At 29.3% G+C, this 72,089-nt stretch overlaps 4 protein-coding genes across 5 annotated transcripts; 2 read left to right on the top strand and 2 right to left on the bottom strand.

Annotated features, from left to right (window-relative positions):
- The first annotated feature begins 35,580 nt into the window (after positions 1 to 35,580).
- On the top strand, positions 35,581 to 55,744 carry LOC119677879. Of its 2 annotated transcripts, none has more exons than XM_038089437.1 (3): positions 35,581 to 35,735; positions 53,086 to 53,455; positions 53,529 to 55,744. In XM_038089437.1, exons 2-3 carry the CDS (start codon positions 53,093 to 53,095, stop codon positions 55,626 to 55,628), a joined length of 2,463 nt encoding a protein of 820 aa, XP_037945365.1. In that variant the 5' UTR covers positions 35,581 to 35,735; positions 53,086 to 53,092; the 3' UTR covers positions 55,629 to 55,744. The 2 variants fall into 2 exon arrangements, with proteins under 2 accessions (XP_037945365.1, XP_037945364.1); XM_038089436.1 differs by having other exon boundaries at positions 53,514 to 55,744.
- A 3,859-nt stretch (positions 55,745 to 59,603) lies between these two features.
- Positions 59,604 to 60,875, bottom strand: LOC119677878 (stromal cell-derived factor 2-like). The gene is made up of 2 exons (XM_038089435.1): positions 60,644 to 60,875; positions 59,604 to 60,530 (listed from the first exon to the last, which is right to left on the bottom strand). Exons 1-2 carry the CDS (start codon positions 60,714 to 60,716, stop codon positions 59,950 to 59,952), a joined length of 654 nt encoding a protein of 217 aa, XP_037945363.1. The 5' UTR covers positions 60,717 to 60,875; the 3' UTR covers positions 59,604 to 59,949.
- Positions 60,876 to 61,816: 941 nt separating this feature from the next.
- Positions 61,817 to 65,767, top strand: LOC119677877 (uncharacterized protein CG1161-like). The gene is made up of 5 exons (XM_038089434.1): positions 61,817 to 61,978; positions 62,035 to 62,210; positions 62,306 to 62,414; positions 65,047 to 65,172; positions 65,520 to 65,767. Exons 1-5 carry the CDS (start codon positions 61,910 to 61,912, stop codon positions 65,682 to 65,684), a joined length of 645 nt encoding a protein of 214 aa, XP_037945362.1. The 5' UTR covers positions 61,817 to 61,909; the 3' UTR covers positions 65,685 to 65,767.
- A 2,299-nt stretch (positions 65,768 to 68,066) lies between these two features.
- Positions 68,067 to 69,122, bottom strand: LOC119679955 (proteasome subunit beta type-4-like). The gene is made up of 3 exons (XM_038092555.1): positions 68,857 to 69,122; positions 68,288 to 68,786; positions 68,067 to 68,231 (listed from the first exon to the last, which is right to left on the bottom strand). Exons 1-3 carry the CDS (start codon positions 68,988 to 68,990, stop codon positions 68,079 to 68,081), a joined length of 786 nt encoding a protein of 261 aa, XP_037948483.1. The 5' UTR covers positions 68,991 to 69,122; the 3' UTR covers positions 68,067 to 68,078.
- Positions 69,123 to 72,089: the final 2,967 nt, after the last annotated feature.

Here is a 72,089-nt window from a genome sequence, read left to right as displayed (position 1 = left end):
TTAAATTGAAGTGGCTAAACAACACAGTGTAACCATATATAGCAATTGTTATTAAACGGTTAACTAGTTTTTTTCATACTACAATCAGTAATTCATTGATAGGATCAAAGATTTCATCTGGTACACTTGGTATGCCTTAAGACTTGCTTTGTATCAAACATTTGCTCGATATTAATAAAGATGGTTAATAGTCAATGATAGTCAATCTGCGTAATAATTTTAAATAATAAATAAATATACAAGAAAATCCTTTTTTAACAGTGCTTTTCTCACTTGCAAAATGTTTGTTTTACGTATTATATTATCTGAGTAGGGGACACGGCTGGTTGGTTATATCCCTTTATCCTGTACTGAATACCTCACTGGATTGTGATTTGAACACACATATTTTAATGAGGTGTTCGCCATTCTTGTTTCTGATGAGGCTAAACCATCGTATCGCATTATGTTATTGAAGTCTTCTTTTTAATTGCTGTCTGTAGTACCTTTAACAAAGTTGTCAAAGTTATCTTTACATTGACCTTCTATGCATGGTTGTAAGAAAAATATTGTAATACGTAGTTGGCCCCATGGAATCTATTGCTGTTGATGCAATTTAAAATGATATACACAAATTTCGTTATTGCCACTTAAAAATTTCATACAATATTCTCAACCTTATACTACTGATCCCCAAAATCTTTTGTTAGATTTTGTAAGATCAAAACTATAGATAATAGAAGCTGAGGACACAAATTGGAAAAAGTATATTGTACCTGATATCAAAATTCTATTGTGACTTCCAGTTAGCATATTTTGCCAATGTTTCTTAAATTTATTATTTAACGCATTTTCTGTACAAAAGTTTTAATTAATTATTTAAAATACTAAAAAACTAATGTTTATATTAACGAACTTAGAGTCGTACATGGTTAAGTCGTACAAGGTTAAGTCGATTCATCTTATCATACATATTAAATATACTCAATAATAACATAGACTTAACATGTTCTCTAATGTCAATTTATTGTGGTACAAACCCACAATTACATGAAGGTTATAAAAAATCTATTTAAAACAGCAAAGAATACAGAATTTTTAATACACAATATAAGTTAAGAACACAAGAATAATAATTCTGTAATGAAATTACAGGTAAAGTGTGCAAACTGTTAATATCCTAGAGATATTTGTGTTATATACACAACAGTAGAAAAGCTCAACTCTTCTACAAATGTCATCAAGAAATGTATGTTATCCAAAATTTAGCTGAAGGGCTCAACTTAACCTTTATGAAATTTATGTATATTATACAAATAGGCTTATAAATCCTTACATATGTTAATGTTATCTTATTATGTATATATATATATATCTATGAAAAATACTAGTACTGCACTTGCATTGACTTTGAATTAAAAACATATGTAATAGACGTAGAATAAATGCATTTTTACGATTTTGAAAAATAAACAAAATTATTTTATGAACTACGAGTTGTATATATTAGCATGAATGCTTATGTATGTTTCTGTATCGACAAAACATGTAGATAGTTGTAAGTACACTTATAGATGTAAATATATTATATTTCACTTACATATTTACACTAAAGTGCTAACACTTTTTAAGTGTAAAGTGTGAATTTGCACTTCACATTGACCAACATTAAAAACAAAGTTTGTATTTATGGTTCAAATATGTAATTCGTATGTATAGTATCCTTTATTCGTGTTATATACGTATATGAATAATGCATGGATATAAGTAAGTAATGCATGTAAGTATGTAATGCATTTAAGTATGCAGTTGTAGTTGCAATCTTAATGTACATATGTGCACTTACTCATACAAGCAAGTCAACTTAAAATTGTCGGTAATCTTACTTAGCAGCCATGCATGCTCACTTGTTAAAACTTGTAAGGACATTAAAGGCTTTTTGTAATCTACGAGTTTGGAACGAGTCGGTACGAGTCGCTATTCATCTGTGACCATCACACTTGGTGTACATACCATAGACGGAACTGGTGTAAACGAGCTTGTTGCCATGCTTTTAAAAATGGCGTATTTTGTGTTTGTGCGCCAGTGTTGCCAGTGTTTGGCGAAATTTTATAAAGCCGTGCAAGTGAACAACAGCAGACGAACAGAAAAAGAAGAGAATACATTTTAAAATATATATTTTATGCAAAATGGCCAAAATTGTAACAACTTTTTTATTATTTTCTGAAAATGTTAAAAGCCAAAAGTAATTAAATGCAACCAAGCAGAGATTTAAACTGTTTATTATTAATTGGGAAAATTAAACAACTTTTGTTATTATTAAATTTATTGGTACACAATATCAGAAAGTTTCATAAAAATATGTAAACGCTTTTGGGTATTTGGTTGGTGTGGTGAACAAATAATTATACGAGTATGACTTCAAATTTGAGGACAGAAAATGTTAAATGAATCATTTAATTACTAAAAATTATTAAAAACTCATAGTTGCAGTTATGCTTTTTAATATATCAGTATATAAGTATAATACTGAAAGGTCATTACTACGTTTATTAGAGAAATGTGTGGTAAATAAGTCACATATGGATAATAATAAAAACATTATGACTATGACGTCATTCCTATCAGAAATAAAGCACATCATTTATTATATGTTCCTATCCCGTCAGATTTGTTACCTTTTGTTCTACTTAGTCTTACAGCAGTTTACTCTTGGTTCTTTAAAATCGATACTTCTTTTTAACATTTTGTCATTTTTGTGATATTTTTCTAATTAAATATTTTGACTCTATTCTTTATAGATGGAGTTTATGCAGTTTAACTTTCCGGCTCATTATGAGCTTTTTAGTCCTTTTTGAACTATATTTATTTTATATATTCTTATACTTGACTAAAAAAGATGACAGTAATATCTTCTAAGTTCAAAGGTATTATTTTTTTCATCATAATTCGTATATCAAACAGTACTGACATCCAAGGAATCATATATTAAAGCAATAGTTTGCCACATTTTTTGCTTTGTAGATATGTCAACTTATTTCTTTTGCTTGATAGATATAACAGAAAGAAAAAAGTTCACACTTTCATCTGTGACCTACTTCAACAGACGGATGTACTACTGAGCACAGTCCATTCAAGTTCATAATAATTTTAAGTATTTTGCCAGTTACTGTTAAATATTGTTCATTGTATACTCAGAAGAGTCAGATCGCAATAAAAGAAAATAAATTTAAAAAAGAAAGATGTCAACTAAACTAAATAATCATTGAAAATCAACAAATAACTATCGAAAAAACATTACATCTACAAAAAGTCACAGTATGCTGCAGAATTTCCTCTGGTGCCGAATATCTCCCTTTTTAAGGACCCAAACAATATATTACTGCTTTATTTCAGGCTCATAAACGTACATCCATGATTCGTCACCTATCACGATATCGTAAACGTGTCTTGAGCTACCTCGGCTGTATATTTTCAGTATACCCTTGCACCAATCAACATGCCCCTTCTATGAGCGGTTGTCAAATTATGGGGAACCCAACGGGAACAAATCTTTCTGACATCTAAATATATTTGTAAAATTAAATATATGGTGATCCCACTAATGCCTAATATCGAACTTAAACATAGAATAATAATAAGGAAATATTCTTATACAAAATACTTGTATAAACATTCAATATTAAAACTCTACAATAACAATTTTGATTAAATTAAATTAAACAGAAATTAAACAAAATAGACAAAAAATGTTAACAATAAAGAATAATAAAGTGCTAAGTAACTGCACTAAAAATATGGCATTATAATGTTTGTGTAAAATATCTGTAATATAAAGTGTTAAAAACTATACCTATTAGGACCTAAAGTTGTAATAATGCTGTCAAAATAAATTCTCAATATTTAAATGGGAATTCTGTTTTTTTTTAAAGAAATTTGGAATAGATTTTTTGATGAAGAAAGTTAAATTCTTGATATAAATTTAACATTTATTTTAAAAAGCAAAACAATGGCTTTTCAAATTAATTACACTTCTACAATTTCGGTGCTATCAGAATCCTAACAATCGCTTACTTCTCTAACTACACAGTTATGCAGGACTAGTCCAAACAATGCTACTAAATGCATCTTGTTTGCACTTCCTTGCAATAAAATATTTATGCTTTTATTTAAATTAATTTAGCCACAATCTGTTTGGTATTTGCCATAATGTAAAACAAGCTGATAAAATGCGAAAACCATAAGGAAAATGTTGAGCTTATGTAAAATTCAATGCCATTTGGCTTTTATGGTACGACTTTTCGTCCAACAAGTTTTGAAGGACTTCATTTATACATATATAAATTATATAATAGCCTACAATTCTTGCTCTTCTTCTTACTATTGTTGTTGTTGTTGTTGTTATTGTTGTTCTTTATTGTTGTTGTTATGTGCTTTGTTTTTATTTGTACTTGTTATCTTTTGTTCATCCTTGTAATTTTCATATCTAAATGCAACTTAAGTTTGACATCTGCAACTTCATAGCCTTAGATTGTTTAGGCCTGAGTTCTGTTTTATCAGGCAATGAGGCAAGAAGGCAAGAAGGGGATTTAAGTATTTGTGTAGAATTACAAAACAAGAAATCCTTGAGGAATTTTTAAAACTGAACTGTTCTCTTTATATTTGTTAAATGTCATTGCATATAAATCATTACTAAATATGCTAATGTAATCATTTACAACAAAGCAAAAGTATTTTCTAAACATTAACATGATTTTTTTAATACTGCCTACGACTTACTTAAAGGCTTAAGTTTAACATAATCTTTGTTAATCGTTATCCCAACTATTGTAGTTGATTTCACGGTTCCGAATTTGCATGTGTTTATAAGCATATATCGTATCTGTGTGTATCTACAAGTTTGTATGAAAGTATTTGCTGATTTTTAAGCGATTTGATCCAACATGTTAATCCATACATGTAAACAAACTCATGTATTCAAAGAGTGTTCGGTTTGGTCGGGGGTTGACAACACAACCCCAAGTATCCAGTCAAGTAGAACAGCAAAAGCTTAACATGACATTTTTATTCCGCTTGACAGTAAACACAAATTAATTTCAAACAAACTCATATATATTTTTGACATGACACATTCATACATGCAAGTATAGCATATTATAATATATTACTTTTTATTTTAGTACCTGTCTGTCGGCTTATTTCATTGCCAAAAATTCAGTTAAATTTTGTATTTTATGTGAACATAAAAAACAATCAATGTTTACGTTAATTTTATTTATTTTCCCGCATTTGTTATTTGGCATTAAAATGCTTTTGTGTCTTCCGAAAATGTGCTTCTACTTTCCTTAGTAAATAAACAATAAATTTGCAGTGTAGCAGAATGCTTAAAGCGAAGCCTTAATAGTACACAGAGAATGCAACAGGGGTTGTTGATTTCAGCACTGAAAGCTCACATAGACTTGTTGGCTAGGCTGTTATGAATACATTTCTACTTGTTGTGCGATTGGCATGAGTCTATAATTAAACATTTTAAAATGCAATTAAATTTTGACAACAATTTACTATTAGCAATCAGTATTTGCTTAAAGTCACTCAAACTAATCTTGCTGTAGGCAGAGGCAGAAGCAGATGCAGAGGTTGAACATATTGCTTACAAATATTTAACCAGTCATTAGAATCTACTTAGCAAACATGATTTGAATAAAATCAATATTTGTTATACATAAACTAATGATAATATTAACGAGTTATCAAGTTATCTATAAAAGCATTTAATATCAAAGTAATTGTCTTTGTGACAAAGTAAGCATCCGGAATTGTGGTTAGCTGCCTGAAGTCTTATGACGTTTTCAATTGACAAATTTGGATGCAATCTAGATTTACTCTCGATCTATCAAATTTTATTGCCCAGTCGAACGTTTTTAGAGTAATATAACATTTTTGTAGTAGTGTTAGTGTCATACATACATATGCCAAATCAAAGCCCGCTTCTTTTGTTTAATCACATAAAACAGCAGTTAATTTCAGAGATAAGTTAAACTCGAGTGTTATACATTTCGCTCGAGATTTCCTATTCAAAAATGTAAATTGCACAAAAAGTCAATCTCGATTGAAAAAGTTACTTCAGATTTACCAATCGAAAACGGCATTAATATCACAGTTATCTTAACACACTCAAAAATATGGAGGGAACTCCACACATTCCATAGAAATTTTATTATAAAAATATCATCTCGTCTTTAAAAAAAGTTTTTAATTATTTATAAATAATTTGTAATTATTTGTTAATATTAGTCAATGTCTTCTTGATCGGTGGAATATAACTCCCATTTTGCTGTTTTAAATAGATGTGTTAGAATACTATCAGGCATAATAACTGCATTAAAGATTATAATACTTACATTCTCTCTCTCTACGTAATTTTTTATCAATCAGGCTATATCTATCAGACACGATAGTTAGTACCATAACTTTGTTATTTTTTAAATGGTATAGACCTATACATCTTCAGGTCTAGTTTCACACACTGACATACAGTCGCTTTTGATTATATACAATGATTGTGTGATAATAACTTGTAAATTTTTACTGCTCCAGATGGCAGATGTAGAAATTTTGTTTGTAGACCCATCCACTAAAACATTTCATTTAGATCAGGGCTGTCCAAAGAACGGCCTGCGGGCCATATGCAGCCCGCGACTAATTTAAATTGATTAACTAATGAAACTAAATTTAACATTATAATTGTGTTTTTATTTTTATCGAAAACAATTGTGAACGTATGTATTTGTTTCTGCAGCTCTCTAATCTCTATAATGATTTATATTGACCCCATCAATAAAGACGCTAGTGTATATCTATATGCAAAAGTTACAAACGTTTTATTGTGCTTTATTTATGAATTACAATTAACTTAACGCAGCTCACTAAGCCTCAGTTAGTATTTTTTACTAATGTAAAAATGCTTAAGTTTAAGGTGTATCGAAAATAGGCGTGACGGCAATTCGACATGGAGCAGGACACAATTAAAACAATAACAACATCAGCGAGAAAGATTATAGAATAACAGACTAAGTAACTATAATTTGACAATAATTTCTGTTGAAACTCTAACACAGAATATTTTCAATATCAAAATTAATTACTAACACCGATATCTGACGATGTTTTACAATAAAACTCATCAGATATATAATATTTATTAATTGCTATTCATTATAATTTAATGTGTCTAAAAGTATACAACAAAACCGAATAATGTGAAATATTATTGTGAATAATATTAAAAGAAATAAATCTACAGAATGCTTATATTTTCACTTCTATATTAACTTTTTTAACTTAAATATTATGAATTATAATTGAAATATTATAGTTTATTATAGTCTGATCCCTAGCGTTACCAGATACAGTTAAGGTTTTATGTAAATTTATTTTAAGCAATTTTTCTTTTGCGAATTTTTGCAGTGTTTGCTAATTTCTATTCGTCTTTTTTCTATTCGTGGATCTATCTAATTAATAAGAAAAACACCTAATGGATTTATCGATTTTACTCAATTTCCGTACCTACTATGTATGAACTTAAAAGAATTCATAATTATTATAATTTTTTATTGTAGAAGTTTAAAAATATAAAAATTTTAATTGCTATATTAAACAGAGTAAAAGACATGGAAACAAGAATATTTCCTAAAGCAATGCTACTGATCATAATTTTTTATTTTAATATAGATCATTTTTAAATAATTTTGCAGTATGCATGCGGTCTAAAATAAATATGTAGATGTAATGTTCTCTGCAAACCATAGTATTGAGTTTGAAAATGATATAATGATTAAATTAACTTATGTTGGTTTACACTCAGATCTATTACTCAAAGTTGACAGGGTACAATCCCTGACATTTGCAGTTAAAAAATTAAATGGAGGATTAAACTAGTATATGTTTTCCAAAAGATCATTGATGACAGATATTTGACGATACAGATTTTTATTTGGATCTACAAATAAAATAGCTGTATTGATCAGCCCAAGAACTCACTTGATTTAAAAATTTTTATTGAATTTGAAAATATCTTCACTATTACTATCCTTTTGTATTTAATACAGAATTCTTCTCATAAGGCATAAAATTGACAAAAAAATATTGTTAAAAGTTTAGTTAAAGTAATAGGTTAAGTTTTAGTTTTAAGTATATTTGTCAATTAAAATTCTTTCATCAATTCATTTTGCATTGAATAATCACGTTCTATGTTTGCTTTCTCCACAAAATTATTGTTGTCACAGTGCAACTATAAGCTATCTTACATCATTTCATCGTTATCGCAAATTTCTTATAGAACCATTAAAGTTGTTATCAAAAATCTCATTCAATTAGTGTTTAGGATCCAAACTTAAATTGAAAAAATTTTTTAACTATGCTAATAAAAGATAATCTATCAAGGTCCTTCACTAAAAATGGGTTCTCTAAAAGACAGCAACTCGGTATACAATTGAGCTAAAATATATTGACTAATGGGCGTAAATTCTCAATTATCCTGAAAAAAAAACACTCTTCCCAAACCCATGACCAAACGTATATGAGGGTATGGGACATGAGCTATCATTATTTGAAATTTCCAATCAGAGGCCTTAATATAATGTCATATATCATAATCATAGGACCCTATAGATATCTCAATATCAGATCTGTGACAGAGAAGATAAGGTGCCTTATCTTTTGGTTTTTAAAGCGATCGCAACTCTTTAACGAATGAGTATATCTAGCTATCTAAATAAAATTTTTCTATTAAACCAATTTTGGTCTATTAATATTTAATAATTTAAATAAATTAAATAAATAGAATTAAATATTAATTGATTAACAAAGCTTTTTTTTGTTTGTAATTACATGGAAAATAGTTTACGAAGTAGGCCGAAATATCTGTTAAATAAATATATACCTACCAGTGACGACGCGTGCCTTATCTGGAAGGGTGTGCGGCCCTTCTATAATGTTGTTTTTACATGTACCACTTAAATTAAAATATATGAGATGTTTTATTAATAATAACCATATTATATTAGGCAACAATATATTCGCAATATTATATTAACAATTTATTAACAAAATAACATATTAAACAAATTAAATTAATAATTTATATATAAATTTAATATTATATCAATATGGAATAAATACAACTTTTCACATAATTCTCGGAACATCAAACCAACTTTTTTCAAACAAAAGAGTTTGTACTTGGAAACATACATGTTTATGCAGTGATCAAACAAAATCAAACTCACTTGCAACGTATAAATGTGCGCACAAGTACTCCGCACAGTGAGCGACAGAAATTCGTGGGTGCTACTGTTAAAAGGGGAGAGACGAAATGTGATCGAAATGTATGGCGAGATGAGCTGCAAACTTCAGCCGCTCATGCAACCACTTTGGCAAATCATCATGTTGGATTCGTATGCATGCAGTTGATATTCGAATAGAACAGAAAATTACTCTCATATAATTCCCACATATAAATCTCTATTTCTGATATTACGAACGGGAGCACACGCACATTATTTTGTTCATACGCAACGTATGAATGTGCGGCCAACTTCTTTGCACACAAAGGGGAGAGACGATATAAAATAGAAATGTTCTGTGATTTGAGCTGCAAATATATGAGCACACCTAACAAGTATAGCAGCTAACAGAAGCAAATTGATTGAGTTTTCATAGACAATTATATTTAATTGTTTTTGCTAAAACTTTAAAAATGTGTATATATGGAAATGTAATAAATAATAATAATTCTTGATGTGAAGATACTTAATAAATTCCTATACCTATGTTATTTGACATTTTGCAAATTATGTTAGGGTGTTCACCGCACACCTCCGCACCTTAGAGCAGTCGTCACTGATACCTACATATGTTAAGATACAGCGATGTTGTTTTTTTAATCTTAACTTTGTTTTTATATATTATATTAGTTATTATACGAGTATAAAAATATAAATATATATAAATATTTATAAATAGAATTAAATATTAATTATATAACATATATAGAAACAGACAAGGCTCAAGGCTCAATCCGAAGAAACGCATATTTTTCATATTGTCCATTATCATTTAATTATTAAAATAAATAAAATTCAAAAACTAATTAATTATCATATATAGAAACAGCAAATGCTGTCGTGCTTTCTCAAGCCAAAGTATGGCTTATAGTTCTTGGACAGGTGCCAGATTAAAGAGGAAAACAAAAAAGTGTAGATCACGGTACCCATGTACCATACATTGTACATTAGCTCTTTCCCTTACAAAGAGCGAAGTGAAGATTTTAGCCGTTGTCCATATATGTGTGAGTTATTACTGACACAGGTTCACAATTAAATAATTTATCACCCATGAAATGCTTTATTGTGTATTATTCTTAATTTAGTACAGAGCCAAGCCATAAAAGAGTTTAACAAAAACATTGTTTTGACACCATGTGGTATGAGCGATATTTTATGGACAAAATTTATGTTTCCACAAATACTAAAAGTGTCCATTTAATATTAGTAGAGTCCGTTATATTCCATTGCAGCAGATTTAACCTATTTGGCAGTGATTAGATGATTTTAGGAATTGGATGAGTTGGAAGTAGGCGTGTCAATGTGCACATATGAGGAAATATATGTATATAATTTCATCTAAAACATTTTTCTAGGTTAACAATATAAATTTTGGAAATCAACACATATTTCCTCAAGGCAAGAAGAAATAAAATACTTTAATTGTTATATAGCATTTCCTTGAGTTTGTTTTTTTTTTGTGTTTTTTTTTTTGTAATGTCAGCAGTCTTATGACGAAAAAGCATGCAAACAAAATTATATCGAAAATTTTAGTTTGAAGCGAAAACCAAAAACCTATAAAAAAAATATACTACATACTTGCATACTAAAGCACCGCCGCTGGAGGAACAGAAAACGATTTATTGAATGGCAATACTTTTCTGCTTTCTCTTTTATTTGCACTTTTACTACTTTTTCTTATAAATTGCTGCTACTTTTACTTTTTTATTTTTTAGTTTATGCTTCACTTTTTTTTCGTAATTTTAGTTACATGAATATGTGAAACACAACATGGGAAAATGGCATGAAATCGACAGGCAGTAAAATAAATGAGTGTGAAGGAGAATGAAATAACAAAACCTTGTCAAGGACAATTTCAAGAACGACAAAATCAGCTGTGCAACGTTATTTCATATTTATGTTAGTGTTATAAACTCAAAAGTGAGGGGAACTGAGAGTGGAAAATATGTTAAAGAGAAACGACGACTGCGCACTTGCTAATCACACTTAACAGCGACAGATAAACAACATAACATTCACTGTTAAACGGAAGTGTTAACTGAGCATTTTAGTGGAGGAAACATTTGAACACCAACTGTGGGGTTTAATGTCGTCAATCATTCTAATGTACTGCCTTGTAAGTGTGTGAGTGTGTATGTGGATAAAACAGGAAAAAAAATATTGTGAAAAAATCTTTATTGCAAACAAAAAATTTCTCCAGCATACAATAGGTACATTTAACTATACAAAAATATCTTCGAGTTAAAATAGGAATAAAGACTTAGTAAAGTCAGCATTTTCGCCCATATCACAGCACAATTTCTAGAACAAACTAATGTACACACTTGGCACAAATTATAATAATAAGCATTTAAGCGAAAGTTGAACTATTTTAAAATTCATAAATTAGACACTTGCCAAATTAACACTCTGCATACATAATTTACAGCGATAATACACATTTTAGATACAAACTCGATAAGCTGCTAGGCACGTACTGGGAGCCGTATTAGTGCTTTAATCATGTAACATAATTTATTTTATTTTTAAAATTCGAGTTGGGCTAGCTAGTAGATAGTAGCTATTATTCTGCTATTCTGCTATCAACAACGCACAAAGGTGACACTTTGAAAGCGGAAGTAAAAGGGAGGATGTGAAAAATTCATAAAGCAAGTACTTCACAGCTGCATATAAATTTCCATTTTATCCTTACACTTGAAAAGCTATTTTTAGTACATGTTTTATCATATTTATTGCACATATAACACATATACCTATCTATCTATAAACAGAATTCTTCATAAGGGTGCTGTAATTTTTTGATAAATATTTTTTATTTATCTCACAACTTTTGAATACTTAGTTTTTAGATGTTTAATGTAAATAGAATAATATTTATTTATTTAGTATTAACTTTACATAGTCATTTAAATAACAAGTAAAGAAAAAAAAACTTATTGCTATAGCAGCATAGGCCTTAAGCAACTACGTAATGAGAATTTAATTATTAAATGTATTATCATAACAGATTGACTTATTTTATAACTTAAAATATATTTACATTAGTTATATGTTTACTTAAATAATTCTTTTTATATAAGATGGTATATGTTTGAAGATTTTAAAAACTCTGATATTTTCTGAATATCGGTATAGGAAGGTTCAGGGAGGATTGAGGTTGGGTTAGGATGGAGGTATTTTTGAGTTGGTGTTTATATTTCGAGCTCTCATTTAGGATATGCTTTATAGTTATTTTTGTTTTGCATGTTTCACAAAAAGGAGTTGGATCTTTTGTTATTATGTGATCATGTGTTAATATGGTGTGGCCTAAGCGAAGTCTAATAAATTTAACGATATCTAGGCGAGAAGTATTAACATTATTTGGTAAGATATAATGTTGTATACTTTTTTTGTTAAAATTTATTTCTTTGCAGTGTTGGGATGAGTTGTTAAGGAGAGTTTCTTTCTGTTCTAGATGCTTAAACTTACTATGCGTTATTATATCCGACATATTTAAGTTAAAGTCTGTAAAAATAGAATAATATATTTCGAACGTGATTAAACATTTAAGGACTCAATAAATCTATTTATTATACGTATTCTGATCATTTAGTATTTTTTGAACGAATTTGATCAGTTTCAAGATCTCCCTTTAAAGATTATTTTAGGGTTCGCCAAAAATTTAAGGTAATTTTTAAAACTTTGAGCTTCGAACACGAAATAAATGCATCCTTGAGATCGCCGATAATTTACACTAGTTTATAGCCAAAAATTTCCAAAGAAGAGACCTATATTTCTTATAGGAAATTTTTTATAGAACTTAAAAATCATAACGATTTTTTTTTCATGTGTACCGTTTTTGAGTTATTTGCGAAAAACCGTTATTTTGATTTTTCTCAAAATATCACCCTGCATATGCTCCCATAACTTTTTTTGTGAAGTTATCTCATACAATATTGTATATCAAATTAAAGGTGAAACTTGTATAAATATTTTAAGCTACATAAGGTTAATGTAACTTAATTGGTTTAGCTGCTATAGCTAAAAATGAAAGATTTTTTTCAACTTTTTCAACTTTCAATCTGATGCAACTTCCACAAAAATATTTAAAAAAAAATTTTTAATTGATGTTAAAGACTGTTTTAATACAAACATTTCGAGTGGCTTGACATAAAAATCAAATAAAAATTACAGCAGTTATTCGGCATTTTCCAAATTTGCCCAAAATTGTGGTTTTTATTAACAAGTCAGACAAATCCTTTTTTCGAAAAATTAGAGTTTTTTGTAAAAATTAGAGTGCAAATCAAAACTGCATTCTGTAAAGTTATGCAATTTAAAAATTAAATATTTATATTATTAAATATTAATAAATTGCATTTTATATAAAAGTTTAACGTCGAACGTGGAACTCTGTAAAGCATGCATATCGTAAAAGGCATTTCAAATCCATTAGGCACCACTCTGTATTATTTTGAAATTTAAGTGGTAGCAAATGGTAGACAGCCTACCAGAAGTAAAATCTGATATCACTGATATCACCCAATTGCCACCAGTATTGGTTACCCTCGATGTTGAGTAACCTCCTTAAAGGAGATGATTAACACCTAAAGTTACAAATAAAGTGTGTTAGCGATTATGCTTTCACTCAATATGAAATTGCAATTTTTTTCAACCAGGAGGGGATTAGATGAGTTTCACTCCCCCACAAGACGAAAGTTACATCCAAACATATAAACTCAATTGCTACCGGTGGAATTATTTCCAATAATGCGTTTATCTGCATGTTATCTTGATACTTATACTGAAATCACCACCGTGTTAAGCCCCCACTGCAGGAAACATGTAAAAAAACTACAGACTTCATATTTTGAACATCTTTCTGTTCTACATGAACACGATAAAGGTACGCAATATTAAGAAAGATATTAGAAAGATCATGGCTAATGATATTCTACGTTGACGATTTTATGCTTATCTAACAAAATAAACGCTACTATGTATAGTTGTTTATGAGCATTGAAAGCATATTAAAAAACAAACGGTATTTTACTCTCTCGAAAAGCCAATAGGAACATGCCACACAACTTTAATTGCTGTCTAGGGTGTAGAAAGTTTTAAATAACCGAGAGTTTCCTGGTAACAAGTGAAAGTTTCGGAATGGAATATATGACAAACAACTTAATAACAACAATTTAGTTATAAACCACATTATTAATTATAATGAGATGATTAGTACTAGCTAATATTCGAAACAGCGTCAACCAAATTTCAATAAAAAAATTAATATTTCTTCATTGCTGTTCGAACCCTTCTATGACACATTTAAGTTATGCCAAATTCATAAATTATTCCAAAAGTCTCCGATATTTTAGGCTCTCTCTCTAACAACATATCTTCTCCACTTATCTTAGTTTGATAAGTAAGAAAGTATGATGGATTTGCCAAATGGTCACATTTACGTATATTGAGGAGATAACATTTCTAAATAGATATTCTGTTAGATGTTAGTGAAGCTATCTATGCTTAGATGTTTTGGATTGCATTGCGCTGTTTTAGCTAAGGTATATAGGTATCACTGGAAGTAAATTTCACAAACATTCGTAGTCAAGTTAAACTCCATAAACCTCCTTATTATCTCTTACATATCCATTTTGATGTGTTAGCAAATTATGAAACTCAACTGAAGTTAAAATTTGTAAACTTGAGAATTTTTTTGAAATTATAATTTTAGTATCCGTATCTGCAAAATTATTTTTCAATTGATGTACTTCATGGCTAAAAAATAGTGTTACAGCTATAAAGTCGTAATACTTGATTTAATCGATTTTAATAGATTAATCTAATAATAATCGTTTGATACCATTACTAAAATAGTATTGCAAGATTTGATATGAAAATCTCTCAATAGTTTTGATAAAAATAGTGGAATTTATTTTATTCTGGCTTTAACGATCCTTATGATATGAAATAGGTCATTTTTTTTATTTTTATTTTCTTTTATATAATTGGTTTTTAAGTAATGTCGATTATAGATGAAACAAACCAAGCAGCAGGAAATTCATACAAAAGTAAATACAATACAATAAGTTAGGAATCATTTCTGTTTTTTCGAATCCATATATTTATACTGGTAAGAGCATAACCGTGGTTACTGCAATTTTCCTGAATTAATAAACCTCAACAGCTGGCGCTTACATATTTCATCCGTATTATTATCGAGTGCTACACTTGACTTGAGATACTTCCATGTATCTCAATTAGCGATTTTTCGCCGTTTTGCTACCACATTCGTCGAAAGAGCCCCTAATTTAGAAGAGTAGTGACTAAATTTATCCCGTCGAATTTATATAATTTAATAGGTCTCTCGTCTTCACAGATGAACAGTCTGATAAACTGTCAAAGAAATATATTTCTAAAAACCTATTTTCTCTGGACGCCGGGAATTCGCAGAAAAAATGTATAATGGTTTCTTTTTCCTGGTTTCCACAACTTCTGCAGTGTGAATTATGGAAAACCCACAGTTTTTTTGCGTGGGTTGCTATTCTCCAATGACCAGAAAGAACTGCAGCAAGCTTTGCAGTGTTCATGCGGTCTCTTTTGATAAGTTCCAAGTATCTAATTTTATTATAGGCGGACCATGCTAATCTGGAAGTAGCACATGATTTAGTTGAAGAGTTGTACTATATCAAACTCTTGTTCTGCAGCACTGACAGTTTAACCACCTTTAGAAGTCCTACGCTCCAGTAGAAGTTCAGGAAATTAGTAATAGTCCTATTAGTAGTAGTAGTAGTTGTGCAGTCCTATTAGATAATATTGTACATTTTAAATACAAAAAATTTGGTATGTGAATTAAAAATCATTTTTGAATAGGAAATTTTATTTTTCCTGCAAATACTATTTTCATTTTAAATACGAATAAATTTGGGTAGTAATTTTGCTTTTTGAAGTATTATAATTTCATGAGCTATAAATTAACCTTAGAAAATTATTTCCAGAAATTTGATATTTATTTCAATCGGTCTTTCAAATTACTATAAAATCTAATTAAAATAAGATTCCTTCTTAAATTTTTATGCTTTAATTTAATGAATTTATGTGGATGTGGAACATTATGCAAAGCTTCTTTTGAGCAAAGCTGGAATCTTTCCAAACAATCATAAAAGGCTTTCATAATAAATTTGAATGCTTGAAACTTTTGTTGAAGTCAAGAAACTCTTAAAGAAAAGTTCACCATTTCAAGTTGGCAACATAAAAACAAATAGCATTTTCACACAAGTATGCACGGTACATTAATTTAAATGTTTGGAAACATTTGCCAGAAAGTTTAGACAAATGAAGGAAAAACATATCAAAAATTCCATACTAACCCAAACAAGATGAAATGAACTTTAAAAAGATAGTCGGAGAAAAGATACCCAGATAGCGACAAAAGCAAAAACAACATTAAAAATTTTTAATGAGTTGAAAGGATTCCAAATGCATAATTGAGATACTTTGAAGGATTCAAAGAATTATAATTTCAGTTACAATGATTTTTATAAATGAAGAAACCACAATCAATGCACAATAAATACTGAAATATATAGAAGCTCTTGAACACTGTCATAGAGTCAATACTACAATAATTCTGTATACATTAGCATATATAAATATTGTACATAAGTGCATATATTATATATATTTAGAATTTTTTGCGTGGGTAGTTCAAGTAAAAAGGATATTTAAAAAAAAACACATTTGAAACAGTTACGAAAAGGGAAATGTTTCGCTTTTGCTCAATAAACCGTCAGTTCCATGGATTTAGTTCGCTCATGTGCACCAGCATTTTCTGCTTCGTTGTTTTAGTTCCTTTCCACTCTTTGGATTTCACATAGCCATTATTTTTCACAAAAAAGCATAAAAACTATGCAGAATATTTTCTTTGAATTACAAGAATATAAAATGAAAATATAATAAAATGAAGGGAAAATATGAATGCAAGTAAAAGGGTACTGAGGAGTTAGCTAACCTGACATTTTAAGGATTACACACGTGCTGTTTAATTTCATTTAAATTTTTATTTAATATTCAATACAGTCAACGAGCGAAAAAATTCGACGACATATTTTGACATTTACATGTCACAACTTCTAATCGGTATATAATATGCAACTTCTCCATAGCAAATGTAAGGCGACGCCAGATCAAAATCTAGAACTAAATTTTTAGATAACTTTTAGATAAAAAACTAATATTGAATTGTGACAATTTAATTGTGTATAGGGGATAATACATAGTGACCTTAAAATCTATTCTATACCGTGTCTTAACTGAGAGTGACTCAAGAAATAGTCGTATTGATACTATTCTTTAAGGTTTGAGTTTATGATCAGATGTTGCACATCTGATTAAACCCCTATATTAATGTAGAACAATTCCACAGACGTGCTTCGCGGTCTCATACTCATCATTTCCAGGCGATTCCCCGTTTATTAAGTCTACATTTCAATAAGTCTACAAAGAATGTTAGGTTAGAATGCCTGTTATTGTTTAATTAACAATTTTGGTTGTAGGTCTCTATAAGTGATTCAAAATGTAGAAAAGCGGACTAGTTTTTCGAGTATAATCTTTTTTGTTTTTCATCGTCTCTAGTTAGAAGAAAACTGTTAATCTTTACTAGGCCATGAAAGGGTTATTATTTTAATCTTGATAGCAAAACTATTTAGGTAATTTTAAGGTAATTTTGTATAAATACAGAACAATGTACTAAATAAAATTAGTAATTTCAAAGTACTCAATCAGTATACATTAATAATTTAATGGTGCACACTTTCTCTATAATTCTATTTGAGTGCAGTTAGCTGGCATTTTGACAACTGTTTTCTTAATTTGTGTTTTAGTAATATATAAAAATGACTAAACGTATTTAAAATGACTTTAAACATATTTATAATAAAATCTTCTGTTATTCAAGTTATCATAAATCGAATACAAATACTGATATAAATGCAATAATAACTACAAATTTCAAGAAACCTACATTTAGTTAGTCTACTTAAAATAACAACAATAATTTTTTAAATTTCATTCGATATACTTCAAAATTGCTCGCTTGACTATACTTTCTATTTCTTGACTATATGATTCACAATAAACTATCAATTGTTCTGGGAAAAATACTTTAAAATAGTATCCTCACTTATTAAGCTACTCACCATACTCGTAGAATCAATTATTTTTAAACAATCTCAAACATAATAATTTTTAATTATAAACTATTATAGCACAATAAATATTTTAATTTAGTTACAGCATTTATAATTTAAGAAGTTACTGACTACAAGTTACAACTTGAATTATGTAACGATAGTATGCTTAACTGCAGCCGCCAATATTCAATTTTCCTAAGTTATGAGCTTATTGTACTCATACTTCCGAAAATCCTCTCTGGTCTTCCATATGCTTTATTTTAAATAATTTTGATACAATAAATTTGAGACCTTCTTCATTCGTTCAAATGCCAGTAGCAATTTCGATAAGGTCGACAAGTTCGCATGCAATGTGGTATGGCCTGGTAATTTCTATCATTGCCCTATGGTGGAGGGGAAGCACCTACTAGAAAATGGTCTTACACACAAACACTAGGGCACATTGCTTTTAGTCTGAAACTTCGGGCGTTCGTAATAAAACCAGCTGCTTACGATAAGCGCACAATATAGCATGAAAGGACATTGAACAATGCATTGAACGTACATATAATTCAATATGTGAGTATGTATACGTATATAAGCTGTGTGTAAGTAAATAAGCTAATGCAGGCACTGTAAGGAGTCAAGTAGAGTAGAGAAATAGAAAAATAATGAAATAGTATCTTCGAAAAAATATCACATGTACTGCGTAGGTGGGAGTTTAGTTGAATAAGTTGGCAAGTGTAAAAAAAAGTAATAATAAATTAAATTTAACAATTTTAGATAAGTGGCAGGAAAATTATAAAAGTAACAGTAGAATGAGTAACATTAAGTAAAATTTAGACAATTGCTGATAGCGTAGAATATATTTAGTAATTATTAAGTTTCCTTAAAATTCAATTAAATAGATAATACCTATTGGTTTAACACAACAATAAGAAATTTTATATAAAATACAAAAAAATTCTTTCAATAATATCTAATTATACTTTGATGCATATGTTATAAAAATATGAAATTATATTTTAAAGTAACCAGATTAAAATATTTCAAAAATGATGACTAACATAGTGGCTTTGAAAAGTTTTTATATATATTGGACCAATATTTTGACCAAACTTAAGAAGTACCATGAATTAAAGAGGTTTTTGCAAAGCAGCAAGCAAAACTTATTAGACTGAAAACCTATTCAGAGATAGTTGTTAAATACTTTCGCCATAAAGTCCAAAGTAAGACAAATGGATGCTCTCTACAGTCTTCTAAATCTGATGCTACAATACTTTATAAAACAGGTTAATATAGTTGGAAAGTTGCGTCTATGCAAATCGTAACTGGTTACATATAAAGATAATGTAGCAGTTTAGTTAGCTATTTGAAGGAAACTATTAAATAAGTTTGTTTGCAAAAAATATAGATCTATTTGATCAATGAAAACAAAATAAAATTTTTATTCAATATAATCAAAACAACACAACAATTTACGTATATTGAAGTTCCTTTCTCTGGTACAGGCGATTTATTTATCCTTTGCAATTTAAAACTCTATAATTTAAGCTAATAAAGAGTACTGCGACATTGGGTAATTTAAAAAAGACCCGCGGTTTTCGTCACTAAATGGTGTTAATACCCACAGATCTAAAGATCTGTGATAAGATCTAAAGATCTAAAGAAGATGGTGTTAATACCCACAATAAAATATCTAAAGAAATAAGCTGTTCGATACTTTATTTTTGTAAAAAAGGTGTAACTGCTGCAAAAATAAACCAAAAAACCTAAGCCCCTAACAAAGAATATTTTAATGAAATAAATTTAAATTATAATTTATATAGAAAATTATGATCTCTTAAATTTCAAGATGAAAACTTTGAAATTTGTCACAACTCCTAACTGGAATAAAATGTCAACATTAAGGCTATAATTCATTTTTATCCAAACACCATATAAAAAGGTTTGACCAAATTTTCCCAAAGGCCTAATAAAATAGTTCATTGCAAATAGAATATTTCTAATTCGATGGCTGATCGCATCATAGTAAGCAGAGTTAGAATTATGAACATTTAAAAAATAAAGGGCATTGACTGTGTATATTGGAAAACATAGTGACGAAAACTTTGACTAATATTAGATAACAGTAGCTGATAATGATTGTCTCAATCTTTCATAAACATAACTTATACATATCAATGCGAAATATAAGTCAAAGTTTTGAGTTTCACGCCTTGAAGATAGTGCTCGATTTCCAAAAAGTTAGAATGTGTCAACTAATATGTCTATACAGATAAAGTTAATCGCTAGTCAAGACGTAGTGTTCTCAGAAAATTTCTAATGGTTGTAATAAAATTATGCTTTTCTGACCGTTTATTTATATTGGAATTGATATCCAAAAAATCCGCGCATGATTCTATTATAACTTGTTCATCTTTATAAATCAGTAGAGTAAACTTACAATGGAATTAGTTGGTCCACAACTGCATTTCTCCTCAAAAACTAACTATATATGTCAAAAACCCGTGCTATTAAAACAACCAGATTAAAGAGTATATTATTACGCCTTTACCAAAGATGTGTTCCTTAAGGCTAACAAGATTTGCAAGCAGTAGTTGAATGCTTTCTAAAAAAATTTAACAACAAGCATCTATTGAATTTTTGAGGAAAGAATATGTAGATATTCTTTAGAACTGCAATCATTGAAAGCAAAGTATTTTCTTAATAATATGGAGAGATGGATCCAAATAAAATCCAGCTATTAAGAATTTTATACATAACGTTAATGAACATTTACGTCGCAAAACATGAATTTCGATCTAAAAAAAATGAACAAGAAACTGAAACCGTGATAAAAAGTAAAAGAAAATTTTCTCATCAGTAGGGCAAAGCTGAAGTTCTAGCAGTAAATCTTACAGAACTGCACATCCTTTGCTACCATAAGTTATTGTACATTAAAAGACAGCAAGTCATCTTTGCCGTGAAGAGGATAAAACGTTTAATAACACTTTTTTTTTGTCTCTCCGCTTGTGTCCTGCTTGTTGTTAAACAGTAGCTTCTCAATGAAAATTTAGTCTCTGATGCTATAGAAAATAACGATCTCTGTGTTCCAAATGGGAACTTAAGTACTTGTAGTTTATCTGTCCAACTACCCAGCTATTTTGTTATAGAAGAACATAGCATTATGTGTGGGAAAGCCTTTTTTAATATTAGTTTTTGCAGAGAATATAAATAATATTTAAATGAAGTATTCATAATAAAAATTTTTATCGATTTTATTAAAATATTTATATATTTAAGCAAGTCTTTGAGCAAGTCTATGTTGCAGTGTTTGAAAAACAATATTCATTTAATTCTTTTTAAATTGCTCTTATTTTCCTTAGTATCGTTGATTTAATATATACAAATAATTTTAACAATTATTTTATGCTCCTTGACCATTAAACATTTTTTCATATGAAATAATTAATGATAAAAGCACAATTTACTAATGTCTACATATACATAAGTCCTTATAAGGAAGAAAATAGTTTCATGCCAAGAATAAGAAAAATATGTCAGACACATTCGGCTTTATACACATCGCATATACATTCAAACATAAATTGAACTCTTTTATTACTGTCTGGCGCCCTACATTTTAACAACTGAAAGCATTTCGTATATGCAGTTCAGTACTCAGTACTGTCTAGCTGAGGTTAAGAAACTTCTGATAATCAAAACTTAAAAATGAGTTTATATGAAAGCATCATAAAATGAATTTTATAAAGAAATATATTCACAAAAAACGTAATTCTCTTTGAATTTCGCCAATCTTAAATATCCTTCATACAGAGTAATTAATATTGCTTTAGTAAAAGTTTTTATAGAATTAAAACTACACATTTATATTATTCCTTTTCTAAATTTAAAACAGATCGATTAAATTGTTGGAAGTAAATTAGTCTTTGAACTCTGTAATTGTTAGTCCACACACAACTATATTGAAAAGCATGTAGTTTGTAATATATTAGCAAAATAGTTATACCTATGTGTTAATAACGACATTGTTCCAGAACTATAAGACTGAAAGAGGGTTTTTTCATAAGAATTTCCATCTGAATTAATAACTTCTTTAACTATTTTGATTTCAATTTAGCAGTTCCACTACGAAATTTTCGCATAATTTTTCAACTTTACAACAGAAAAACCTGCTATCGAATGACTTTACATATAAAAATGCTGACTTGATTAAATATTCGAATCGTCAGGCAACTATAAAATCTCTCTAACCTTAGTATCATTATCAATATGTTATATCTGAGTTAAATAATAATATCAAAATAATATTTGACTGGGAACCAGAACATAAAAGATAATGAAACAGCTGACAAGTTTGCAAAAGAAGCTGCATTAATTCTTACGAGTATCTTATTATTCAAGTTTCTCAGGAAACAAATATATCATGTACTAATAGACAGAAATTATTACACATCAATCATAGTTCCAAAAAAGTGTAAAGTTGTTAACTAAAATACTAATCACTAACTTATAAATAATTTTATTGATTAATAATAATTAGATTAGTTGGTTTCGTCACCACTACGACGGAATTCAGAAAAGAGGACCCAATTAAGAATATTAAATGTTTGATTACAACTATTGTTAAAATTATACCAATCCTGCATAAAAGGAAGGTTGTTTATACTAAAGTATTAATCTTAAAGTGCCTAAAATAAGGACAGCAAAAAAGCTGCAATGCTAAAGGCAATCGAATCAAGAACAACAATAAGAAAAATCAAATGCAAAAATAAATGACGAACCCCTGTTTTTGCAATTATCCAGTTAACAAAGACAAGTGTAAGACATATAGAAAATTATTCAAATGATGAAGAGGAAAGAAGGAGAATATAAGTGAAAAAGATTTTCCAGAACACACATAGGTAAACGCCTCTAAACGGTAAAAAAGGGACTTGAGTGTAGAAAATAAAAAGAGGACTTATGAACTACAACCGAAAAACAATATATACTTTCACAGATTTGTAGAAGTAATTAATTATAAACAGAAGATAGCAAAGAGGTGATAAGAATAATTTACGGAACGGATGTTTTAGGAAGAAGACGTAGGTTTTGCCTAGTGAAAATGATGAGGGAGAATTAAGTGCACTTGATGTATGAGACTGGAGAAGACTGGTTGACGAGTCTCAAATCGAAATCTGGTTACGGAATGTAATGGGTATATTTAAATATGTAAATAAGAAGTATCAGATATATTTAGGTCCTACTGCAATGAAATAACATTCTAGCATTTATGTAAACATGGACTTTTTTGTGTGGATTGATTACTTATTTTTTTATTTCAATTATTAATTCAAATACGCTAAATTTATCAATCAGAAAGCGTTATATTAGATCATAAATTGTGTTTCTTGCGAGATGTAGATTTTTAAGTTAAAAAGAAAAACATATATATTAAAAAAAAAAAAATTTTTTTGCAACATTTTTCTAGTAAAATGTTTATTTCCTAAACAAATATTCTATTTTTTTATATATATCCTTCTAATTCACTTTTGATATACAATTTAATGCACTTTTTCGATACTTTCGTAAGTTGGCGAAGTTTTGGCTGTCCAGAATAATTTTCACTTCGTTAATTCGACATAGTTTAAAGTTATCCACCTGTTTTTTTTACTATTGTAACACAGATCGCAATTATTCCAATCTAATTTGTATTAAATTAGCAAGCGCATTTTATTTTTCGAATAAAAAAAGTTTAGCAACAGTGCTATATTAAATTATATTAGTTTCCACAAACAAAAGTATTATTAAAAATAGTTCTCACAGTAAAAATAGCTGATATATAGTACTCAGGGTTATATGCTTACTAGGCATCTACACTTGGTAGATATGACAAGTTTTTTATGTTCGAATACAAATCTTACTATGTTCGAATTGGGTTTTCGAACATTAAATTGTATATAATTTTGTTTTTGATTTTTGAATTATTCCGTCGAAACTATTTTAAAGTCGGTTTTTATTTTTTAAGAATTTTAACTTTTATTTATTTCGAAAAAACCGATTTTATAATAAAATATATTATTATAGAATATTAGTATAGAATAATAATATTATAGAAATATGCTAAAAATAACGATCGACATAAAATGATTTTTAAAAATCAAAAACTGACTTCATAATAAAATTGTAAGTTAGTGAAGAGGTAAGAGTGTAAGCAAAAGTCTAGCCAAAGTCTGGCTAATGTAAAAAGTAATTGCTTTATAATATATAAAAGATATAAAAACTTGGAGGTATTTTGTGTTGTAATATGATTCAGTCCAAAAAAAATATTTGGTCTTCGATCAATCAGTTGAAAAATAAATAATATTGTAGTTATGTATTGTATTGTATCTACTTACATTGCTTATGCTGAATTTAGTATAGTTACTGAATAAAATCGCTGAGTAGATTCTGTACGAGTAAAATAGATTCAGTAGATTTCCTGTAGAATCGAACTATTGGTCAAGTTTATTTGTTTAGGTACGCCAAAGTGAAAAATTCTTATTTTGGCACTTATTTTGTTTAATTAATATATGTTAAAAATTACAAATATATTTTATATAATTTTTTACACAAATTCTAACAATTATCTTCATGAAATTTTTTTTTTATGATAAATTTAACATAATCTTTTTTTTCATAGAAATCTTTAATCACTACACATTAATTAATTGACACAAAAACAACAACAAAGCACTACGTAGTTATCATATGTAAATTACAAAACTGCTATGAGTTTGTATGTGTTAGTATTGAAATTGTTCAAATAGTTCAAGCAACATAATGCCGACGCATCAGGAGTGGCATCAGCAGCGTTTAAATGTAAAATATTAGTATTGAATATTTTTTTTTATTTCCTTAATAATTATGTTTCTTTTTTTTATATATTTCTTTTTATTTTACGTTTCTTTCCTGTTTTGTTTTTGTTCCTGTTAGAAAATTTTTTTTTCCTTTTATGTAGCTTTCTTCAATGTCTGACAAGCCCAAAAACAAAAACACCATACATAAGAACACACTTGCTTATCAGCATAAAAATAGCAATAACAACAGCAGCAGCAACAACAACAACACCAACAACAATGGTAAGCACAAAATATACGAAAGCTTACGTTTTTTATTTATTTTGTTTTTGTTTTTGTTTGTGGGGATAACAGTAATGGCATAAACGTCAAACAGCAAACGCGACGCAACAAAACGCACTGATTTATGTAACAAAGTACAACAACAAAACTATTCTTGATGAAAATTTAATAAACTTTCCACTTTTTCGTATTGTTTTGCTTATTTGAATAAAAGTATTTTTTTTATAAACAAATTTTTGTAAAAAAAAAAACCATATATGAAATTTTAAAACACAAATTGTGGCATCAGAAAAAAAAATCGTTTACTTGCGCAACAACAAACGTGCTTTACTTGAGCAGCAGCGAAAGAAATTAAATTTTTATTAACGTTTCAAAAAGTACTAAGTTTTCCTTTTTAACTTTAGTGAACTGTCATTAAAATTAATAATTTTACACTTAATATTACTTTTATTTATCCAAAAGTAAATATTTTATATATGTTATATGTATATTATTTATATTTATTTTGTTTTGAGGAATTCACGTACTTGCAATCTCAACTGTCACAAACTGACTGCTAACGGTAGTTCATACATTGAAATGTTGAGCGCAGCAAGGAATACTCAAACACTTTTTATAACAGTTTATAACAGTTATTTTTGATTTTTTCCCAACAGTACTGTATCTGTGTATTAGTATTAGTGAGCTTGTCGAAGTAGTTATGATATGTGCGCACATTTTAACACTGTTACAGCAACTGTTCGTATTTCCACCATTATGTTTACTAACAGAAAAGTATGCAACAAAGTTAGTCTGTTGAATAAAAACTTTCAGACGAAGAAATGTTTAAGATATAGGAGTTTATTTTTAAATATAATATAGTAAATTTATTTCTAAATACTGATCTTCATTCTCATCACATTCACTTAACGTGAACCATCCTTGGCTGCGTTGAATGGCCTCCGCCAGCCAGCCTGAATAGTGGCTTGGTGTCGTCAATTGCTAGTACCAAGTGTCCCCAAATCGTTGGTCACCTAGTCTTTCCACTGAAGATACCAACGTTCTCTACCGCGTTTCACACTTCTGCGTACTAAGTCAAACACCGAATCAACGCCGGACGATTTTATTCCGTTCGCACGACATGACCTAGTCAACGAAACCGCTTAACTATTTCAATGCCGCGGTGTAGCTTACATAGCTCATCATTTAATTTAATTCTATACTCGTTGTCAAAGCGAAAAGGATCATAGATCTACCAAAGAATTTTTCTCTCTCACGCCTTCACATGACTGTTGGTAATTTTCCAAGCTACTGCATCATACAGGAGGACAGACATTATTAGAGACTTGCAAAGCATGGTTTTTATTTGTTGAGAAAGCGTTTTTTTTCTCAATTGGCTACATAGCCCCAACTAACATCTGTTAGCAAGAATGATTCTTCGTTGAATCTATAGGCTGACATCATTTTTCGTGTTTACGCTGGTTTCCAAATAAACAAAATCTTTCACAATATCGAACTTATAATTATCAACATCGACTTGGGTTCCAAGATGCTTAGGAGATTTGATTGGTGACAGCAAGTAATTTGTTTTAAAGCGTATGTTATGTTAAGTAATGCATTAATACAAAAGTGTATTATATTTGTAAAGTTAATCCAGTCAAGCACAAGTCGTATATTACGCCAATTCTTAATAAACAAATATATTCTTCAGATTTTGAGTCAATTAAAACACTTTTCATCCAGACAGCTCAAAAGAACTTACGTAAATAGCTTAATTAATGATTTTTACATCGGATCTAAATCTCTTTCTCAAAGCTTTTTTATATTTTTGAGATATGCGAGCAGATAGTAATCGCTGAGGACCAAATCTGACAATTACGATTGGTGCTAAAATTATTTAAATTCTAATTCATAAAATTTCACCATTGTAAACAACGACGTGTGACACGGCTCTTTTTTTTTTCATCACTCCGAAAAATGCTAAAATGATTTTGCGAACTATTTGAATGTTTTCCGATCTCACCACCTCTTTTAGATAATCAGAGACAGTAAACTACTTCTTTACCATTTGTCTCCATGGAACAAAGTACTACTTATTAAACCACGGTATTTTTGTTGTCACAGCATTTTTTTCCATCATAAAGCATTGATAAATCAAAACTAATTAATAACATATTAATTTTTTTTCTATGTATTTCTATATTTTTGTTTTCCTTAGAGATTTTATTTTATTTTTTATTTTAATTTTTATTATTTTAAAATATATTTTTATAATTTTTTTTTGGTTATTTATTTCTATGTTTACGGTAATTTTTTTTTTGTCCTGCTAACAAAAAAAAATTTGCCACACTAAATTTTAATATAAAAATATTATTTGTGACCCTTACCCTACTATAGAGACGATCTACCTTTACATCATCTTCCTACAATGTCCGCTGTAAACACCTTTTTCATCGATTCTTAGAACATGACAAAACTTTCGAAGTCATTGAATGTTAATTCGATATATGATCTCAGTGGAGTGATGAAACTTATTCATTATTCAATATATAATTACATATGATAAGACAAAAACATTTTTCCCAAAATATCTGGTACTTGCAGTCTCAAAAAATTATTTACAAATAATTAAATATAAGAAATAATTCCAAGACCATTGATGATGGGTATTTAGCAATACTCGAAACAGCTGTATGGTCAGCGAAAAAACAATTAATTAAAATAATATAAAAAGAATTTGTGTGGCTGTAGATTACTTTTTGAAACCTCTCTACCAAATGAATTTAATTAAATTCTTATTAATATGTAAAACGTTTTTACATGGCCCCTATAAGTGCGAGGCGTGACAGAATCGCTGACGTTGTCGACGGTTAAAACCTCCACTAAAACTAAACTGCAATAGATTAAAAAAAGTTTTACACAACATTATTGCCAAGAAATATTTCAGAAAGGAAGATTTGAAAAGTGTGTACGCTTGATTTACATGACTTGCATTAAACCATTGTCTTTTTAAGAACGTGAATTCTAATTATGTTAGTGATAGTTTGAACATTGGGAACATCATTATTCATCTTGAAGTTCCAACTTTTCCAAATTAGTCTATTTTCTTATGTTTCTAGTGTATCATTTTCGATCAAAACCAATAGTAGCGACCAATAATAAAAGCAACTTTCGTTTTCTGTTTCGTTTTTTATATTGAATTTCTTTGATTCTTTAAATTTCTTACACTCTAATTTTATAATTTTTTAACTTGTTGTGCTTACATAGTATATATAAACTAGTAATATATTCTATTTTATTTTTATTAAAGAATAAAACGTATTCCTTATTTTATTTTAAGCTTATTCAGCACCAGCAGCGCCCGCAGATATGCAATAAAATTAAATACTTTTACAAAAAAACGCAATTAACAGTCACAGACAAATTGTTACTGTTAATAACAGAATCTTAGTACAGCAGTAAATATAAATAACCTGAAGGGGCAAACGAGTCCAAACATAAGGATACGTATTTACGCATTTGCTTTTACTCTGTTTTAGTGAAGTTTTTTTTTTGTATTTTATTTTGCATGTGCTTTATTTTTCATTGTTTTTGTACATCATAGCAAGCAAGCAAGCACTTATTCTGTGAGGAGCAGGTAAAAAAGTAATTTGTTATCTATTTTGACTGTTCTAATAAATTTTTCATAAACTTTCATACTTGCGTAAGAACAAAGGAAAAAAATGATAAGAATGTTTTTGTTTTGAGGTAAACAAAAAATATTAATATAAAAATAAAAATGAATTTTCTCAAAGGCACACTCATAATTCATTAAGTTTCATGTAACGCATGCACATTTGAAATACATTTTCATAGTATATCTGAGCAAATATAAAATCCGTGTTAAACAATTGTTGTTGTTAATTAATTATGCATAATTGTGCGCTCCCACAGCAACCGATGCGTTGCTGTTACCACTGACGCGGCCTCTGCCTCTATTGCTGTGCTGTTGCTGTTGCTCTTGCTGTAGCTGTAGCTGTTGCCTTACCAACAACCACTCACACATACTCACTTATTTATTGGTGATCCTTTGAGTTCACTCAAGGAAAAGAATTTAATTTTTCTTGCTTGTTAAGCATTGGTACGTGTCAGTGTTCATTCCTGCGTTTTGGATTTGTGTGTAAGTGTGAGTGTGAGTGCTAGGTGAATGGCTCAGTTGTTGCGTGCGTATGAGTGTTTATTGATTGGCTGTAGGGGATATGTCGACTACAAACGATTAGTTTGATACAAAAATTACGTTTTTTGTTTTGTATTGTACTTCGGTGTTCGTATGCTGTGAAGCTTCACTAATACTTTGACAAACGAACAGCTGTTTTCTTTGGTGTTTTGTGTACCGTGTTTTTACGTGTTTCGATAATTGTTATGTAATTTCATCTTTGAGCACTACACTCATTGCGTAACTATGTTAAGTTTATTAAATAAAATTTAATTATTTATTATTACTAGTATGGATAGGCTGTGCATGCACTACGACCTGAAAGATATTTTGTGCAGTAAGATTTCATTAGTTCTATATAGCAAAGATTATTTAATTGACAGTATAGAGAGAGTTCTAACTAGTACTGGAATAAAAGTATTTAATAAGTATTTAAAAAACAAATTTTTTTTAAATAAATTAATAAAATTTTTTGAGTTCTCACTTTTTAAGAACTTTTAAGGTCTAAACTTGTTGCGAAAAAAAATGGTTACTTCTAACATCTTCAGTTTTTGAAACAAAATTTCTCAGTATCATATCACTGAATAAAACAATAATATATTGTTGAGAAACCAATATGATTTGAGGACAGTGACATCATTCCAACGATATAGAAACTTTTGGAAAACTTTTGTTGAGTCCTTAAGTTCATAATGAAGTATGGAATAATAATAATGGTATTTCAATCATTAAATAGCAAATTACAGAGGTATTGGTGACCACAGTTTTGTAATTTTCAAAACAAAACATGGAAAAAGAATTTCGTCAATTATTCTAAATAAATTGTTCGATTTCTTATATACATAAGTACTTAAAAATTAATTTTTTTTAATGAATGGTTCACTTAATTGTTTGGTTTCATGTTTTTATTTTAAGAACTTTAATATTTAATTGGGGATAAACACTGTTCGCATTAAACAATGCAGAGTCTCCGCATCGCATGGCATGATAAGCGGTACGAAGAGTTTGCATATTAATATCATCGTATAAACACCAATGATACTGACAGTTGTACCTCAAAATCAACAGTTGTTCTAGAAAACAAAAAAGTCCACAAAATAGTTATAAAAGACTGGAGATATCGGGCAATAGTGTAGCTATAATATTTTATATAAATTTAAATATGCGTGAATTCTAATTGGTAACCACGTTTGCGCACACAGAATCAAAAACAATAAGTCAAATATCGATGAAAACGATAATTAAGTTAAGTTAACTATAGTTTGAAATGGTGCCCCATCCACCGTACTCTTCAAATCTGACCCCCAGCAACTACTTGCTTTTTGCAAGCAACTAAGAGAAACTCCAGGTGAAAAAGTTTGGCCCAAATAATAAAATGAGTCTTGAAACTAAGGCTTATTTGGGGAGAAAGAACAATTATTCCACAAAAAAGGTATCGGAGTAAATTTATTATTCTTGTAGCAGAATATATAGGTTAAGCATTAAGTTTTATAGAAAAATATTTTGTAAGATCTTGGGTCCTTTAGGAATTGGCGACGATAACCGTATTCAGGAGAGATAGATCACTCCATGTTTGCTGTGGAGACGCTTGGTGTACGAGACTGAAGAAGGCGTGCTCAAAGCAGAGGCACTTGAAAAGGAGTGCTGCGCCAAACTTAAACCTAATAACGGGTTGTTATAGCCAATCAAATAAGTAAATAATGTAATTTTAACAACTATATAATAATTACACATATTTTTTAGAAATATTTGCAATATCTTAGTATCAGTAAATTATACAAATACATTCACTAAACTGTATAAACAAACTTAACTATATTTTTTCGTAATTTTTAACAATTCATTAAAAAATAACCTAATTGCAAATGAATCGAAATGAATCATAACAGTAGAGAATATAATACCACAAGCTACTGTTTTTTTTAATGGAAAATATCTTGAATTGTAACATTGTATATTTGCATTGACATTTTAATTACCTGCAAATGATTACTCTAACGATATCTAGAAATATCTGTTTTTACATAACAGAACTAAATATAAATCTTTTTAATTAATATTAAATGGTCATTTCCATATTACAAATATCCTATATATAGATTAAATGTACATATATTAAATAATTTTTCAATACTGCAATGATTTCACTTTTGGTTCATGTATTGATTTTATATTAAAACAATTTAAATAATAAATACTGCAATAGGGCAACTCATTCAAGCTTTTAGAGATAATAAGAATTTAATTATTGCCACCTGTTAAACACTTGAGTTATTCACATAAATACCCGTAATACCCGTGTATATTGATCTTTTCCAGTTGCATTATTTGCTGACCTTGTGCTACTAATTTTGAACTCTAAGACATTGATTATGGCAATTAGCTATAGTTGTTATCATTTTGTTATTATTATTAATTTATATTTAATATTATTATTTATTATACATATATTGAAATTATATTATTATTAATTATTATGTGATTAATTAATATTGTAATATACAAATAAAATAATTATTCGCTGAACACTTCGTTCCAGAAAAACAGTTCTCTATACTCCTATCCTTAACTTAACTAAAGAAAATAGTCTTACCCTATCTATATAACACAGCTCGTACATTTTTCACTTACTTTGATGAAAATATTCGTTAGAAAGCCTATTTCCGGTTTTAGTCTTTCTTTAATAATATTAATAATAATAATATTAATAATAATAATATTTAATCTTTCATTTAACAAGGCAGTCGCAGTGGAATATTTTTTTGATTTTGGATTTTAGTATTGGAAGTAACAATATAATATATTCAACTTAAAACAGCTACCACATTATCTAATTAATTGGATGACTTCTTTTAATACATTTTTCACAGTTACACCTATTTAACAGCGGATTTGAGTAGAATTAACAGTTTAAAGCAACTTTTCCTATTATACTTTATGCTGATATAGTTTACTTCTGAGAATATCAAGACGTGTGAAGTTCGAATAAAAACTATAAACACTGTTCACTATATGAACATTTTGTGGTGATTATACTCACAACTAGTGGCAACAATTCGACGCGCAAGGTAAAGAGTCTATTTGTTCTTGGTGGTTTTCATCCAAAAAATTTCAATTCTAAAACCCTATGTCTCGAACATAAACCTTCCATATGTTCATATATAGCGTAGTGGAAAAATTGTTCAGAATAGCTATCGTTTCTAATACCTGTTGTCAAATAGGTGTGATCGGGTGCGACTGTAACACTACATCTGAGTTGAAGCAAGCGCATAAAGAAAGTGAAAGGCTAAACCTAAGCGAATGATTCAAAAAATAATAAATTATGTGAACCAAAAAATAAATATGAATAAAATTACTTTAACATAATAATTGGTTTTCATACAATTAGAAAAAGATAATAATATAACAATAAAAATGATATATACACATCTAATGGAGTCTAAAATAAAAAGCTGTTTTTAATATTTGTGGTGCAGTTATCTATTAGGTTCAATAAAATAAATTCCTCAATAGTATATTGAAATGGCATATATTGAATCTGAGGAAAAATTTGTAAGATTATTGCACTCCCTAAACCTCTCTAGACAAAAACTATCCCACAATGTAACTCATGTTGCAAGCAACTCCCTACTCTCTTAGTTAATCCATTTACTATTGAAATCTTACTGATAAGATCCTTACGTTTGACCAAAAAAAAAAACAGTATTAAATCAAATCCATCAATCATTAATCATATTTTGTTCCATGTTAGTTATAAGTATGTTTATGCGAACAATTCTAAGATGGTGTTAGGTATGAAGCAGTTGCTTAGAGTGATTATGAGCATGTTGCTGGCTTGTTCAAGTGTCTGTAGAAGCCACCGTATTGATCATAAGAAACTGATATCTTTCAAGAACTCAAATATGTTGTGACAACCTATGCAGCTATCATTGACTAAGTTTAATCTGAGTGTTGACACGGTTAACGGGGTGTGATACGAGAAAACCAATATGGAGAGTTAGGTTTCATATGATTACCAGAAGAAACCTCAGTAACTATATGCCATACATAATCCAATTACACATATTTCGGCAAATTAGTTTTTACCTTTACAGGGGAATTTCTAATATTAATAATATATTACTAATATATTAATATTTTAAATATTAAAAGTTATCCTGATGAAGGCATAAGTGAATTTGCTGAAATACGTATAGATATATATTAAAAATAATGCTCGAAATAAAAGTTAAAATTCTTAAAATAACCAAATCGACTTTAAAATAGTTTCGAAGTACTTACTTACTTACTTATGTGGCCATAACAACCCGTTACCGAGTTTCGGCCTGACTCAGCATGTCTCCCCAGGCGCCTTTGCTGCGTGCACGCCTTCTCCAGTCTTGTATATCAAGTCCAATTAGTGCTCCCTCAACTTGATCACTCCACCGGAGACACGGTCTACCTCTACGTCTTCTTCCGCCAACTACTGCTTCAAACACCTTTTCGCCGGAGCGTCTTCATCCATTCTCACGACATGACCAAGCCAGCGAAGCCGCTGGATGTTAATGCGCTGAATTATATCAATGTCTTGATAAATCTCGTACAGTTCGTGGTTCATTCTAATGCGGTAGTCGTCGCCAACTCGTAGAGGACCAAAGATCTTACGAAGAACTTTTCTCTCGAACACTCCCAGTGCTGCTTCATCATTCTGTGATAACGTCCATGCTTCTGCGCCATACAGAAGCACAGGGAGGATGAGCGACCTATAGAGTGTAAGTTTCGTTTGTCGAGAGAGAGCTCGATTACTTCAAGAGTTTCGAAGTAACAACTCAAAAATTAAAAACAAAATCAAATTCAAATTCATTTATTTAGAAGGAAAATAATGGAAATGCCATTCTAACCTTATCGAAAATATGAAACAAACTGTTAGCACTCAAGCATTGAAGTATAAATACCAAAATTATTTTATCTCCTTCAAAATATGGTCCTTCTGAAGCGATACACATATGTCAACGCTTAACCCAATCTTCCATTCACTTTTCGTAGACCCTTCAGCGAATTCTCTTTTACCGATTTAATCGACTCAAAACGCTTACCAGGAAGGGGCAATTTGAGTTTAGGGAACAGGACAAAGTCCCACGAATCCAGATCTGGCGAATATGATGCCTGAGCGATGACAGTGGTGCCGTGTTTGGTCGAAAAATCGCATACAACACGAATTTTCCATAGTAAAAATCGCTAAATGCACTTGAGGTAGTCTCATATTAAAAGCTGCTGTAAACAAACTAATTGACAGATGGCGCTCAAATTTGTACCATATGTCAAGAAAGAGTATACCAACATAAAAAAAATAAATTTTTGAAAAAGGTTTATTACTTAAGGAGTAGTTAACAAACAACAAAATCCGGGTACTTTTTGAGCAGAAGGTACAGCAAGGGAAGCCAAGATCTTAAATTATCGGGAATCTTAAATCACCTTGATGCAAATATGCCTGGACACGCCATACATATCGTAAATCAAATGATGACATCGAACTCCAAGTAGTGATATAAATCATATGTTGATAATTTTACGAGCATGATTTAAAATGAAACTGGCAAGAGAATTTTTTCCCGTTACAGTATCCTTTGGCGTGCGGGGCCAAATTGTTATATTGAAAACGACTTAGATCAATTTCCTTTAACAAAAATCTGAAGTTCCTGTTTGGAATATCATCAAATTATTTTATAAAATAATCAGTTTACATATTGAGAGAATTATTTTTATATTATAAACTATCAAGTATTGAAAAAAATGTCATATATCTTTATAACCCACTAAGCCTATGAAATAATTCTATGTCAAAATTGAAAAAAAAAAAGAAGAAATCTCCAAACAAGCAGCGAAGTGTTATAAACGTGAATCAATAAAAACATTAAAGCTATATGAATGAACAACAACAACAATGAAAGGAAGAAAATCATAAAACTCTACAAATAACAACAAAAACTGTAGAAATCAAAACAGTGGTGTGAGTGTTCACTATATTAAATTTTATCTCCATTAAGTTTTGTTTTTTTCTCTTTTGTTTTTTTTTTTGTTTTGTTCGGTTTTGTGCTTTCAATGGCATTTGTGCTAGCCACAATGTGTTGGGACAACTAAGTGCGCGGTAGGATTAAAAATAATTGTTTGAGCTCCTCAGCAGGCCACACACATAACTGCAAAATACATTACACATACATATTTACACTTTTGTGTCCTCGTACGCTACATACGCCTTTAACAAAATGTCAGAGTAACAATTGTTATGTTAGAGGATATTATCAGCACCTGTAAAACGTGTATTGTAAGTGATAATAAGCGCGAAATTAAATTAATAACTTTTATTGATATTTTTTTATTGTGTTTGGTCTTTTAAGCACGAAGGCAAGGCAAAATAAAGGGAATGACTAAATATAAAAAAAAGGAAAGTATAAATAATAATAATGATAGCAGATAATATGTAAGTGTACTATCAAGAAGCAAAATACACGGTTTGTATATATGTATGATAAACATATTTTATATATATAGAAATAAATAAAATTAAACAAAAAGTGGTGATAAATATGAAACATTATTAAATGAAATTTTTATATAAAAAAATTTAAATAACAAAGACTAACGACACGATTGAACCATGAATATGATGAAGCACATAATTTTAACTCAATTTGTAGGGCATTTAGGTCGTTGACGTAATGCCAGTTACACACGTTCTAACCTGTTGTACAACGGGTTGCAACATGTGTATCATTGTTCTGCATCGAGTTCATATGGCCAAAATCAAAACATTTACGATTGATTTGTTTATTCGGAACTTAAGTATTCCTTAAGATAAGTAACGAATGTTGGTTTTATTTGCGGACAGAGTTTTACTTATAAGGGGGATTTTAAAACCAATTCGAAGTTCATATAAAATTATTTTGTTTACCTTTATAAGCCATTATATCCAGTGTGAAATGATACAAATATTTTGGGAGGGTTCGAACCTTAAAACTTACGTACTTTAGAGTTATCATAAACGTAACGAACGTAGAAAATGTAAATAGCAGAATGCAAAAAAAGTAATTAGTTATGACAAATTGTACACGAAACAAAACAACATAAAACCACAAACAACACAAGTTTAGTTCGATCACCAAAAACTTCGCACACAAAGAAATGCAATGCAATTACTCAATGTTTGAGAGTAATTCCTGCTACTTTACGTCAAAATTCAATTGGTTACATATTACATATTCACTGCTCAGCTGTTCTTTTACACATAAAACATATGACAGATATTTCAAATTTTGGTAATTTCCCTTATGGGGAAATTTATATTTAGAGCATGTATTCGATATTATTGGTCCAATTTTCCTTACTTTATTTTTAAGTAAGTTAAAAAACACGGTATTTCTTTGTATGGCAAATGAAATTTACTATGAAAGTTAAACTTACTAAGTAAGCAGTGGAATCATACAATCACGTTTTCCAATATTGAGTCACTTTGGTCACTTGATTTTTTTACAGCATAACTACAATCATTTAGCCTTTAAGATAAGAGTTAATGTTCTTTAACTGCGTTATTTTTTTTATTGATATTTTTGTTGTTTTGTTATTGATATTTTTGTTGTTTTGCAACCTTTTTACTCAAAAGAATTGTCGAAAACCTTTCAATCAAAAAAAATTGTTTTTCTCCTTTGTGCTCAGGTGCTCAGGTCACAACATTATTATAACCTCTTGACAATCACATTTTTCACTCAAATTTATATTAATAACTCTATGAACCAAAATATGGTAGGAATGCAATATGAAGTGTTTATTGTTCATACGACTTCTATGGAAGGAATCTTAAGTAATTCTTACACCCACTTTACACTACAATCCTAATATTTCTCATGAAAGATGCATGCGTTTACATTCCATATGGATTATGGCATCCGACAAAACTCTTGATAAAATATCTCAGTAAGAGTAATTGTTAAAGTGGAAGATATAGATTGATACAGAAATAGTAGCACAAGTTACGTTTACACTTAGAAATAAAAGTAGTCCTCAATCTAGTCTTAAATCATTTTTCAACTTCATAATATTATAGAACCGTAGAAATACTTCACTAAAACTCTTTTTGTAACCAAACCTTTTTGGTAAGCATCAAAGCATTCATTTTATGAGCTTGATATTTTTCTTATAAAGTCAAAAATCTATAGCAAAGATAAATAAGCAACTTAATGGGATAACTTAATGAGATCTTAAGCATAATTAAATAAGGTATTATGAGGAAATATTATATTAAAGTCTAATAGGTAATATCAATGAAGACCAACTTATTATGCGGTTGTCTGCTATCAAGAAAATCGTACATTGTGGACTGTACAGTTCATGTAAGACCTAAGCCTGTTCAATATCTTTCCATTCTTCTTTGTTTTTTGCTTTTGCTTTCCAATTTCTTTTGTTAATTTTTTCTAAATCCTGCTGCACACTGTCTTTCCATCGTTTTCTTGGTCGAACTCTTCTTATACTGGTTCCTACTTTGTTCTTATAAATCTTAAGCAGTACTCTAATATCCGGCATTCTTATTACATGTGCAACCAATCTTAATCGCAGCTTTTTCATTAAATTTGTGTAGCAGCAATATTCTTCTAGATTTTCTGTTCTATAGATTAAGTAAATCTGATATTTATTTGAAAATTATATGAATATATTCTAAGTCAATCTTCTGAAACCAATGGAAGCTTTGGTAGAACAAAGCTCTACTATGCTATAGAATGCTATTGAAATATGTGATCTAATATATGCTGTAAGCGTAGAAAAGATTTCTACCTTATCCTTTTCAATACCTACGATTATATCCACAATGTTTTTAGTTGTTTAGGATCAATATTATTACTATCAATATTAATATATATTGATATTTATATATATTTGTATATATAATATACAAATGAAAGATTTATTTATAAACAATTAAAAAAATGGAAAAAATTATTTTTAAATAAAATTTCAATTTCAAATAAATTATTTTTTGTTATGGTTCATTCTGCAATAAAGTACCACAATGTAGCACATGACGCACATTTAAATTTCTGGTACCAGACGTACTGATAGAGAACGCAGCATGTGGTCCGTACATTTAAACAAATCCAGAATAAAATTATTAAAGTAAGGCAAAGACAACGGAGGAATATTGAGTGGGTTCCATTGGGAACATCTTTCACGTAAAATACGTCGTCAATGTGTCGTATTAACAATCATAACAAACAAAAAAAAATTAAATGCTTAACGATGAGATAAAAAAAATAAGATAAACTTAACGCTAAAGTTAAAAAAAATTAACAAAAAATCTTACATTAAAAAAAGTGCCAACACGGAACAAAATACAGAAAAGCTCAGAGATAGGCTCTAAGGCAGCCTATGCAGTCTGTCTATTTATAAGTAGACATCTCTGTGATGATTTAATAATTTCAGTTGCCGTGCACACCGTGATTGTCATGGCTTGGGTTGATGTTGGGTATATTTAAACAGGAAAACTGACAAGGATAATTTTTTTCTCGAATGAGCATAAAAACAAGTACACTTTTGTCGTCATCTTTTTTTGAAAAAAGCAGTGGATAATCTTTGTGTTTGACTTAATTTTCCTTTTTTATTTATTTTTTGCCTTGCTGCCAAGAGATAAAAGAAGGGAAGGTTGTTAAAACAAAAGCCGGAAACAAAACAAATCGTAGGACATTTTTGCATTCTTTTGTGTTAAAAACTATAGAAAAATAAAATTGTGTAAATGAAAGCATTGATAAATAAACAAATAAGGCAATTCTATGGACTTTGGTACATGAATTTCATCATTTGCCACTAAAGAACACATAGTACGAGAGTACAGTGGTTTAGTATTATAAAGATAAGTAGGAAAATGCAGTTGTAATAATATTTTGCCCTTAACAACAAGAAAATTGAAGAGATAATAATCATACCCGTATATGCTACCCGTACTTATATTGTGTAGTCATCGCAATATTTGAGAATTTAACGCGCTTGTGATATTCACAAGCACTGATATTTGAAATATCAGTTAGATTCGATAATACCTCAGTCAGATTGACTATATAACTAAGTAAATTCCAGATTTTTTTTTATCAAAATGTATTAACAACGAGAAAAAAAATCAGTTATAGCCTTGCAGCACTTTACCCTATCCTACACACAATTTACAATTATATATAATTATTTATTATTTATTATCACATATATTATGATATATGTTATATTTCTTTTAGTAATTTTGTGTAGTTATTTTATTGATTTAAATAGTGCTTAAAACTGGTAATCGACTTTGCCGACATTCAGCCAGAAATATAGACAGACAAATGGACATGGTAAAGTTTTTAAATGATCTCTAGTATCTTCCTAACAGCGTTATAATACAATACTATACTATTGCCTCTTAATAAGATTAAGGATGTATTTAAACTGTATTTCATATTCAAGTAAATTAATTTTTAATGTTCGTTTTACCAAAAGAAACTAAATTCTAAATGTTGTGTACTGAGTCATAGTATATTAAAGACTAACTTTATTTTAAATTCCAATTCTTAAGACTAAGTTACAATTTCTATTAAAGCACAAGTGTGCGAAAGCTTCTGTATATACACTAAATATAAACTATTGTTTTCAATAGAGAAGTTTTTATCGAACAGTAGTGAAATTGCAACAATAAAAATTTATTTTTATTATTTTTAATTAATTGAATTTTTTGCTGACCATACAGCTGTTTTGAGTATTGCCAAATACCCATCATTAGTGGTCTTGGAATTATTTCTTATATTTAATTATTCGTAAATAACTTTTTGAGACTGCAAGTACCAAGGCTCATGCCCAGCCAAATATGAACCTCAGAGGCAGTGGTTATTAGCCAACTGATCCAAAGCCGTACTTGACTAATATGTTCGAACTTGAAGTTTTTTGTTAATTTGCTGTGAAAGTTTATTAACAAATTCACTTGCTGTATTACATTAGAATGAAATATAATCCAGCTCTACCATAATTGAAATTGATTAATTATAGTCATTTATTAATTGTAAAATTTCAATACTATTCTTTTGTAGAAGCATTACTTATTGCATGATTTTATTACTCTTTCTTAAATATTCACGTAAAGCATTAAAATCTCCTTGTATCACATCATTTATTCAAAACTAATAATTTTAGAAGTCATAACGTTACTACTGGAAAATATATATTTAATGTGGGAAAAGATTCGTGATTAGTTTTTTTTAATAAAAAATTAATAAACTCAATATCAATTTAATTAATAGTAATTAATAGTAATAGTAAAAGCAATCCTTTGCCTTTTAAATATACAATTGTTGATAATATTTCAGATAAAAGTATCTCTTCGGGTTTACTATATTATGTGATATATGTTATCAAAGTACCTAAAAATTTTATTAGCAAAATATTTATTTATACCTATGGAGATATTGTATGTTGTTTATAGAACTCCTTTGTATAATAGACAATCCTATAGCATATTCATAACCTATCTGAAAATCCCCAATGTAAGAATAGAGACTTTTCAAAGTTTAGCAACAATACGAATCTGCCAATCGGAATATACTCTCGCCTGACATAATCTTCTAGGTGAATGCCGTTGAAAATTTTTTTTTATTTTATTCAATATTAAAATAAAATTAAAGTTATACACACACACACACACACAGAGAGAGATTATATACGGACGGCGGATACGTGCATACGAAATTTGAATTAACATAATATTTTTTGTTCTTGTCAATTTTATTCTATATATAATGTAATTGCATCTGATAGTGAAAAGTAACTAAGTCTGCTGAATATAATCAATGCAAAATTGAAATACAGAAAATACTACAATCATATAAGCTGACTGTAGTAGTGTAGTTTTATTTCAAAATTATGTGATGAAAGTGAACAAGCTACAAACTTTTTTTGATCTTTGTTTTGACATTTTATTTATTGGCTCTAATAGTTGCGTCTTCGCGAGAGAACATATCCGAGGTTAAAGGTTCCGACAATCGGTTTTTTTTATAAATGTATCGTTTCGTTTGCATCATTTGGCTTTTATTCTAATTAAGACAAGAATGTTTATCTATTCGTATTTAATGATGCAGAAATGATGCCCAAGAAATACAAAAATGATGCTTTGAAAGACGTATATATGAGTAAAATTGTAATAGGTGACGCGTTATTAATCTATGCATATCTATTTTATCTATGAATCTATACTCAATCGATTTGAGGAAGACTTCCCATGAAATGAATGGAACAAATATATTTTTAGAACATTAATTATGTTATATTATAGAAAAATTATATTTATAGATGTGTATATTCATTATTTACACATAATAAAATATTTCATTTCTGATATTATCTCAAAGCCTTTTCCAGTATATTACGTCTATGGGTCTATGAGTGTTAATTAGTAAAGCAAATCCAATGAACTCATCCGAAGCACTTCAAAGCAAATGATCTCCTATTTTTTTGGAAAATTTAGTCACATGCAAACAAGAAATGGTAAATTTAGATTGATTCACCATTATTTATTTGCAGAAGCTATTGGAGATATTTTTTTTATTTTTCCAAACCCAAAAGATGCATCATTCTCCATGAAAATGTGTTTATTATACGAAAACAGCCCTGACTTAACACCCAATAATTTTTTTTTATTTCCGCACATTGAAGCAAAAACAATCTGTTTAAGCGATCAAATAATATGTTTTGGAATTGCCTTAAGGTAAGTGAAAAAAAATATTGTCACGCGATCTTTTTGTGTTATTTATAGCGATTCTAAATATATTGAAATTATTAAATAAATCTGGAAAAAAATGAAGTTAAATAATAAACATTTTCGTACCATGATTACGATTTTCAATGCGTATGAAGAGCGTCCAAGAATTGCTGTTGTACCAGGAATTATCGATGCAGTGTGAGAAATGATTGAGATAAATCGTCATGTTACATGCCGCGAGATAAAAACGTCCTTGGGCATTAATGGGACCAGCAAATATTCAATTTTACACGAACATTTAGCTGTCAAAAAGATTTGTACCCGTTAGATTTCTCATAATTGGGCAATTATCTTGCAATTATACCACTTGAATAACATAAAACTACACAACTACACTACACAACCAGAAGTTGTGTAGTTTACCAGAAGTCTTCGGATAATGGAGGAAATCCAATTGTTGAAGGAAGATCATTCTGCACCCCGACATTGTGAGCTTCCACACATCAGCTTAAACAAAAAAGTTTTTAAGCACTCAAAATGTTGAATTAATAGGTTATCTGCCTTACAGTTGTGACTTGGTACCCAATGCCTCTGAGGCCTGTAAGACATTCAACACCCTGATTTCGGATATATCAAATTTATAGTTGCAAAACTGTTTCAAAAATTGGTTCAATCGCATACAAAAATGTATGGCAAATCCATTTTCACTGATTAAACACTGTATTTTCATTGTTAGACGCAAGACTTAAAAGGCAGCCCACTTACCTCATTGACTGATTCAATATTATATTTTTAGTATATAAGTACTGTCTCTTTGCATTATATCAGTTTCAATTTTTTGATATATATATCTGCTGAATTTGATTGATTTTTTTAATTCAAATCGAGTTATATTAAAAATGTTTGTAAAACACATAGAACACATAGAATCATATAAGCGGAAACGACAGTTTGAACAATAAATATTTACAAGACTCATTAAATCATAGAGATACCAAGTTATTTCTGTAATCTCCTGAGGCTAGAGTATCCAACTCTAATATTAACGGAACCCAAACTTTTCGGTCAAATATATCGAAATTTTAACAGTGCATCAGTAGATATAGTTTCATATATAATTTGAAATATATTATAAATCTTCTACAAATTATATCAATTTTCTGAAAAGTTCTGGAAAATAGATCTGTAGAAATCGAAGTTCCCGTTTAACTGGAATCATTAAATTTGTTTAATATTTTTTTTGTTTATATTGGGAAATCACGTAATTAAATCTCTCTATTTATGTTAATTTGTGTGAAGATTTTGTTAATAATTCCTAATAACTGTATGCTTGAATTCTGAATGATATAAATACGAAATAAAAATATTATATTTATTTCATATTGTATAACACGTTATGATATATGAGTATATTTGAAAACAAATGCATTTCATTTAAATTGAAAAGTTATAACTCAATAAAAATAAAATCGTATAATTTAAATTTTCTCAAATAACACCAATAATTTAAAAACTCGATAGATCAAATTTTCCATTTTTTGAATGGTTTTATTCTTCTTTTGGAATTCGAATCATAGAGAATCTATTGTATTCATGAAAATAACAGAAAGTTGATAATTTAGTTTAGGATATATAACAATTATGATACAAAAATAATCCTGAGATGAGTAAATAAGAAACCGCAATTAGTTTGTTGTTATCACAATTATGATTCTCACTTAGCTTATATATATGTTCCATTATGTCTACATTCACTATTTTTCTTTAGTACAATATAATTTTAATACTTATGAGTTGTCTTCATAATTCAAGTACAAGTGCTACATTTCGTATATAATTACCATTTAAATCAATGTTTATAAAACACTTTGAGTGCAATGCCCGAATTAAAACACTTATAGTTTCTTATCTCATCTATTAGTTTAATTTCCCATAATTGTAATTTTTTAATCAACACCATTAAATCGAAAACTCGGGAAATCAAATCATTCGTTATTCGAACAGATCTACTCTTGTCTTGAATTATAAAGGTTCTATTGTATTTATAAAAAAAACCAAAAGTTAAGAACTTTGCTTAGCATATATAATATAATAATAAACATAATTATGGAATAAGTAAAGAAGAAACTTAAACTAGTTTGTTGTTCTGAAAATTACAATTCTCATTTAGTTTATAATTATATTTCCATATATTGAAATTTCGTAATTAGTATCAGTATAATCTAATTTTAATATTTTTGACCTGTTCCCCTGAAATTCAAGTACATGTGCTACATTTTGTACATCAGTGTTTATACATTTCAAATACAATTAAATTATAAAATTTATAATTATTTTTAAATTTAAGTTCCTAAATTAATTTATTAAATTTATTTCCAAAAAGTTTTAACAATCTCCCATGCAGTTAGCAATTAATGCTGGAATTAATTATTATGGTACTGGAACTGATTCTGATTCTGTGGCGTTTCTAGAAGGGCAACATGCTTTTCAACCATGCGTGCAACACCAGCTTCTTCTCCCAACCGTGGAAAGCCATGCCTGCCCTATTGCAAAATCTGGCAAGTTTGATCCCGGCAGCTATCGCCTCATCTTCCTCCTAACCTCTATCAGCAAGCTTTATGAGATATTCAAAGCCACCAAGCTGAAATCTTTCTCTTCGGAGAACAGCATTTACCCCCCGTGCCAGTTCAGGTTCAGAAGCAGTGTGGCCACATCCCTAAAAAATATAATGCTTTTTTGGCTTTAAAAAAATGCTACAAAACGCTAACAAAATGCTAAATAAATGCTAAAAAAATATATAACTTTATGATGTTTTAAATACCAAATAAGAACATAATTAAGAATATTTTATTTATTTACAGTACATTACATTATCAAAAATTTAAAAAAAAGAATTTCTATGTAAATACATCTTCCAAATTGATATCGTATAATACTTCCTCATCTTGAACGGAGTTTCGTTAATCATTATTTTCGCTACTGAATTTTTTTATGAGATCGAGAGGTATTTCAAAGTTTTCGTAACATTTATTTTGCAATTTTAAGCCGCAATGTATGTAAGAAATAGAAATAATTGTTGCGATAAGGATTCTGTTTCTAACTTTAGTTTTTACTAAATTCATTGTACTAAATACACGTTCAATCCCCGCATTACTAAAAGGTAACACTAAATATTTCATGACAAACGTCGCCAATTCATTAAAGGGATTTTCATATATTGCATTCTTGTATTCAAGCACACAAATCCAAAAAACGATGGTTGAGTTTATATTATTCCAAGTATGAAGTGTTAATTTTTGCCACTGAAGTCCTATATTGTTGATTTTCTCATCACTCATTCTCATCTTTTCTTCTTGAAAAGTGTCAAATATCTTACTTCTATTAATTTTTAAACCATTTTCTAAATAATGTCAAAAAAAATTTTAACTGAAATGCTAAATAAAATGCTAAATGCTAAAATCAAATTTTGCAGCTATTCCACAGAAAAAAATGCTAAATCTAGCAGCAAAAATGCTAAAACGGCAACTCTGTTCAGAAGTCAAACATGCATGCTTTTCACCAATTCCAACACAAAGTATGCGTTGGCCTTTTCAACAAGCAACTCATTGTGACAGTAAGTCTTGATATTGAAAAAGCCTTCGACTCTGTATGGTTCAAAGGTTTGATCCACAAACTCCGCCAATTGGGCTTCCCTCCAACGCTCTGTAGTGTTGTCCACCAATTCCATTTCAATAGGTCTTTTCAAGTTCGAGTCTGTTCCTCTTTGTCCTGCGACTTTCCTATATCCGCCGGCTTCCGCCAGGACTCAATTCGCGGCGTTCTCCTATTCAACCTGTTTATAGCAAACATTCCTCTCCCTCCGACCCCCGCAAAGCAAATTTGCTTCACTGACGATTGCATTGTCTTCGTGCGATCGTCTAACCCCTCTCGTATCTCTAATGAGCTGAATGCTCATTAGAGGGTCCACCTTAGGACCCTTCTTAACTATTACACCAGATAGAAGATTTATGTCAAATTCGGCAAGATTTCGGTCATAGCTCTTTAAGGCCTAGAAAGAGAGCGTACCAATGGCTTGGACGCCTCTCTCATCAAGCTAAAGCTTAGCAATACCCTCATTCGGCCAAGCTAAGTCAGTGTTACTTTATTCCTAATACTCAACTCAGTTATAAAATTTGGAGCTTCATATCAGCTTGAATTTAGTAGTCTAAAATTGTAGAGATTTTAGTACTCAAATATGTAATAGTAATACCATTCATGGTAATGTTACTTTACTATTGCAATAATTTTCTATAATAAAGCTGACATTTTTATATTTTGTGACATACTATAACATCGATTACAATAGTGAGTTTTTTTTTAAAGGTCTGTAGAAAAATATCCACAAAATGGTTTAATTCAATCTTGTTTTTTATTTATTTTATAATATTTTTTAATATTATATTATAATTTTATAATATTATATTAAATATTAAAATGTTTAATTGCTGTAAATTTTTGTAATAATTAATAGAAACGTTAACAATTTCACAATATTCTACAAAGGTACTATAGAATGGCTAGATTCATTGGTTGATACTTAACAGTGCTGATTATCCACTCCATATATATAGAAATGATTATGATCATGTTCACTTATCAGTTTCAAATAAAAGTTTTTAATAGATTTTAGTAGTCAATAGTATTAAGTATAAAAGTGTTTTAAACCAAGAGAGTTTAACTCAGTTATACAGTAATAAATCAACTAAAAAATATTTCATGTTGGACCATAAATACATTTCTTTGCAAAACGTATTTTGTGTATCATAAAGAAATTTTTTCTCTTACTGGGTACTTTTCAAATAACAGTTATAGTTTCACTTATCAGCAAATAAGAGAGCCAACATGCAGATCAAAGTTTGCTTAGTATGGCATGTCATTTTTGCAGTTATAAAACTTTTCTAATCAATGGATAATCTGTATATACAGCTGTTGTTAATATATTATGACTGCTTTGTACTGCTGCATCCATTCTCGTAATTCCATCATTATAAAACAGATGGTGGGTATAATTTTTTTTAAAATTTAAGATAAAAAAACATATGGTGTTAGAAATTCATTAAGTAAAACAATAATAAATGGACATTAGCGAAATTAAAGTACGCAATACATGTAGTAAAATTATTTTTCATTCAGTTTAAGGTTCAGTACCTTCTAAACTGATCTATCTTAGAGACCTGTCATACTTGTTTCATACATTAACTGTTATTTTGTATACGTAAGATATTGTGACATTTAATATTAATTAGACACTCACATGATCATCTTCTAAGCCGTGTACACTTCTTCTACAACTTAATTAATAATATTTTAGTAACATTGGAATAATTAATTGATTAAGCTTTCCTCAACCAAAAATAAACACTTTTTCTATATATACATATATGTGTATATATATATATATATTAATTTTCTTTCAGATACCATTAAAAACTTTTGTTTGAGACACTTGAATGGATGGCACTTGTATCTTTTAATTATGATTGAATATTATTGGCATCGTGGCTACTATTATTAACTTAAACAATTTCATTTTACGCTCAATTAATATGCAAAAATAAAAAAAAAACAAACACAGATAAGTATATATATTTATATTTTTAGTAAATAAATTAAACAGAAAAAAAAACTTAAGTTAGGCGAACTTCAGCAAAGATTATACGAATTAAACGTGCCGCCACGTTCGTAATAAAGACGCGCCCGCCTAAGCCGCTGATGTAATAAATAAATAAGAAATACACAAGCTTCGAGTCTGAGTTCTTAAAGTCAACTGTTTCATAGATATCATCAAACCTTACACAAACTCCGATACTCAGTAGCAAACAAACTCTGCATGAGATACAATTCCGTATATAAAAAATAATTTGAGATACTCGAACGATACAATCAGCGAATGTATCTGAATGGTCTCGCGTTCGTCTGCTAGATGTATACGAACTTTTTCGATGTGGGCGCATTTAAAGTGTGCAGGCAGTCAAGCAAGCCGGGGGGCTGAAAGTGTGCAAGTGTTTCCATCTAAACATAAAAATAAAGAAGCGTAACTAACACAAAAGAGTTGAGATAATATTCTACATCATTTTCGATTTAAACAAAACTTCTCTGTAGTTCGGTAGAGTAGAATTCTTTTACCTTGCCATTCTTCGAGCCAAAAGAGAGATGCGTAATATTTGGCCTGGAGCCGCATTTAATTTCTTGCTTAAATTTTTGTTGACTTAAACTTCATTGTTGAATCACGTTTCCAAAATTAATTTCAATTAATTAAATTTTTATTTCAACATTTTTTGTCATAAATCTCTCATGTTTACTACTTTAATACACCGAACGACAAATTAATTACCAATATTGCTTCATTTCTTCTAATTTTATTGGTACCACTTTTTTATTAGACTTGTTTTTTGTATCTGCGCTAATTTTTATAAGAAAATAAAAATATAAAGAGTATACTCTCCTCTCCTTTCCCCCGATATACATAAAATGTATAGTATTTATTTTGTATCTATGTTATTCTTAAGTCAGGTTAAGTGCTATTTTGCAATAAAAGAAAACATTGGATGCTTGCTCTCGAATTTGTTAACTAAATTATATTTAGGACTGAAGGGTGACGAATTAATACGTAGATAGATTTTAATAGATTTACTACCGCTCTTCAAAAGCGACATAGATGGAACAGTAAAGTTTTAGTAAAAACCTTAGCTTTCACATTAGTTTTAAGTTCAAGTTTTTAAAATTTTCATATAAATTATTTCAGAGTATTTGAAGAAAAAAAAAAGCACAATACAATCTACAGGTAATACAAAAAGCGCTTATCACTTAATAAATTGAATTCAGTAGGGACATGAGGCCTGATCGTACCCAGACATAAAATTTTTTAAAGTTATAAAATAATTATTCTATTATATTTTTTTTTTTTTGTTATATATTATTAATTCATAGAAAATCCTCCAGCACTTAAAAAAATTTATAGAATTTTATTTAAAATCTAAATTAATAATAATATTTGTTTTGTGTCCCATGGACATACAAAAAGTGGTGCATATTATAAACATTATTTAAAAATTAGAAGTATTCGAATGGAAATGAAAAGACAATAACAAAAATTTTATTTAATTTATTGAAATTTGACTGCTTTGAATATTGCCTAGTGGTCTTCATCAGTGGTCTTAGGAAACATTCGAATTTGTCTTTTTATTTCTATTCGAACCCTTTTAACTTTCAAAAAGTTTCTTTTTGTCATAAGACGCGTTACTTTCGGCAATAAATTCTTCAATACTTAATCTTCTGTAACTTAAAACATTTTTCATAAATTTGTACAGGTTATAAGTATTTATTTAGGTCGTGTGCGAGTTAAGCTAAGTTGCGTTCTAAATGAGGGAAATTCTAAGTTGTGCCGATAATGTAGTGATGTGTCGATACGTGTTGATAAATAGCTAAATGTGTGCAGTGCAAAAAATCCCAAAAAATCTCCCATTTGGTTTAGCATCAACTTAGCCTAACGCGCACACGTCCTTAATAAGACTTTAACTTCTTCTTTGCACAAAAGAACTTTATCAAAAAAAAAAAAGACAAGAGAACATAGATCTCTGAAAATCGGACTTACTCCAATAATATGACATATATTTTCTATATTATGACGATTACATAAATAACAATCACGTTCAGATATATTCAAATTTCTATTGCAGCTGTGGATACATGCCATGAGATCCCGATCTAGCATTGGTAAAAATGGATTCGTGTTCACTCCGTTTGTATAAATTTATAATACTATTATGTAATATTTTAAGATACTCTGAAAACTTGTTATTAAAAGACCCAGCTCTAAACACATATTTTCGCAATCTTTGGCTCAATATATGCTTTTCTTAATCATAAGTTCAGGTAGTATTCGAAGAAGCCTTGTGGAAAGAACATTAAGAATTTTTCTTAAATAGCCAAAATGTATTTACACTCTGTCTACAAATTACGTTGGTAAACCCGTTTCTAAGTGAAAACGGTCTTTGTGGGTAGCAATAAAATTTTTTTTATTAAAAATCTAATAAGTTTTTCTTCTTCATAATGTTTGTAACGCCAAACTTGAGTACCGTAGAGTACGATTGAACATTCTCTCTCTCTCTTATCCTTATCTCCCAGTGGAATATAGGGCCTCGGTCGTTCTATACGACGTGATTGTATGGTATTGGTTTCATTCATTATGATTTTCGTACATGGATTTAGCAGCTCCAAAATCCTTGTGCCTGCTGCCGAAGCAGAGAGATTTATCATACTATGATTACCCCTTGAAGTAGTAATATCATTATTGTTGTATTCCTCCTCCATGGACTCCAGTGAACACATTTATATAGCGAGCCGCTTGATACACGTCAGACGCCCACTTCAGCGTATTCTTGATGAGGTGCCAAGCCTCGGCGGATCATTAAATCGAATATGTCGAAGTGGTTCCACTAAGGCTCCCTCTCTCGTTTGCCGCGACTTAGAGATCCACATGGATTGGATTGGTTGTCTCACTCGTAGGTTACTCACATTGCCCAGGTTGCACGACGAGGACGTGAGAGTAGGAATTGCATGAATAAGGCCAACCGTAACGGCAACCGTAACGGTCGTGGCTAACCACACCATTGCAACCCATGTTTTATGATTAGACAAGTACTTTACCCACGTGGAGTTATTGCGCTTTTTCCTAATGAAAGCTTAGTGGTCAAATGATTGTTGTAGGAGATGTTATACGTAACTAATATGCCAAAGAATTTATATTGATTGGTTATTTCTGCCTAGCTTTGCCCGAACTTCCAAGACAACGGCTTGGATTAATTACTTTATGGTATACTGAATGCACCATGTAATAATTAATGAAGAAGTTCTGACAGAAATCTATGGACTCAATACCGAATTCCCTAACATATACCCTTAAAGCAAAAGTTTACACTAGTAAGGTCTGAGTTACTTTTAACCTTTCTAAGGAGGTAAAAAGCAGCTACAACTGCATCTGTCATATAAATTTTTCTGACGTCTGACTCTGAAGTAAAAACTGTAGAGTAAATACGAAGACTGGTAAAGACTGGTCCAAAACTAAAACTCTAATAAACGAGTGCATATAAATTGAAAGATACTGCTACTGACTTAACTACATGGCAGGCAACCCCCAGTTAAAATACTGGCTTACAAACACCGCGTAATAATCCAGTCAAGGCGTAAAGATGGGTTCAGATGAAATCTCGCAGTTAATAGAAAATTGAAAGAAAATTCTTTCAAACATAATTACAATGTTTCAATAATTCATAATTACATTTGCTATTAAATTTATTTCTCATTAACTATTTTTAATATCACTCATATGTGTTTTAATTTCTATTCTTTAATTAAATTGATTAGTTGAAAGTATTACTTAAATATATATTGTAAGTGGAAATTGGAAAATTCCTTAAGATAATTTATATAATATAACCATATATTATATAAATTCCATAGATTCCATAGACAATATTCCATAGATAAAGACCGCAATGGAATTAAAAATAAACTAGATAAAACTTCAGGTGAAAAAGTGTTTTCTACAAAGGAGATTTTTCTTAAATAGTCGCTAGTACAAATCATTTACATATAATCGACAAAAAAGTTTTTTCTTGCAACAGAAAAAAAAGTAATGATAGAACTCCAAATACATGAAAGTAAAAAATCTACTTAATGGAAATCTACTTAATGGAAACCAGCATTAAATACATTACCATAGCCATAATTTTTTCTTATCGGTCTAATAGACTTGATGGTAACTCTATATGTAAGCTTTGTTCATAAGAAAAGATGGTGTGAACTGCAATCCTGTTAAGCGACGAAATACTTTGTAAAGAAACCTTACAGAACACGTGCGAAATTTCTCTTAATATTAAAAACAAAAGACCTCTAGCTATTGATCGGGGTCATCACAGAGCACAACAATGGTCACGACACATCGCTACGAATAATCACAGACCCGGCAAGTTAATTCTGTTTTGAAAATGTGTACAAATTAAGGTAATTTTTTTTACAATTGCCCAGCATTAGTAAGAAAGAGGCTAAACCTATTGGGCTACGATGTACCGAGCATAAACCATATTCATGCTTTATCTGAACTTCTGAGATTCAATAACAAAAGTGAGAAACTCACGCTAAATTAACTGTTTTGTCTTTCTTTATTTTGTTTTCTATCCTAGAACAGAGAGAGTTCTATCTTTTCCGGGTTGAGGCACCTGTTATCTATCGAGTGGTACAATACTACTATTTAAAGAAACAAAACAAAAACATTTATTTAAAAAAATAATGAGATCAAACTAATAATAATGAAACTTTGAGTTTAAATCTCAAAATTATCATATATAGCGGTAAAGTTATCAACAACCTATATCTTGGGTTCAACTGAAAAGTTTTTATATAATTTTTTAGTTTCTTCTTGTAAAAAGTAATTTTTTTTCAAAGCAATGTTAAAGAAAGTTGAAAAAAAATTATAATTCATTTAAATTAGTGTCAAATACTTTTTTTTATAAAAACTAAAACACTTTAAACAAATAAAAAAATTATTCTATAGTTTAAAAATGGGCCGTTTTGGAACATATCAAAAATTTGATAAACGGTCAAACTTTTCAAAACAAGAAAAGAACGACAATCAATCAAGTTGCAAACGTCAATTAAGAGAAGGCGAAAACTTTTTAGATACTTTAACTGAAAATAAATGCAAGTTTTCAGGAAGATTTGATACAAAACAAAATTCAAGTGAACCCCCAACATCAACACCTGAAGAAGTAATATCACCAAAATCGTGGTTATTTGCGAACTCGGAACAAGAATCATTAATAAAATTTGAGCAAAAATGCATATACCCTGAAGAGATAGAAAATAAACCAAATGAATTAGAAAAAATCAGGAATATCAGGAATCAGCAGAAAACTAGTCACGAAGTGAGTAAAGCTATTAAAATACTTTTTTGCTTATGATCACCTATAAGATACCTATAAGAGGAATATTTTTCAGATAAATTGTAAATGCGGCAAGAACCAACATATTGAACGCAGTAAGGCTGTTCTGGAAGATAAAGGGTTATTCCCACAATCTTGGCAGATTCCATCCGTGGAACTTGAAAATTCCAACAAACGCCTAGAAAAGACTTTGTATAATCAATATAAAGTACAGAACAAGAAACAAAAATATGAAAACCAATCTTCTTCCGCTAAGAAACAATTGTCTAAAACTTCTGAAAAAAACATTTATAGGAAAACTGAGATCGCACCAACTTTTGGGATTTCGCATTTATCTGAAAGATTTAATCAATCAAAGAATTTTGAGTCTAACGTTGTAACGCCTACGGACAGTTGGCTATTTACAGAAAATGTGGAAGTATCGTTAATTACATTTAACAAGAAGTTACAAGATCAGTGTTGTAATGAAAACGATATGAAAAGTGGGAAAGTAACATACAAAAATAATAGTAAAATCCATAGAACTTGTGCCCAATCAGCAGAGACAGAGATTCCTAATAACGGAAGTTGGCTTTTCCAAGATAATAAACAAGATTCTTTGATTGCATTTAATAAAAAAATTGGATCTATAGACGAAGCTCCAATGACAGAAAATGAAAATAAGAAATTGATAAATGAGTTGAGAAGTGAAACTTTAAAAATTCAATCTTTCGGTGTTATCCACACACCTATTGATTTGGACTTCAACGATTCTTACACTTTACCTGGAGCAGAAAGGATTTCAGTTGTAAAATCGAAATCAGATTTAGAAATTCCTGAGAAAAATTGTATGAGAAACATGTACTTGTCTAAAGCATCTACAAGGATGAATGACGCAGCTCTTACAGATAATAAGTTACATATACACAATACAGAAGGCACGTTAATTGCAGAGGCTTCAAATAAACCAAATGAACTAGACGTACACAGTGAAACATCGGAATTGACGTTTCAACCCTTGAGTCACATGTTTACTCAAAAACAAGTCGATCCGAAATATAAGTTTTCTACTTATATTACTAATGAAAATATATCTGAAACAAAAACTTCAAAAGAGAAGTTTTGCTCTAAAGAAAACTTTCAAACGACTAATGAACAGAATTCTTCTCTGCTTTCATTTAATAAGGATAGAAACAAATCACCTTTATGGATTCCAAATATGTTTAATGGTAAAAAGAATTTACCATTATTGGATTACAATAGACTAGCACTTGAAGATAACTGGATATTTACCAAGCCTCTTAATATAGTCATATGTAGTAATGCATTTGCGCAAGAAGTAAGTAACTCCAAAGTGGTTTCCTTTGCGAAAAGTAAATCTTCTCTGAAAGTACACATTGAAGACAACTGGATATTTTCTCAACCTCTTAGTGTATGTAAACCCATACAAGCACTTGAGTTACACGAAAATTTTGATATTCTTGGGACAGATTACTTAGAAAGCATAAAAGGCGAATTCTTAACAAATTCACAAATACTGGAAACTAATGAAGCATCACCTCTTGATGATATGTGGATATTTGCAAAACCCCTGTATGTAAGCAAACCTATTAAAACCGCTATGCAAAAAGATGTAAATTCAGTTAAAACAACTTATAATCATAACTTCTTGATTTCAAAAACTTCTGATGAATGTTCTAATTTACATCAATATGAAATAATGAATGGGAACACACATAATAATTCTCGAATGTTTGTATTCAATTTTTCAAAATCCAATAATATTAGTCAAAGGTTTTTGGAACACGATTCAAGTTTGATGACATCTGATGCTCTAATTGAAGGATCAGCTAAAAATGAAAATTCTACTTTGCTTGAACGTCCATATCATCTATATCACACGTTTTCTTTACTAAATCTGTTTCCAACCATGACCATGTCAAGACAGGTCCAAGAGTTGATTGAATCTGATTTGCGAAACATTGACGTACGTTTGCTTACTTACAAGGAATTGGCAATAGTTGCCGTAAGTAATAAATATATAGGCGATACTAAATTGCCTCTTAAGGAACGTCAACGAATCGAACTTGAACAGAGACGGCATGCCGAACGTTTTGAATTAGTAAATCAAAATAGATTTGGACTATTGTGGGAAAAGATTATTTCTGATGTATAAAAGCTCACGATTCGTAGTGTTTTGGGGTATACTTTTTACGGTTTAACAAAAATCCTAAATCATGTTGCAGATTTTTTTTAAAAGTTATTTATTTTGGCATGTTTTAAACAAAATATTTGAAATTCGATTGCCTTTAATGTTAATATACTTATATACATATACATATATTTGGTATTAAATCTAAACATTTAATATTTGAATTGTTTTTTATTCACTTTTCAACTGAGCTGAAGAAGTAAAATAAACGAATAGGCGCATTCCCCTGTTTTTTGGGAGTAATGACACACACTTGGTCGTCTAATTTTAAGTACGAGTGCGTGAAAACGAATTTCTTTGAGATGTAAATTCAGCAAGTTGTGTAATTAACATATCTATTCTTAACGCAGGTCTCAACTTTACATCTACTTCTCATAATATCTTCCACATATTTACCTGTCCTAATATAGACAAATTTATAAACTATCGACTTATACCTAGCTCTCCTTATTAAACTAACTATGTCCTTTCACCTCCAACTAAACTAATCCAATATACTTCCTAACATTAACTTCTTCTCTCCTTTTATTATCACCCATATATTTCAACTAGCAGTTTTTTTTTTTGATAATAATTTATTAAAGGTTGTTTTTGTTTTTCCAAGAAATCACTTGGGATCAAAATCATCTTGATGTTGATGATGAAAGTTATGTGTTTTATACACACTAAATAAAATTGAGAATTTTTTGTTTTTTAAAATATTAAAATATTTTAAATATTCGACTACCCTTGTATCATTAGACAAAAACTGCAACGACTACTCAATCAAGAAAAAGCAGGTCAACTCTTTCCATTCTAAGTTGCAATTGAGCTTAGTTTTTATGGATTGTATCACTTAATAATCAGTATCCCGTACTCGCCTACAAAAACAGAGCTACGTCCAAACTAATCAATAAAAATATTGTAAGTAAATATGAAAAACGATTTATGGATAAATCTCGATTAGTAGTGGTTTTTAGTGCTAAAGAAGAAGATATACCATATAACTGAGATGTGGCATTCTCCATTACTATTATCCATTATTATTCAAATATTAATTGTTTAAGCAGTTCATTGGATTAAAAGGTTGTTAATATAGCATGACTTTTTCAAAGTCTACATATTATAAAATCTAATGGGTTATTCAAATGATCATTAATCGCAGTATATATAATTTAGCTTATAGCTTACATCTGAAAGTGCTTTCTAAAGAATATAATTTTGTTGAATATTCAGATGTAGCTGTTTCCCCACACGTACTGCTATAAACTGTTTCTGAACCTTCCTTTTTGAAATAATTGAGACTCACCGCTTATAAAACAGTGGATATATTGCATAGAATCGCTGTCGAGAGGGTTAGATAAACATAATTTTGACCCCAACTCTTGCAGAGATTTATGAGTTCATAGTTTCTCAAATAGTGCAAAGCATCTCTCCTATTAGTTACGAATTATTTTTTTAACTCATATTTTATATAACAATCACATGAAAATATGTGTTTTATTACATTAAATAATTACATTTGAAGTCTCTAAAATAATTTTATGGACACTGCGAGTCACATGTTAAAGTATACGCGCAATATAAAATTATAATTGTATTCCGTTTAAAATCAATTGCTTTACATTTAGGTAAAAACACGTTTTTAATATATTATTACATACATTTAAAACTTATTATAATATTTTCCTTAATTTAATTAATAATATATTTTCAAATTACGTGACTTTTCACTCAAATTTTACTTTAATGAATATTCAAAACTTAATTATAATTAAAATTCTTTTAATTTAAGTTGACACATTTAACTTAATATATTGAAATTAGCAAAATAGAATTTTAATAGCATTTTTTTAACAAACATTTTTGTTTACGTTTTGAATAAGTCTATATATATATATATATATACTATATAACTATATTGAGCAATAGCATTATTTAATATTTTTATTGTCAACTGATAAACCTAGAACGGTCTGCTTTTAAAATAAATATATAATTGCAGATAAAATTTAGTAACAATTTAAATCAAATATAAAATACACAAAAAATAAACAAGTTAAGTTTGATAAATAATTAAAAAACGCAGCGAAAAATAAATAGGAGTCCCTAAATGAAAAACTTAGACTCTATAACACAAACCCATTGTAATACCTTCAACACTCCAAGCCATAAGTGAACCAAGTAATAAACTAAATGCTTTAGTAAAACAAACTATGCAACGTGCATTTAAAAATAAACAGAACCTTTTAAAATTAAATATTTGTAGTGAGGCCATCTATTGGCAATAACCTATGTTGGAAAGGACCATTAATGCAGACAATTATAGTTACGTTAAATGTGAAATTAGTATTTTCAATATAAATTGAGAAAATAAAAGGAAATATGTGATGGCAGATTATCCGATAGATTAGCATGAACTGCGTAAGCATCTCAACAAGTTGAATTTATTTTAGGACACAGAACGTCATCTCTGCATTTAAGTAGATAAGACTTCTAGTCATATTATTTGTTGGTACTATCCAGTTTGATTTGAGCCACCAGGAAATTACTAGGTTAAGAGCTTATATATCTTGTGATGTTAAAAATTTCTCAACGAAAAAATCTAGCGTTATCTGTTTGTATGAAAAAAAATATATGATATAAGTTGTAATTTAACGTCAGTTATGACGAAAGTGACTATCATATTTAATAAAAACTAGAATATTTGGTAGAGAGGTTTCGAAAAATAGTGAACTACAACAAGATAGGTTTCGAAACCTTTCTTTAAAAAATATATATAAATATATTATAAATATAAGTATAAAAAATATAGTATAGTCGCAGTGCTTCGTTCTACGGAAAGACCGGAAAGGTAGAGAGGTTTCGAAAAGTAGTGAACTACAACAAGATAGGTTTCGAAACCTTTCTATAAAAAATATATATAAATGTATTATAAATATAAGTATAAAAAATATAGTATAGTGTCGCAGTGCTTCGTTCTACGGAAAGACCACAATTTTTTTCGTTTCAAATTCTATATATTCTAGCTTCACTGCAAGCTAGGATTTGCTTGAGTTTTTAATTTTATATTTATGTTATATACCTTGCTATTATTTAATTATTATTATTATTATTATTATTATTATATTAATTATTATTAATTATTTACTTATTCAAATGTAATTCTATTATGTTTTGGAAACAATTTAGATTCTACTTTAAATGAACCTGTGTATTATAAACAAAAATTCTGATATGCAAACGGAATAATAATAAAGCAGTCGTCCGTTAGTCAACATTAGATCTTATCTTTTAATGAAGGAAAACTGTATCTTTGTTACTTCTAGTAGTAACATTTTGAGTTATAATATTTATTTATAATAATACAAAAACTGATTAAAACAACTCTCTATAAAAAAGTATAAATATTATGCTCCAAAATCTTATTATTATGTTGAGGCTAGTTGAATCAGTGAACTTGAGCACTTTTACTTTTTATTAACTGCGAGGTTTCCTCTCTACGCCTTGACTGGATTATTGTTTGTCACTTCATCTAACTAACCAATAACCGAGATCTGCATACCTACCCGAAGAGCCTGTAACCATTCTGAGATTCGAAAAAATCTTACTTATAAAAATAATCATTTGAACATAGAAGTGTTTTCAGTTAAAAATTAATGTATAATATTGATTTAGAATTTTTTTATAGGAATGTTTCATAATAATACAAATGATCTATATTAAGCACAATACGCCCCCTTCGACTCTTCAAAGCAGTATTATCATGAAAAATCTTCCATATTATATTATAATATATGCTCAAACTTTAAAATAAATTTAAAAATTCTTGTACGTGTTACAAATGGAAGAAAAAATCCAATAATAGCAAAATTAATTATATTCAAATTAAATTTTTTTAATAATAAATAATAGTTATTTAATAATTACTTATATTATTTGACAATTTATACAAAATAAAAAATTGAAAGCTGATTTATTAAAAATAAAAAATAATGAATTTTATTACGGCAGGAATATATTCGGCTTCTTTATAGCACCTGTAGTTGTAATTTTATAAAATTCATTTATGCATTGTCAGTTTCAATCCGTTTCAAATAATTTTATTTGGTTTTTGGTTTAATACATTAACGGCTTAAGAACAGCATTTTATTAATTTGAAATCGTGCATAAAATAAAAATTTTAAATAGGATCCGCCACTGAGACAGGAGTCCTTTTTCCTGCCATAAACATAAATTTGAACTAATTGCTGAATTGGAACATAAAGAAAAGCATAAACACCATAATGCTCCAGCATTAACACATTTATAGCTCATTATGTAGATACACAGTCTCTTTTTCTTTAGGCACTATAAATAAACCTTCAGCCGTTGTCCACCTCGTGCCATGATGCATACTGTGTACTCCTACAATTTCCATTTGACCAGAAATAGGACGACCGTAGGATTTGCCAGACATTGCTAAATAAGCACCAGTATCAATATGGCGGAAACGCACATGTGCATCACGCATCCAACTTTCATTTGAGCATACCACATCCCAATGATCACCGGTATCACCTACACCATCATTGCCGTAAGCAGAAACTTCTTGTTCATTTGATAAAGGCGATGAAAAATGGTGGGAGTGTAAATTCTTCCTTGTGGTCAAATGTTCAAAACGTATAGTATCACCACACTTAATAGGTTCACCACGTTCACAATACTTTCCAGTTGGTGCTTTTATAACCCAATGACTATTTACATCGTCTTTTTGTTCAGTGCCAGTTACTGATTGCTGTCCTGAACCTGAGCCATATTTCACATCATGTGAATGCAGTCGATAATTGTAATCGGAGTTGAGCAATTTCAATATAGAACCACAAGTAACAAAATTTGTTTTCACAGCTACAAAAAAAAACATAAAAATTGATAAGCAAACGGGGGCATTAGAAATAAGAGCGCGGCAAAGCAAACCAATCGCAAGCTTACACATAAAGCCGCACAATGTAAATACTCACCGTTATAAAGAGGAGAAATACACAAAATTATTAATATCCTTAATAAATTTATGTTTTCTCCCTTTAATTTCATTGTTGTGAAAAAAAAAAATTTTTATTTTTTCTAATAAAACACAGTAATTTAATACAGCAAATCTTTTCACTAAGTGTTCTTATGTGCGGAACTTATTTTTTAACAATGTGAATAAAAGACACGCAAACATTTACCACATATGTTTGTCATTTGACAGATAAACAATAATGACAGTGTTGTAAAATGATTTTTACAACACTTTCGGTGACGAAAGATGTGTTGTATTATATTCAGATAGCCAAATTTCCTTAATTTCGTTAAAATGACATTAAGTTAATTCGGAAAGTCTTCATGTTGCCCCAAATTAAGGAAATCATATATTTTTTGTTTACTATTTATATCTGGGATATGTTAAACGTTGATTATTATAACTATGAATTGATTTACACTGGCCTCAAATCGCTCATTTTGGTCAAAAATCAAAAATGGTAAGCAAATGATTCATTGCATCTCATTCTGTATAAATAAGTTCCAATGAGGCTAGAATGAGTTCCAAATATGTCCGAAATGCAAATGCATACATTGAACATATCCTACATAAAAGCTTTTCATGGCATTTTGACAGTTTGAGAAAGCTGTTTTTGACATACTTACAAAAAAAGGTAAACAAATGTTTGGTGGTTACATATCCTCTTTTTGGAACTTCTTCCCAAAAATAATTTAATCGAAGCAAAAAATAAGTTTTCAGTTAATATTGTAAGGTTTGAAGGTATATTAAACCATCATTCAACATATTTTGGGAACAAACAAGTGGAAAAATCAGCTGTTTGAAATAAGAACAAATGAATTATAACGAATGTAAACATTTTCATATGACTTATTTGAAATGAATCATTTTTGGCCAGTATAAACACTATATAAAAGAAAACAGTTGAAGTTTCTGCTCAATAGGACTATTTAATAAAAATTCAATATAATACTTTTATATTTTATTTTTAATAATAATATTCAGAATTAGTATATTTTTAAATGTGCAATACACAAAATAATTTATTAAAGTGATATTAATTTGTTAATACCAAACTTGCGTCCATTCGATGATAAGAACATATTTCGCTGTTTAATACTTTCGATAACTTTTGATTAGCAAAACAACACTAATTAATCAGCTGTTCTTGATTTACTTCACAGACAGAGAAAATTTATCAGTATTCAATATAATTTCTTTAAAGAAGTATATAATTAGCAAATTAATGGCGCATAAGCGTTTATTACTGTATATTGGTTTGCTTGCAATATGTTACTTGATTGGCGTGACATGGGTAAGTTAATAAAATTCATATGTGCGAATGAAATTAAGTATCTTGCATTGACGCAGGCTGAATCGGCAGCTTTAAGCAATCTAACTTCAAGTAACGTTCCAGCTTCAAATGCAAATGTATCACACAATGTTGACGTTGCAAATGTTAGTAAAATAATCAGTAGTACAATTGCAACAAATGTTTTGGCATCAAGTACAGCTGCATCTCCCAATAGTACAACGCCTAAAACTTGGTAAGTCATGTCTTGTCTGTTGCATAGGAATTGTTATTATTTTAATCATTTTTTTTTATTTATTTAACCATATTCTTTTTCACCCACTTACTCAGTGTTTGTGACGGTGCTTTGCTGCCACGCCTCAGCGAAAATGGCAAGCAGTTGGAAATATGTCAGGAATGCAAGTGCAAACATAAAGCACGGAATACTACATTAACGAAGGTAACTATTAAGAAAATAATTTAATAGTTTAATTTTTAAAAATTTAGAAGTACGGCAAAACAATTTTAGATACAGTAAAATGTTTTATAAATTTTTTTTTTGTTGTGCGATTTGTATACTGCAAAATCCTCGGGAGATATTCGAGCCTTCACACGCAAGGCTGCATGTCTTCTACTAGTTTAGGATCAATTATTAACATAAAAGACCTAATTCGATCACAGGACTCGGTTATAGTGAAATGAGGATAGAGTAGGTTAGTGATATATTCAACAACAAAATACATTTTTAATGCAAAATACGGTTTTAGTTGTTCTTTTTGTATGTAATTGTTGTCATTCAGTCATCTTTTCTAATGAAATGGGCTGTATCTGCTAATTCTTGTAATGATATTTTGCATATATTCGAGCAAATATTTACTAAATATAAATGTTTTAGTTGTTAATTTTAAAAAACTTTTATACAAATTAGATACGACAAAGGTTTCTTGTACTCGATTAAGTTAAAGTTAAGTGATAATTTAGAAATGCTTTTAGGCACCCCAAAAGTTTTCGTGAAGTGAAGCTATTGCTCATCATCCTTGTTTGAAAAGGACGTAGTAGCTGCTGGCCCTAAAAGTGAGTAGTGAAATCTTTTTCACAGAGGTTGGCTATGAAAAAGAAGCAACTCCTACAATATGCATATACGTAATGCATTTTACTCTCATCAGGATCAAATGTTAACTACTGTACTATTTTAGAAAATACTATGGTTTATTTTACTAATACTCAATCATCAAAGTTAACTAATGAAAAGCAAAACTCAGTTATGTATTAAACAAGAAATTAACGTATTCCTACGTAATATCTGACATCAATTATATGCAATAAACATAACTTGGATTATTGTAACTTTTATATAGGAGAATTATCTGAATTATTTTAAACATGCAGAAAGTCCAGTTTTCATATTAACAGTTTTCATATTTGAAAGTAAGTGGTCCTATTCTACGTTCATCATCATTTGTTAACAACCTTTGAGTTGGACTTTCACTTCATTCATTATGCATTTGAGTCAATTGTGTTTTAGAGAAATTTCATTTTATTGGAGATGATGTAACCATGTTAAGTTCTACATGACTTCTTATTATTTAATGCACATACCAGAGAAAAGACAAAAACAGATGTATGTTGGTGACACAATATGCAGCTGCTTTGGTCTTGTTTTTTTTTGTATTCAGATTAACGAATGTTTTAAATCAAATTTTTTTTTTTTTGAATCATCGATCGTATGTATTGATCATAAATCGAGATATGTAGTATCATATTTTCACTTGTTTCATTTTTTAAAATTTGAAAATGAAACAAATAATAAAAGAAACAAGACGTTTGCAGCGATCTTATACTAGAACTTCAACTATAGTATAATTTTTTTTTTCCATTCACTGCTTTTCATTATTTGTCGCTATCTTAATTATTTTTGGACAACTAAATATTCATTCGTGGTAATTCTTTACGTATACAGTCAATACAATCCTGAATGCAAAATTATTCTCAAGCTCAGGTATTTTTTTTATTATATTTATCATAGTTCTTCAAATGGCGACTTTTATGTATTATTTTGAGCTTTCATCCTTATTAACTATTACATTGTATGTCCTTATTTATTTCAACTATATGTACTCTTATTTGCAAATATCATTGCTCAATATGTGTTCTTATTTATTCTTCAAAAATGTTTAAGTAGTACTTAATGGTGGTGTTTGTGATATCACATTCCGTAAATGTTCTATATCCCATTTTTCGTTTGATTTGATGAAGTCTAAAGGGAAAGTCACTATTCTCTTTTGCGAAAATCAACAAACGAAGACAACATTTAGTTCTTGCATTGAAAACTCTTTCAAGCGAAAATTCATTCCCATGCACCTTTCATTCGTTCAAAATGAGAGTCCAGTCAAAAGGGTTTAATTGTTTGAAATATGTAATAATAAAAAGAATTTAGTATTAGAAAAAGTGTTCATTCACAAGTTACAAATACAGTAAATACTGTTTCGAGCGGAAATTCATTGCCACGCACCTTTTTTTCGTTGGATCCCCCTCTTTTGTTTTGAGGACAGGGATCCAATCAAAATGATTTAATTGTTCCAATTAATAATAAAAAAAGATTTGTTGTAAAATAACGTTTACAAATGAGAGAAGAGATTTAAGAAAATTTTTACTGTAATTATAAAAACTATGCTATTTAAGTACAAGTTAATATAAGATTACAATACATATATATCTGCAATAACAACAATGTTGTCTTGTGTAGTAAGAAGTTTGTTTGTTTGTACATATGTAAATATAATATTATCTTTAATGAATAGTGCGAAAAAGTGGACTATCCTTTGCGAATGAATTATTGATAGTTGAAATTTCATAAGCTATTTATTTATTTGCAACATAAATGCTCATATATTAATTATAAAATAAGTCTACTTAGTACAGAAAACATGCTTTATGTGTGATTTAATTACTTTAATACAAATTCTTAACTTTTTTTATTTTATAATATAAAATGCTTATTTTATATATTATTTATTTAATTAACAATAAATATAATATTTATATGCATAATTCTAATAACACTAACCTGGTTTCCTCCAATTCCATTACAGGTCGTTGTTATAATTGTTATATGGATCATTTCCATATTGGTAATCTATATGCTGTTCCTGATGTGCCTGGATCCATTGCTGAACAAACGTGTGAAGGCGAACTATCAGGAGCATACCAATGAAGATGTACATATCAAATATCCAAGCGTACAATATAGTCTTTTAGTGAATTCCAATAAAGACTCTGATTAATATTTTATTATATGTTTTTTTTTAAGTTATTGTTCCCATATTACACTTAATGTATTGATTTTGTTTACTAACCTGAACTTTGTGCTTTTGTACGACAACAGCACAAAGGGACACATCTTTCGTTTTAACGTGCATTTTTGCTGTTTTTTTTTTTTTGTTTGTTAACTTGTTGCACACATCACTGAAATTTTTTTTTTTGGATACTTTTTTTAGCTTAAAAAATTATTTTTGGCATTCGTAATGTTTTTAACAAAAAATTCTATATTTCTTTTTAAAACTAGGATGATACAACCTCCACTACACCGCCAATGCCCAGCTCAAGAAATCAGGAGTTAAATTCACGTGCAAATGTCTTGAATCGTGTAGGTCACCAGCAGGACAAATGGAAACGTCAAGTGCGTGAGCAACGTCGCCATATTTACGATCGGCGTACAATGTTAAACTAAGCAAATCCAAATTAAGAAAATAATCTATATATATGTATACATAACACGGGTATAATTGGTTTATATTCTATATTATATTTGCAAATTTATTTATTTATATTTTGAACAAAAATTATTTGTGCAACTTGTTAATTCCAATTAAAAACTTAACTAGTATAGAAACATGTATGTATGTCATCTTTGTTGTTGTAGCCGTTTTTATTTAACCAATTCGAACAAAATTTAAAATAGCAATATATGTTTGAGGATCTCATCGAATTTTTTCCAACTTTAATTATTTAACAATAAATTATTTATACACCAAATGTATAATTTTTTCTATTTCCTAAACATTGTCTTCAACTGTTATATTAAACCATGAAATTATTAAAGCTTTAAAAATCGGTAAAGGTTTATATCTGCGACAGTGAGCCGCCATTTAAACTTTACCATTGTGGACTTGATGACATTTAAACTTTAACGGCGGACTTTTTAACATTTGTAAACAGTGCTGCCAATTCGCTTGTTTTTTAATGAGTGACGTTATAGTTGCGTAGCGTGATTAACCCATACCTGCCTAAGGATTTTTTTTTTGGAATTATTGGTCAAAACGTTTTTTTGTAAAGCTTAATTAGTAAGGGGGTCGGGGTGTGGGGTTAAATTATTCAGACGGAGTTAAAGCTATGTCGAAATTATATAAGCATTAATCTAAATGTGTTATCAAAGCTTGAGGATATACAAATGTTTTGAATATACAGATATGTTACCAATTAGCTATTATTTACTGTTTAATACTCTTTATTTTAATAATTCGCTCTATAATTGTCTTGATTATTACATTACAAGTAACATTAAATACCGCTAAATGAATGATAATGCTTATGATAAAATGGGGGATTATGAAAAGTGAACAGTCTGCAAATGTGATCGAAGTAATAAATCACATTGAAAAATGGTTCCATTAGAAAATACCACGCCGCTAAATATAATGGACGGATGTTGAAAGTGGTCGATGTCGATAAGTGGATAGCTTAATTTCGCATACTGATCACTTGAAAGCCAACCTCAAGCTAAATGAAATGCTTACACTAGCAAGAGATGCAGTTATGCGAACGGAAACTATTTTGGCTTTAACTCAATGACGATATCCGAGAATCGAAGGACGAAAAATGATCCAATGTTGCTTGGTCTACTTCAGTTAATCCTTCACTTCAGTGTGGCCACATGATGGACGGCGCACTGTTCCAACATCTCACAATATAGATATAGTAGACATTAAGCTCAACAAAAACTTTTTTGTTCAAATCCCGTACGTATATACTAGCTAAAATATCATAAACTGATGCTTTTTTGATCCGTTCTTTACACAAAAGAAGCTATATCTTCAACTTCCAATAAGAGCTCTGAACAAAAATCAAATTCTCAAGGAATGCTGACAATAAACAAATTGTTTTTTCTCCAAACTGGCTATTGAAACCAAACCCAACAGTCAATTAAATTCGTCTATCCGTGTATTAGTACCTAGATTGCACCGATCAATTTTGCAATGGAGGAACTACATTCAACATAGACATAATATGTTGTTACAATCCCTCACATTGAAAATGTTACTTTGACAAGATGTAACCGATTTATTTGAGATCAAATGTCCGTGTATAGTAAAAAGTCTGATCGAAGATCAACAATTGGAAGTACAATTGCAGTAGCAAAACCAATTTATTATAATCCACCTTATCACAATACATATATCAACAGACTGAATTCATCGATGCTTGCATTTGTATCGCGACTACATTGATAAATTCTACAATCAGTTTAGTGGTCCCAGTGTCGATCAGATAAGATGACTTACAGCCGTTCATAATAATGAAATTTCTTCTATGAAATAACGTTCACATTGCCATTCTAAATAGATTTCCCTAATATTTCTTGAAACGTTATGTTCTAAGACATTGAAAAGGAATTTTAACGCAATTCAATTAAAGTATATGCTAACTGGGGCAACTAACTAATAAAAAACTTTATTTTAAAAAATAAAATAAAAAGTATAATAGAATAAAGTATAAAAAATGTATTCCATCAATTTCTCCACTGCACACAAAAGAACGAATTTAAAATTGGATCTAAATCAATTTCTTTCCCTGCGTAGCTTCTTCGGTTTACATAATTTTACGAACAGCTTTGCTCTAGCATTTTATTCAAAATATATTTTCTGCTGTTTCTTCAAACTGGTAAGACTTTAAGTCGGATGACAATTATAGAGCGAATTATTAATTAAAAAAGTTCTAACAGACATAAAGTTGAATTAAATAGAAATTTCAATGCTTCATTTTCCATGGTATTTTATTGTGAAAGCTATTTCTTATATTTTTATTAAAATTTAGTTTTTATAAAATTAATAAGCAACGACGCTAACTAATAACCTTCAATTAGAGAGGCAAGAGCCCAATTCTCATCAACACGGAATGGTCCCTTAATTTCAGTACCGGCCTCTGTACAAACAGCAACAGTATATTTTGGATGTGCACGGCAGTCACGATAATACAACACCTCCATTACTTTATGCAACTGTAAAGAATTTAATAAGAAATAAAATGTAAAAAAAATTAAACGTCACATTTTACCAATTCGAAAGCTTGTTGTTCTGAAATAGGTTTACCAGGTTGCAGAGCTTCGCGTATGAGCGGTAATGCTAAGTGTTGTCCAAATCCAGTTGCAATAACTTCAGATTCGTAAGCACTACCACGTAAGTCGATGTGACCTAGAAATGGTTTACCATTTTCCATTCCGCCGACAACCATATTAAGGAATAAAGGATTCATACGACTGCGACGATTGTACAAAACTCGTGTAAGCCAATTATACAATGATTTTGGTTTCATTTGCAATTTGTCACCGCTGCACATATCTTCAACAACTTTTTGATTTATACTTTGTTGCAGATTTTGAAAATCGGCATAATCACCACCAGTGCCAATAATGGTAAAATCATTCACTTTGAAGACACGTTCAACATCTGTGAAACGTGCCAAATTGCCATATGAAACCAGTGTATCTGCAGCAATAAGTACACCATTTTCATATTTAATACCGACTACCGATGTGCCAGTTGTAGCTGGTGTGCTGTTAATATTTTTTTATATAAAGTATAAAATTAGATATTTTAAAAGTTTAATTTCAATTTTGTACTCACAATGAATGCTGTTTACCAATGTCTGCCGGCATTGTTTGTGCAACTCCACCACTAGTGAAATTATAAAAACTTCCTGGTGATGGACCATTCTGCCAAAATTCTGTTGGAAACGAACTATTACCACCGTTGAACATTTTTACTATATTTCGAACTCTTAAAAATTGTTTATTTAATTCAGCGTACTTCACGCAAATGACGAAGGAAAATTAAAAAATGACAAGACACAAATAGAGTTTGACGTTAACACATTAGCTCTGTTCGCTACTTGCAGTGACAGTTGGCAGAGTTACCATGCTACTCTTTTTTATAAAAAATTTCTTATTCAATTTAATAATAAGAATAATATTTTCAATTCTCAACCCTTTTTGCTGTTCCATTTTATTTGTTTTATTTTTAAGTATTTTACATCTGGTGAGTATTTGCAAGTGCTAATAAAATAGTTTTTGAAACAGAATGCTTAGTTCTCTTTAAACCATATATTCGCTTTAAATAAACTATGGATTATATATTTTGTCAGTAAAAGTTTTAAATTACTTCTGATAAAATAACAAAACATAAATTTAATTATGTGCACCTTTTAAAAAAAAAAATTTCCTCTTTGTAACGGTAAAATTAATGTGTCTTATAGCACCATGCAACAGTGAGGTAAAATTAAGAATTAAAATTAGTTTTTATAACAGTTTTCGTACAGTTTATTACATTCAGTGAATTGATATATGCAATACCGACAGACAGCCAAGCGGCGATCAAACAAATCACCTGTCGATTCTTTAGCTACCGAAAACGAATATATTTTTCATGTGTAGTTTTTTGATTTTTTATTTTACAATTTCATTACTAAATTATTTTATGTATTTAATTTTAGCGAAAGCAATATATATATTTGTAAATAATTTGAGGAAACGTTCAATTAGTTCTTAAATTGTTTTCACACACAAACAAGCTGAGTTCATATATACAACTCTTGAAACTGCAGAATTCATCAAGTGTAGCAATCAATAAAAATTATTGCACCAAAATTACTCCTTAAAAAATTGTTTAAGTATGGCATGGGTCAAACAAAAGATTTCTCTCATTTTTAATCCTATAATTTATTTCGCTCAACAAGTGTTCAAACTCTAGACTCCCAATATTAAAATCTATCAAAAGTATATACTATTTATTTCCAATTATACATTACATACTATACCCTACTGAAAACTATACATTTCGATAGATTTAAATATCCTACTATCACTTTGTGTTCCTATGCTTAGTTTATGGAAAAGAGCAGCTAGTGTTGTGGTATTTTTTCTGAGCTGAATATAAAGGCTTCTCGTGTTTTTCACTCTATTCAGCTCACATTCAATTTATCGCCTCAATATGAAAAACTAATGAAATCTAATTATGAAATATAAAAATAGTGATTTTATTAATTTAATCGACATCTGTTTTTAAAAGCGTTCCGTCTTCTGTCTTCAGCCACAATCTCTTAGTAATATGTTTTGATTAAATCCAGTCAATTTTGAATTGACCCAAAAGTAAATTTTGTTCCGTTGGTGCTGCTTATTTGATCTTTTAATGACCTGAAGACTTAAACTAGGAACTACAACTTGAACCTATCCCATACGAATCCACTTTTCTTATACAGCTACTCTTCATATTTGTTTAAAAGCACAGTTGTAGCTTTCAAGAATAATAGTATACTATAATTCTTGATAGTTTTTAATTTAGACACAATTTAAAAACAACTTAAATTTTATTTAAAAACTTTTTATTTAGTATTTTATAAATTTATTTCATATAAAACTCTAAAATTAAAAATAAAATGAAATGTAATTCATTAAAATCATTTAGTATAGTATATAAAATAAGAACAAATAAGAACATCATTTATTATAGTATATAAAATAAGAACAAATAGAACATATTAAAGACAACTAAATCAAATAAGTGGCAAGAGGAAGCATGTAATTTTTATAAAGCTCTTGCAGAAATAAGTTTTCTCTCGCATATGTTAACTCGGAGCGTGAGAATTTTGTTGCTATTTTATAAATTTGCTAATTAAAATCAGTGAAGAAAACTATATTGTATTATATATATATTGCACTAAGAATGTATAATAGCAACATAATTGGGGCAAAATATAGGTAATCCTGACTATCGACAGTAATTAGACTATCGTCTATCAATAGTTACAGCACTTTGAATGAGTACGAAAAATATATTTTGATTATTATATATATGAAAAATATATAATCTTAAAAATTTTAAGCGATTTCTCCATGTACGTTATACCACGTTTACAAAATACTTCCACGTATATTTCCTATGAATGGAAAATCCTTGTAGTTTTCTACAGTGCCGTCTTCTTCCGAAGAATAGATGTGGATCCATTGCTACCGATCGTTTGTCATCAGTACAAAAGAACAGAGTATTCTCTTTTACAAAACTAATATTAACAAGTTTTCTGTATTAAACAGTTTTAGGCACAAAAAATAGAAAATTCTATGCCCAAAAGTATTATACTAGTTTGGACATGTATATGATTTAGTTATCTCTGATATTATATGGATAAATCTGGCACCATATTTTAAATTAAAATATTTATTATATTAGGTCTGTACCACGAGCTACTCGTAGTAACTTTGAGTAACACTGTGTATACACAAATGCGAGTAAATGAGAGCAAATTTTCGAGTAAATGAGAGCATCTGAGAGAGCGTAACATCACTGTCGAAATTTGAAAATGGTACACAGATTTTACCCGTACATTTTATTTCAAGTAAAATTTATGTTGAGGTGTGAATCAGCTGTTTTGGTTTGAATTTAAATTTTTGTATTGTTTATTTGTGCGGCACTAGTGTTCTCGCCAGACTTTACACAAAGCTGTTCCATGGAAATCTGTGTAAAGATTTACGTAATCAGTTTGTACTTTACTTGTGTTTTACTTAAGTTTTACTACGAGTAGCTCCTGGAATAGACCTATAATTATATATTTAGTACATTTAAAAAAAAACATCTGTGGCGAATATTTGCAATAGTTTATTGGATATAAAAAACTCGTAGGAGTTTCATTAACAATTTACGATATTACCGCATTTAACTATAAAAAAATTATTGTTAATTTTATTCAATATTTTACTAATAATTCGCTTTTATATTAATACTTTAAATGGAATGTATTAAAAAATATACTGAAACCAAATGTATATAAGGTATTTAAAAACTATATCGTTTCCTATAACTAAAAG

Source organism: Teleopsis dalmanni, chromosome 2 (assembly GCF_002237135.1).
Source record: "Teleopsis dalmanni isolate 2A chromosome 2, ASM223713v2, whole genome shotgun sequence".
NCBI classification, from domain to species: Eukaryota; Metazoa; Arthropoda; class Insecta; order Diptera; family Diopsidae; genus Teleopsis; species Teleopsis dalmanni.
Note: the sequence above shows the minus strand (reverse complement) of the source record. Positions and strands in the feature narration are given on the sequence as shown.

Bases quoted from the DNA above. Each gene is read 5' to 3' on its own strand.
- LOC119677878 (XM_038089435.1), bottom strand. From the start codon at position 60,716: ATGAAATTAAAGGGAGAAAACATAAATTTATTAAGGATATTAATAATT. The intron at 60,531-60,643 runs GTGAGTATTTAC...TTTTTTTTGTAG, and splicing joins TATTTCTCCTCTTTATAACG to CTGTGAAAACAAATTTTGTT.
- LOC119679955 (XM_038092555.1), bottom strand. From the start codon at position 68,990: ATGTTCAACGGTGGTAATAGTTCGTTTCCAACAGAATTTTGGCAGAAT. The intron at 68,787-68,856 runs GTGAGTACAAAA...AAATATTAACAG, and splicing joins ATTGGTAAACAGCATTCATT to CACACCAGCTACAACTGGCA. The intron at 68,232-68,287 runs GTAAAATGTGAC...AATTCTTTACAG, and splicing joins AACAACAAGCTTTCGAATTG to TTGCATAAAGTAATGGAGGT.
- LOC119677879 (XM_038089436.1), top strand. From the start codon at position 53,093: ATGGGCCGTTTTGGAACATATCAAAAATTTGATAAACGGTCAAACTTT. The intron at 53,456-53,513 runs GTGAGTAAAGCT...GATACCTATAAG, and splicing joins AGCAGAAAACTAGTCACGAA to AGGAATATTTTTCAGATAAA.
- LOC119677877 (XM_038089434.1), top strand. From the start codon at position 61,910: ATGGCGCATAAGCGTTTATTACTGTATATTGGTTTGCTTGCAATATGT. The intron at 62,415-65,046 runs GTAACTATTAAG...ATTCCATTACAG, and splicing joins GGAATACTACATTAACGAAG to GTCGTTGTTATAATTGTTAT. The intron at 65,173-65,519 runs GTACATATCAAA...TTTTAAAACTAG, and splicing joins AGGAGCATACCAATGAAGAT to GATGATACAACCTCCACTAC.